The 71,301-nt window shown below is 37.6% G+C and overlaps 23 non-coding genes across 23 annotated transcripts; all 23 read left to right on the plus strand.

Moving 5' to 3' along the window:
- The first annotated feature begins 3,910 nt into the window (after positions 1-3,910).
- Positions 3,911-3,983, plus strand: TRNAF-GAA (transfer RNA phenylalanine (anticodon GAA)). Its single transcript has one exon. It is a non-coding gene; the product is annotated as a tRNA-Phe (tRNA).
- A 6,350-nt stretch (positions 3,984-10,333) lies between these two features.
- Positions 10,334-10,406, plus strand: TRNAF-GAA (transfer RNA phenylalanine (anticodon GAA)). The gene has a single exon. It is a non-coding gene; the product is annotated as a tRNA-Phe (tRNA).
- A 2,852-nt stretch (positions 10,407-13,258) lies between these two features.
- TRNAV-GAC (transfer RNA valine (anticodon GAC)) lies at positions 13,259-13,331 on the plus strand. The gene has a single exon. It is a non-coding gene; the product is annotated as a tRNA-Val (tRNA).
- A 4,593-nt stretch (positions 13,332-17,924) lies between these two features.
- TRNAF-GAA (transfer RNA phenylalanine (anticodon GAA)) lies at positions 17,925-17,997 on the plus strand. The gene has a single exon. It is a non-coding gene; the product is annotated as a tRNA-Phe (tRNA).
- Positions 17,998-20,829: 2,832 nt separating this feature from the next.
- TRNAF-GAA (transfer RNA phenylalanine (anticodon GAA)) lies at positions 20,830-20,902 on the plus strand. Its single transcript has one exon. It is a non-coding gene; the product is annotated as a tRNA-Phe (tRNA).
- Positions 20,903-23,747: 2,845 nt separating this feature from the next.
- Positions 23,748-23,820, plus strand: TRNAF-GAA (transfer RNA phenylalanine (anticodon GAA)). The gene has a single exon. It is a non-coding gene; the product is annotated as a tRNA-Phe (tRNA).
- A 2,845-nt stretch (positions 23,821-26,665) lies between these two features.
- TRNAF-GAA (transfer RNA phenylalanine (anticodon GAA)) lies at positions 26,666-26,738 on the plus strand. The gene has a single exon. It is a non-coding gene; the product is annotated as a tRNA-Phe (tRNA).
- A 1,095-nt stretch (positions 26,739-27,833) lies between these two features.
- TRNAF-GAA (transfer RNA phenylalanine (anticodon GAA)) lies at positions 27,834-27,906 on the plus strand. Its single transcript has one exon. It is a non-coding gene; the product is annotated as a tRNA-Phe (tRNA).
- Positions 27,907-30,751: 2,845 nt separating this feature from the next.
- Positions 30,752-30,824, plus strand: TRNAF-GAA (transfer RNA phenylalanine (anticodon GAA)). Its single transcript has one exon. It is a non-coding gene; the product is annotated as a tRNA-Phe (tRNA).
- A 5,760-nt stretch (positions 30,825-36,584) lies between these two features.
- TRNAF-GAA (transfer RNA phenylalanine (anticodon GAA)) lies at positions 36,585-36,657 on the plus strand. Its single transcript has one exon. It is a non-coding gene; the product is annotated as a tRNA-Phe (tRNA).
- Positions 36,658-38,333: 1,676 nt separating this feature from the next.
- TRNAF-GAA (transfer RNA phenylalanine (anticodon GAA)) lies at positions 38,334-38,406 on the plus strand. The gene has a single exon. It is a non-coding gene; the product is annotated as a tRNA-Phe (tRNA).
- A 2,257-nt stretch (positions 38,407-40,663) lies between these two features.
- On the plus strand, positions 40,664-40,736 carry TRNAF-GAA (transfer RNA phenylalanine (anticodon GAA)). The gene has a single exon. It is a non-coding gene; the product is annotated as a tRNA-Phe (tRNA).
- A 5,761-nt stretch (positions 40,737-46,497) lies between these two features.
- Positions 46,498-46,570, plus strand: TRNAF-GAA (transfer RNA phenylalanine (anticodon GAA)). The gene has a single exon. It is a non-coding gene; the product is annotated as a tRNA-Phe (tRNA).
- Positions 46,571-47,667: 1,097 nt separating this feature from the next.
- TRNAF-GAA (transfer RNA phenylalanine (anticodon GAA)) lies at positions 47,668-47,740 on the plus strand. Its single transcript has one exon. It is a non-coding gene; the product is annotated as a tRNA-Phe (tRNA).
- Positions 47,741-49,415: 1,675 nt separating this feature from the next.
- On the plus strand, positions 49,416-49,488 carry TRNAF-GAA (transfer RNA phenylalanine (anticodon GAA)). Its single transcript has one exon. It is a non-coding gene; the product is annotated as a tRNA-Phe (tRNA).
- A 1,096-nt stretch (positions 49,489-50,584) lies between these two features.
- Positions 50,585-50,657, plus strand: TRNAY-GUA (transfer RNA tyrosine (anticodon GUA)). Its single transcript has one exon. It is a non-coding gene; the product is annotated as a tRNA-Tyr (tRNA).
- A 1,672-nt stretch (positions 50,658-52,329) lies between these two features.
- Positions 52,330-52,402, plus strand: TRNAF-GAA (transfer RNA phenylalanine (anticodon GAA)). Its single transcript has one exon. It is a non-coding gene; the product is annotated as a tRNA-Phe (tRNA).
- A 2,833-nt stretch (positions 52,403-55,235) lies between these two features.
- TRNAF-GAA (transfer RNA phenylalanine (anticodon GAA)) lies at positions 55,236-55,308 on the plus strand. The gene has a single exon. It is a non-coding gene; the product is annotated as a tRNA-Phe (tRNA).
- A 1,096-nt stretch (positions 55,309-56,404) lies between these two features.
- TRNAL-CAA (transfer RNA leucine (anticodon CAA)) lies at positions 56,405-56,477 on the plus strand. The gene has a single exon. It is a non-coding gene; the product is annotated as a tRNA-Leu (tRNA).
- Positions 56,478-58,149: 1,672 nt separating this feature from the next.
- TRNAF-GAA (transfer RNA phenylalanine (anticodon GAA)) lies at positions 58,150-58,222 on the plus strand. The gene has a single exon. It is a non-coding gene; the product is annotated as a tRNA-Phe (tRNA).
- Positions 58,223-61,067: 2,845 nt separating this feature from the next.
- Positions 61,068-61,140, plus strand: TRNAF-GAA (transfer RNA phenylalanine (anticodon GAA)). Its single transcript has one exon. It is a non-coding gene; the product is annotated as a tRNA-Phe (tRNA).
- A 5,737-nt stretch (positions 61,141-66,877) lies between these two features.
- TRNAF-GAA (transfer RNA phenylalanine (anticodon GAA)) lies at positions 66,878-66,950 on the plus strand. Its single transcript has one exon. It is a non-coding gene; the product is annotated as a tRNA-Phe (tRNA).
- A 1,096-nt stretch (positions 66,951-68,046) lies between these two features.
- TRNAF-GAA (transfer RNA phenylalanine (anticodon GAA)) lies at positions 68,047-68,119 on the plus strand. Its single transcript has one exon. It is a non-coding gene; the product is annotated as a tRNA-Phe (tRNA).
- The last annotated feature ends 3,182 nt before the right edge of the window (positions 68,120-71,301 follow it).

Here is a 71,301-nt window from a genome sequence, read left to right on the forward strand (position 1 = left end):
TCAACATATTATTTACTTTCTGTCTTCCTTTCAAACGTGCTTCCACCTCTCTTGTATTCAACTATGCCTCATTTATTTGCAACTTCTTGCTTTATTTTAAAGTAAAGCTTTGCCTGCATCAGCCTCCAATTCCCCTTATACAAAACAGTCAGTAGTCAGATGACATAGCTTGTACACCCTGGCCATATAGGTCTGTGTTTCAGAGTATAAGTCAATTCAGAGTTTAGAAAAAAAAATTCTACCTACCTTGTCCCCTAAAAAGGATATTCACTCATCAGACCAAGTTACCTGCTGAATGATACTGGACACTTTAACACATAACTATAAACGAAAATAGAATGACCAGGTTCTGTATGTATCGTCTACAATTATTAATAATACATCAGGAGGCCACAGGGACTTGTTGGCTGAAATATCTCAGTTGGGAGATTGTTAGACTGAAGAGCTTAAGGTACCTGATTCAATCCTGACTTTCAGCACAGTGCGAGGGGATCCTACATTCTTGCAAAATATTTCTTGAAATCAGCTCTAGTTTTTTTTTCTTTATTTCTCAAAATATTTTATCAACTGATCAACAACATGATAACTTCAACAAAAAGTTGTCTTTCTGTCCTCCTTCTAAACTTGCTTCCACCTCTCTTGCCATCAGCTTTGATGACGAATTTATCCCATTTTATACTTTTTTCAAAGTAAACTCTTGTCTGCATCAGCTTTCACTTCTCCTTGAACAAAGTTGTCAGTATTGAGATGACATAGCTTACCTACTCAGGCGACATACGTCTGTGTAATACAGTGCTGGTCCACTCAGAGTTTTAAAAGAAAAACGACCTAACATTTATCCCAAAAACGCTACTCACCCATTTCACCAGTTAGCTGCTGAACAATGCAGGACACATTAAAACACAGCTCTAACCTCAGATTGAAAATCCAGGTTCTGCATCTCTGTTCTGGGATTGTTCAAAAAAAGAGGCTGAATACTATAGCTGCTGGCAGGCTGAAATAGCTCAGTTGGGAGAGCGTTAGACTGAAGATCTAAAGGTCCCTGGTTCGATCCCGGGTTTTGGCACATTTTGAACTTCTGCTTTGCAAGCCACAAAGACTATTTTGAGTCAACTCATATTGACTTTGTTTATAATGATCAAAACCTTTTATCAAGATAATCGACAATACAATTAATTCAACATATTATTTACTTTCTGTCTTTCTTTCAAACTTGCTTCCACCTCTCTTGTATTCAACTTTGCCTCCTTTATTTCCCAATTCTTCCTTTAATTGAAAGTAAAGCTTTGCCTGCATCAGCCTCCAGTTCCCCTTATACAAAACTGTTAGTAGTCAGATGACCTATCTTGCCGACCCTCGCCATATAGGTCTGTGTTTCTGAGTATAAGTCCATTCATAGTTTACAAACATCATCTAACTAACTTGGCTCCTAAAAAGGAAATTCACCCATCGACCAATTTAGCTACTGAATAATACTGGACAATTTAACACATAACTGCACATGCAGATAGAGTGACCAGGTTCTGCATTTACCTTTAACAATTATAAAAAATACAACAGAAAGCTGAAATTGCCAGCTGGACGAAATAGCTCAGTTGGGAGAGCAGTAGACTGAAGATCTAAAGGTCCCTGGTTCAATCCCGGGTTTTGGCACATTTTGAACTTCTGCTTTGCATGCCACAAATGCTATTTGGAGTCAACTCATATTGACGTTGTTTATAATGATCAAAACCTTTTATCAAGCTGATCGATAAGACAACCATTTCAACATATTTTTTACATTCTGTCTTTCTGTCAAACTTGCTTCCACCTCTCTTGTATTCAACTTTACCTGCTTTATTTGCCAATTCTTCCTTTAATTGAAAGTAAAGCTTTGCCTGCATCAGCCTCGAGTTCCCCTTATACAAAACTGTTAGTAGTCAGATGACCTAGTTTGCCTACCCTCGCCATATATGTCTGTGTGTCTGAGTATAAGTCCATTCATAGTTTACAAACATCATCTAACTAACTTGGCTCCTAAAAAGGAAATTCACCCATCAGACCAATTTAGCTGCTGAATAATATTGGACAATTTAACACATAACTGCACATGCAGATAGAATGACCAGGGTCTGCATTTATCTTTAACAATTATCAAAAATACAACAGAAAGCCAAAATGGCCAGCTGGATGAAATAGCTCAGTTGGGAGAGTGTTAGATTGAAAATCTAAAAGTCCCTTGTTCAATGCTGGGTTTCGGAAAAGTCTGAGAGGTTTCTTGCTTCTCACAAAATATTTCTTGGTATCAGCTCAAGTTTTTCTTTCTTTATTTATCAAAATATTTGATCAACTGATCGACAACATGATCAATTCAACATAGAATTGTCTTTCTGTCCTCCTTCTAAATTTGCTTCCACCTCTCTTGCATTCAGCTTCGACTACAAATGTTTCCTATTTCATGCTTTTTTGTAAAGTAAACTCTTGTCTGCATCAGCTTCCACTTCTCCTTGAACACAGATTTCAGTATTCAGATGACATAGCTTACCTACTCAGGCCAAATACCTCTGTGTAATATGGTGCTAGTCCATTCAGAGTAAAAAACAAAAGCTACCTAACCTGGATCCGAAAAATGCTATTTACCTATTGCACCCGTTAACTGATGAATGATACAGGACATCTTAAAACATAGCTCTAGCATGAGGTTGAGCATCTATTTTCTTGGGAAGTTTAAAAGAAAGGATGAAGACCCAAACTACCAGCAGGACGAAATAGCTCAGTTGGGAGAGCGTTAGACTGAAGATCTAAAGGTCCCTGGTTCAATCCCGGGTTTCGGCACAATTTCAACTTCTGCTTTTCATGTCACAAAAGCTGTTTGGAGTTAAATCAACGCTCTTCTTTATCAAAACCTTTTATCAATCTGATCAACAACACAATCAATTCAACATATTATTTACTTTCTGTCTTCCTTTCAAACGTGCTTCCACCTCTCTTGTATTCAACTATGCCTCATTTATTTGCAACTTCTTGCTTTATTTTAAAGTAAAGCTTTGCCTGCATCAGCCTCCAATTCCCCTTATACAAAACTGTCAGTAGTCAGATGACATAGCTTGTACACCCTGGCCATATAGGTCTGTGTTTCAGAGTATAAGTCAATTCAGAGTTTAGAAAAAAAAATTCTACCTACCTTGTCCCCTAAAAAGGATATTCACTCATCAGACCAAGTTACCTGCTGAATGATACTGGACACATTAACACATAACTATAAACGAAAATAGAATGACCAGGTTCTGTATGTATCGTCTACAATTATTAATAATACATCAGGAGGCCACAGGGACTTGTTGGCTGAAATATCTCAGTTGGGAGATCGTTAGACTGAAGAGCTTAAGGTACCTGATTCAATCCTGACTTTCAGCACAGTGCGAGGGGATCCTACATTCTTGCAAAATATTTCTTGAAATCAGCTCTAGTTTTTTTTTCTTTATTTCTCAAAATATTTTATCAACTGATCAACAACATGATAACTTCAACAAAAAGTTGTCTTTCTGTCCTCCTTCTAAACTTGCTTCCACCTCTCTTGCCATCAGCTTTGATGACGAATTTATCCCATTTTATACTTTTTTCAAAGTAAACTCTTGTCTGCATCAGCTTTCACTTCTCCTTGAACAAAGTTGTCAGTATTGAGATGACATAGCTTACCTACTCAGGCGACATACGTCTGTGTAATACAGTGCTGGTCCACTCAGAGTTTTAAAAGAAAAACGACCTAACATTTATCCCAAAAACGCTACTCACCCATTTCACCAGTTAGCTGCTGAACAATGCAGGACACATTAAAACACAGCTCTAACCTCAGATTGAAAATCCAGGTTCGGCATCTCTGTTCTGGGATTGTTCAAAAAAAGAGGCTGAATACTATAGCTGCTGGCAGGCCGAAATAGCTCAGTTGGGAGAGCATTAGACTGAAGATCTAAAGGTCCCTGGTTCGATCCCGGGTTTCGGCACATTTTGAACTTCTGCTTTGCATGCCACAAAGACTATTTTGAGTCAACTCATATTGACTATGTTTATAATGATCAAAACCTTTTATCAAGATAATCGACAATACAATTAATTCAACATATTATTTACTTTCTGTCTTTCTTTCAAACTTGCTTCCACCTCTCTTGTATTCAACTTTGCCTCCTTTATTTCCCAATTCTTCCTTTAATTGAAAGTAAAGCTTTGCCTGCATCAGCCTCCAGTTCCCCTTATACAAAACTGTTAGTAGTCAGATGACCTAGCTTGCCGACCCTCGCCATATAGGTCTGTGTTTCTGAGTATAAGTCCATTCATAGTTTACAAACATCATCTAACTAACTTGGCTCCTAAAAAGGAAATTCACCCATCAGACCAATTTAGCTACTGAATAATACTGGACAATTTAACACATAACTGCACATGCAGATAGAGTGACCAGGTTCTGCATTTATCTTTAACAATTATAAAAAATACAACAGAAAGCCGAAATTGCCAGCTTGATGAAATAGCTCAGTTGGGAGAGCAGTAGACTGAAGATCTAAAGGTCCCTGGTTCAATCCCGGGTTTAGGCTCATTTTGAACTTCTGCTTTGCATGCCACAAATGCTATTTGGAGTCAACTCATATTGACGTTGTTTATAATGATCAAAACCTTTTATCAAGCTGATCGATAAGACAACCATTTCAACATATTTTTTACATTCTGTCTTTCTGTCAAACTTGCTTCCACCTCTCTTGTATTCAACTTTACCTGCTTTATTTGCCAATTCTTCCTTTAATTGAAAGTAAAGCTTTGCCTGCATCAGCCTCGAGTTCCCCTTATACAAAACTGTTAGTAGTCAGATGACCTAGTTTGCCTACCCTCGCCATATAGGTCTGTGTGTCTGAGTATAAGTCCATTCATAGTTTACAAACATCTTCTAACTAACTTGGCTCCTAAAAAGGAAATTCACCCATCAGACCAATTTAGCTGCTGAATAATATTGGACAATTTAACACATAACTGCACATGCAGATAGAATGACCATGGTCTGCATTTATCTTTAACAATTATCAAAAATACAACAGAAAGCCAAAATGGCCAGCTGGATGAAATAGCTCAGTTGGGAGAGTGTTAGATTGAAAATCTAAAAGTCCCTTGTTCAATGCTGGGTTTCGGAAAAGTCTGAGAGGTTTCTTGCTTCTCACAAAATATTTCTTGGTATCAGCTCAAGTTTTTCTTTCTTTATTTATCAAAATATTTGATCAACTGATCGACAACATGATCAATTCAACATAGAATTGTCTTTCTGTCCTCCTTCTAAATTTGCTTCCACCTCTCTTGCATTCAGCTTCGACTACAAATGTTTCCTATTTCATGCGTTTTTGTAATGTAAACTCTTGTCTGCATCAGCTTCCACTTCTCCTTGAACACAGATTTCAGTATTCAGATGACATAGCTTACCTACTCAGGCCAAATACCTCTGTGTAATATGGTGCTAGTCCATTCAGAGTAAAAAACAAAAGCTACCTAACCTGGATCCGAAAAATGCTATTTACCTATTGCACCCGTTAACTGATGAATGATACAGGACATCTTAAAACATAGCTCTAGCATGAGGTTGAGCATCTATTTTCTTGGGAAGTTTAAAAGAAAGGATGAAGACCCAAACTACCAGCAGGCTGAAATAGCTCAGTTGGGAGAGCGTTAGACTGAAGATCTAAAGGTCCCTGGTTCAATCCCGGGTTTCGGCACAATTTCAACTTCTGCTTTTCATGTCACAAAAGCTGTTTGGAGTTAAATCAACGCTCTTCTTTATCAAAACCTTTTATCAATCTGATCAACAACACAATCAATTCAACATATTATTTACTTTCTGTCTTCCTTTCAAACGTGCTTCCACCTCTCTTGTATTCAACTATGCCTCATTTATTTGCAACTTCTTGCTTTATTTTAAAGTAAAGCTTTGCCTGCATCAGCCTCCAATTCCCCTTATACAAAACTGTCAGTAGTCAGATGACATAGCTTGTACACCCTGGCCATATAGGTCTGTGTTTCAGAGTATAAGTCAATTCAGAGTTTAGAAAAAAAAATTCTACCTACCTTGTCCCCTAAAAAGGATATTCACTCATCAGACCAAGTTACCTGCTGAATGATACTGGACACATTAACACATAACTATAAACGAAAATAGAATGACCAGGTTCTGTATGTATCGTCTACAATTATTAATAATACATCAGGAGGCCACAGGGACTTGTTGGCTGAAATATCTCAGTTGGGAGATCGTTAGACTGAAGAGCTTAAGGTACCTGATTCAATCCTGACTTTCAGCACAGTGCGAGGGGATCCTACATTCTTGCAAAATATTTCTTGAAATCAGCTCTAGTTTTTTTTTCTTTATTTCTCAAAATATTTTATCAACTGATCAACAACATGATAACTTCAACAAAAAGTTGTCTTTCTGTCCTCCTTCTAAACTTGCTTCCACCTCTCTTGCCATCAGCTTTGATGACGAATGTATCCCATTTTATACTTTTTTCAAAGTAAACTCTTGTCTGCATCAGCTTTCACTTCTCCTTGAACAAAGTTGTCAGTATTGAGATGACATAGCTTACCTACTCAGGCGACATACGTCTGTGTAATACAGTGCTGGTCCACTCAGAGTTTTAAAAGAAAAACGACCTAACATTTATCCCAAAAACGCTACTCACCCATTTCACCAGTTAGCTGCTGAACAATGCAGGACACATTAAAACACAGCTCTAACCTCAGATTGAAAATCCAGGTTCTGCATCTCTGTTCTGGGATTGCTCAAAAAAAGAGGCTGAATACTATAGCTGCTGGCAGGCTGAAATAGCTCAGTTGGGAGAGCGTTAGACTGAAGATCTAAAGGTCCCTGGTTCGATCCCGGGTTTTGGCACATTTTGAACTTCTGCTTTGCAAGCCACAAAGACTATTTTGAGTCAACTCATATTGACTTTGTTTATAATGATCAAAACCTTTTATCAAGATAATCGACAATACAATTAATTCAACATATTATTTACTTTCTGTCTTTCTTTCAAACTTGCTTCCACCTCTCTTGTATTCAACTTTGCCTCCTTTATTTCCCAATTCTTCCTTTAATTGAAAGTAAAGCTTTGCCTGCATCAGCCTCCAGTTCCCCTTATACAAAACTGTTAGTAGTCAGATGACCTAGCTTGCCGACCCTCGCCATATAGGTCTGTGTTTCTGAGTATAAGTCCATTCATAGTTTACAAACATCATCTAACTAACTTGGCTCCTAAAAAGGAAATTCACCCATCGACCAATTTAGCTACTGAATAATACTGGACAATTTAACACATAACTGCACATGCAGATAGAGTGACCAGGTTCTGCATTTATCTTTAACAATTATAAAAAATACAACAGAAAGCCGAAATTGCCAGCTGGATGAAATAGCTCAGTTGGGAGAGCAGTAGACTGAAGATCTAAAGGTCCCTGGTTCAATCCCGGGTTTAGGCACATTTTGAACTTCTGCTTTTCATGTCACAAAAGCTGTTTGGAGTTAAATCAACGCTCTTCTTTATCAAAACCTTTTATCAATCTGATCAACAACACAATCAATTCAACATATTATTTACTTTCTGTCTTCCTTTCAAACGTGCTTCCACCTCTCTTGTATTCAACTATGCCTCATTTATTTGCAACTTCTTGCTTTATTTTAAAGTAAAGCTTTGCCTGCATCAGCCTCCAATTCCCCTTATACAAAACTGTCAGTAGTCAGATGACATAGCTTGTACACCCTGGCCATATAGGTCTGTGTTTCAGAGTATAAGTCAATTCAGAGTTTAGAAAAAAAAATTCTACCTACCTTGTCCCCTAAAAAGGATATTCACTCATCAGACCAAGTTACCTGCTGAATGATACTGGACACATTAACACATAACTATAAACTAAAATAGAATGACCAGGTTCTGTATGTATCGTCTACAATTATTAATAATACATCAGGAGGCCACAGGGACTTGTTGGCTGAAATATCTCAGTTGGGAGATCGTTAGACTGAAGAGCTTAAGGTACCTGATTCAATCCTGACTTTCAGCACAGTGCGAGGGGATCCTACATTCTTGCAAAATATTTCTTGAAATCAGCTCTAGTTTTTTTTTCTTTATTTCTCAAAATATTTTATCAACTGATCAACAACATGATAACTTCAACAAAAAGTTGTCTTTCTGTCCTCCTTCTAAACTTGCTTCCACCTCTCTTGCCATCAGCTTTGATGACGAATTTATCCCATTTTATACTTTTTTCAAAGTAAACTCTTGTCTGCATCAGCTTTCACTAATCCTTGAACAAAGTTGTCAGTATTGAGATGACATAGCTTACCTACTCAGACGACATACGTCTGTGTAATACAGTGCTGGTCCACTCAGAGTTTTAAAAGAAAAACGACCTAACATTTATCCGAAAAACGCTACTCACCCATTTCACCAGTTAGCTGCTGAACAATGCAGGACACATTAAAACACAGCTCTAACCTCAGATTGAAAATCCAGGTTCTGCATCTCTGTTCTGGGATTGTTCAAAAAAAGAGGCTGAATACTATAGCTGCTGGCAGGCCGAAATAGCTCAGTTGGGAGAGCGTTAGACTGAAGATCTAAAGGTCCCTGGTTCGATCCTGGGTTTCGGCACATTTTGAACTTCTGCTTTGCATGCCACAAAGACTATTTTGAGTCAACTCATATTGACTTTGTTTATAATGATCAAAACCTTTTATCAAGATAATCGACAATACAATGAATTCAACATATTATTTACTTTCTGTCTTTCTTTCAAACTTGCTTCCACCTCTCTTGTATTCAACTTTGCCTCCTTTATTTCCCAATTCTTCCTTTAATTGAAAGTAAAGCTTTGCCTGCATCAGCCTCCAGTTCCCCTTATACAAAACTGTTAGTAGTCAGATGACCTAGCTTGCCGACCCTCGCCATATAGGTCTGTGTTTCTGAGTATAAGTCCATTCATAGTTTACAAACATCATCTAACTAACTTGGCTCCTAAAAAGGAAATTCACCCATCAGACCAATTTAGCTACTGAATAATACTGGACAATTTAACACATAACTGCACATGCAGATAGAGTGACCAGGTTCTGCATTTATCTTTAACAATTATAAAAAATACAACAGAAAGCCGAAATTGCCAGCTGGATGAAATAGCTCAGTTGGGAGAGCAGTAGACTGAAGATCTAAAGGTCCCTGGTTCAATCCCGGGTTTAGGCACATTTTGAACTTCTGCTTTGCATGCCACAAATGCTATTTGGAGTCAACTCATATTGACGTTGTATATAATGATCAAAACCTTTTATCAAGCTGATCGATAAGACAACCATTTCAACATATTTTTTACATTCTGTCTTTCTGTCAAACTTGCTTCCACCTCTCTTGTATTCAACTTTACCTGCTTTATTTGCCAATTCTTCCTTTAATTGAAAGTAAAGCTTTGCCTGCATCAGCCTCGAGTTCCCCTTATACAAAACTGTTAGTAGTCAGATGACCTAGTTTGCCTACCCTCGCCATATAGGTCTGTGTGTCTGAGTATAAGTCCATTCATAGTTTACAAACATCTTCTAACTAACTTGGCTCCTAAAAAGGAAATTCACCCATCAGACCAATTTAGCTGCTGAATAATATTGGACAATTTAACACATAACTGCACATGCAGATAGAATGACCAGGGTCTGCATTTATCTTTAACAATTATCAAAAATACAACAGAAAGCCAAAATGGCCAGCTGGATGAAATAGCTCAGTTGGGAGAGTGTTAGATTGAAAATCTAAAAGTCCCTTGTTCAATGCTGGGTTTCGGAAAAGTCTGAGAGGTTTCTTGCTTCTCACAAAATATTTCTTGGTATCAGCTCAAGTTTTTCTTTCTTTATTTATCAAAATATTTGATCAACTGATCGACAACATGATCAATTCAACATAGAATTGTCTTTCTGTCCTCCTTCTAAATTTGCTTCCACCTCTCTTGCATTCAGCTTCGACTACAAATGTTTCCTATTTCATGCTTTTTTGTAAAGTAAACTCTTGTCTGCATCAGCTTCCACTTCTCCTTGAACACAGATTTCAGTATTCAGATGACATAGCTTACCTACTCAGGCCAAATACCTCTGTGTAATATGGTGCTAGTCCATTCAGAGTAAAAAACAAAAGCTACCTAACCTGGATCCGAAAAATGCTATTTACCTATTGCACCCGTTAACTGATGAATGATTCAGGACATCTTAAAACATAGCTCTAGCATGAGGTTGAGCATCTCTTTTCTTGGGAAGTTTAAAAGAAAGGATGAAGACCTTAACTACCAGCAGGCCGAAATAGCTCAGTTGGGAGAGCGTTAGACTGAAGATCTAAAGGTCCCTGGTTCAATCCCGGGTTTCGGCACAATTTCAACTTCTGCTTTTCATGTCACAAAAGCTGTTTGGAGTTAAATCAACGCTCTTCTTTATCAAAACCTTTTATCAATCTGATCAACAACACAATCAATTCAACATATTATTTACTTTCTGTCTTCCTTTCAAACGTGCTTCCACCTCTCTTGTATTCAACTATGCCTCATTTATTTGCAACTTCTTGCTTTATTTTAAAGTAAAGCTTTGCCTGCATCAGCCTCCAATTCCCCTTATACAAAACTGTCAGTAGTCAGATGACATAGCTTGTACACCCTGGCCATATAGGTCTGTGTTTCAGAGTATAAGTCAATTCAGAGTTTAGAAAAAAAAATTCTACCTACCTTGTCCCCTAAAAAGGATATTCACTCATCAGACCAAGTTACCTGCTGAATGATACTGGACACTTTAACACATAACTATAAACGAAAATAGAATGACCAGGTTCTGTATGTATCGTCTACAATTATTAATAATACATCAGGAGGCCACAGGGACTTGTTGGCTGAAATATCTCAGTTGGGAGATTGTTAGACTGAAGAGCTTAAGGTACCTGATTCAATCCTGACTTTCAGCACAGTGCGAGGGGATCCTACATTCTTGCAAAATATTTCTTGAAATCAGCTCTAGTTTTTTTTTCTTTATTTCTCAAAATATTTTATCAACTGATCAACAACATGATAACTTCAACAAAAAGTTGTCTTTCTGTCCTCCTTCTAAACTTGCTTCCACCTCTCTTGCCATCAGCTTTGATGACGAATTTATCCCATTTTATACTTTTTTCAAAGTAAACTCTTGTCTGCATCAGCTTTCACTTCTCCTTGAACAAAGTTGTCAGTATTGAGATGACATAGCTTACCTACTCAGGCGACATACGTCTGTGTAATACAGTGCTGGTCCACTCAGAGTTTTAAAAGAAAAACGACCTAACATTTATCCCAAAAACGCTACTCACCCATTTCACCAGTTAGCTGCTGAACAATGCAGGACACATTAAAACACAGCTCTAACCTCAGATTGAAAATCCAGGTTCTGCATCTCTGTTCTGGGATTGTTCAAAAAAAGAGGCTGAATACTATAGCTGCTGGCAGGCTGAAATAGCTCAGTTGGGAGAGCGTTAGACTGAAGATCTAAAGGTCCCTGGTTCGATCCCGGGTTTTGGCACATTTTGAACTTCTGCTTTGCAAGCCACAAAGACTATTTTGAGTCAACACATATTGACTTTGTTTATAATGATCAAAACCTTTTATCAAGATAATCGACAATACAATTAATTCAACATATTATTTACTTTCTGTCTTTCTTTCAAACTTGCTTCCACCTCTCTTGTATTCAACTTTGCCTCCTTTATTTCCCAATTCTTCCTTTAATTGAAAGTAAAGCTTTGCCTGCATCAGCCTCCAGTTCCCCTTATACAAAACTGTTAGTAGTCAGATGACCTAGCTTGCCGACCCTCGCCATATAGGTCTGTGTTTCTGAGTATAAGTCCATTCATAGTTTACAAACATCATCTAACTAACTTGGCTCCTAAAAAGGAAATTCACCCATCGACCAATTTAGCTACTGAATAATACTGGACAATTTAACACATAACTGCACATGCAGATAGAGTGACCAGGTTCTGCATTTATCTTTAACAATTATAAAAAATACAACAGAAAGCCGAAATTGCCAGCTGGATGAAATAGCTCAGTTGGGAGAGCAGTAGACTGAAGATCTAAAGGTCCCTGGTTCAATCCCGGGTTTAGGCACATTTTGAACTTCTGCTTTTCATGTCACAAAAGCTGTTTGGAGTTAAATCAACGCTCTTCTTTATCAAAACCTTTTATCAATCTGATCAACAACACAATCAATTCAACATATTATTTACTTTCTGTCTTCCTTTCAAACGTGCTTCCACCTCTCTTGTATTCAACTATGCCTCATTTATTTGCAACTTCTTGCTTTATTTTAAAGTAAAGCTTTGCCTGCATCAGCCTCCAATTCCCCTTATACAAAACTGTCAGTAGTCAGATGACATAGCTTGTACACCCTGGCCATATAGGTCTGTGTTTCAGAGTATAAGTCAATTCAGAGTTTAGAAAAAAAAATTCTACCTACCTTGTCCCCTAAAAAGGATATTCACTCATCAGACCAAGTTACCTGCTGAATGATACTGGACACATTAACACATAACTATAAACTAAAATAGAATGACCAGGTTCTGTATGTATCGTCTACAATTATTAATAATACATCAGGAGGCCACAGGGACTTGTTGGCTGAAATATCTCAGTTGGGAGATCGTTAGACTGAAGAGCTTAAGGTACCTGATTCAATCCTGACTTTCAGCACAGTGCGAGGGGATCCTACATTCTTGCAAAATATTTCTTGAAATCAGCTCTAGTTTTTTTTTCTTTATTTCTCAAAATATTTTATCAACTGATCAACAACATGATAACTTCAACAAAAAGTTGTCTTTCTGTCCTCCTTCTAAACTTGCTTCCACCTCTCTTGCCATCAGCTTTGATGACGAATTTATCCCATTTTATACTTTTTTCAAAGTAAACTCTTGTCTGCATCAGCTTTCACTTCTCCTTGAACAAAGTTGTCAGTATTGAGATGACATAGCTTACCTACTCAGACGACATACGTCTGTGTAATACAGTGCTGGTCCACTCAGAGTTTTAAAAGAAAAACGACCTAACATTTATCCGAAAAACGCTACTCACCCATTTCACCAGTTAGCTGCTGAACAATGCAGGACACATTAAAACACAGCTCTAACCTCAGATTGAAAATCCAGGTTCTGCATCTCTGTTCTGGGATTGTTCAAAAAAAGAGGCTGAATACTATAGCTGCTGGCAGGCCGAAATAGCTCAGTTGGGAGAGCGTTAGACTGACGATCTAAAGGTCCCTGGTTCGATCCTGGGTTTCGGCACATTTTGAACTTCTGCTTTGCATGCCACAAAGACTATTTTGAGTCAACTCATATTGACTTTGTTTATAATGATCAAAACCTTTTATCAAGATAATCGACAATACAATGAATTCAACATATTATTTACTTTCTGTCTTTCTTTCAAACTTGCTTCCACCTCTCTTGTATTCAACTTTGCCTCCTTTATTTCCCAATTCTTCCTTTAATTGAAAGTAAAGCTTTGCCTGCATCAGCCTCCAGTTCCCCTTATACAAAACTGTTAGTAGTCAGATGACCTAGCTTGCCGACCCTCGCCATATAGGTCTGTGTTTCTGAGTATAAGTCCATTCATAGTTTACAAACATCATCTAACTAACTTGGCTCCTAAAAAGGAAATTCACCCATCAGACCAATTTAGCTACTGAATAATACTGGACAATTTAACACATAACTGCACATGCAGATAGAGTGACCAGGTTCTGCATTTATCTTTAACAATTATAAAAAATACAACAGAAAGCCGAAATTGCCAGCTGGATGAAATAGCTCAGTTGGGAGAGCAGTAGACTGAAGATCTAAAGGTCCCTGGTTCAATCCCGGGTTTAGGCACATTTTGAACTTCTGCTTTGCATGCCACAAATGCTATTTGGAGTCAACTCATATTGACGTTGTATATAATGATCAAAACCTTTTATCAAGCTGATCGATAAGACAACCATTTCAACATATTTTTTACATTCTGTCTTTCTGTCAAACTTGCTTCCACCTCTCTTGTATTCAACTTTACCTGCTTTATTTGCCAATTCTTCCTTTAATTGAAAGTAAAGCTTTGCCTGCATCAGCCTCGAGTTCCCCTTATACAAAACTGTTAGTAGTCAGATGACCTAGTTTGCCTACCCTCGCCATATAGGTCTGTGTGTCTGAGTACAAGTCCATTCATAGTTTACAAACATCTTCTAACTAACTTGGCTCCTAAAAAGGAAATTCACCCATCAGACCAATTTAGCTGCTGAATAATATTGGACAATTTAACACATAACTGCACATGCAGATAGAATGACCAGGGTCTGCATTTATCTTTAACAATTATCAAAAATACAACAGAAAGCCAAAATGGCCAGCTGGATGAAATAGCTCAGTTGGGAGAGTGTTAGATTGAAAATCTAAAAGTCCCTTGTTCAATGCTGGGTTTCGGAAAAGTCTGAGAGGTTTCTTGCTTCTCACAAAATATTTCTTGGTATCAGCTCAAGTTTTTCTTTCTTTATTTATCAAAATATTTGATCAACTGATCGACAACATGATCAATTCAACATAGAATTGTCTTTCTGTCCTCCTTCTAAATTTGCTTCCACCTCTCTTGCATTCAGCTTCGACTACAAATGTTTCCTATTTCATGCTTTTTTGTAAAGTAAACTCTTGTCTGCATCAGCTTCCACTTCTCCTTGAACACAGATTTCAGTATTCAGATGACATAGCTTACCTACTCAGGCCAAATACCTCTGTGTAATATGGTGCTAGTCCATTCAGAGTAAAAAACAAAAGCTACCTAACCTGGATCCGAAAAATGCTATTTACCTATTGCACCCGTTAACTGATGAATGATTCAGGACATCTTAAAACATAGCTCTAGCATGAGGTTGAGCATCTATTTTCTTGGGAAGTTTAAAAGAAAGGATGAAGACCTTAACTACCAGCAGGCTGAAATAGCTAAGTTGGGAGAGCGTTAGACTGAAGATCTAAAGGTCCCTGGTTCAATCCCGGGTTTCGGCACAATTTCAACTTCTGCTTTTCATGTCACAAAAGCTGTTTGGAGTTAAATCAACGCTCTTCTTTATCAAAACCTTTTATCAATCTGATCAACAACACAATCAATTCAACATAATATTTACTTTCTGTCTTCCTTTCAAACGTGCTTCCACCTCTCTTGTATTCAACTATGCCTCATTTATTTGCAACTTCTTGCTTTATTTTAAAGTAAAGCTTTGCCTGCATCAGCCTCCAATTCCCCTTATACAAAACTGTCAGTAGTCAGATGACATAGCTTGTACACCCTGGCCATATAGGTCTGTGTTTCAGAGTATAAGTCAATTCAGAGTTTAGAAAAAAAAATTCTACCTACCTTGTCCCCTAAAAAGGATATTCACTCATCAGACCAAGTTACCTGCTGAATGATACTGGACACTTTAACACATAACTATAAACGAAAATAGAATGACCAGGTTCTGTATGTATCGTCTACAATTATTAATAATACATCAGGAGGCCACAGGGACTTGTTGGCTGAAATATCTCAGTTGGGAGATTGTTAGACTGAAGAGCTTAAGGTACCTGATTTAATCCTGACTTTCAGCACAGTGCGAGGGGATCCTACATTCTTGCAAAATATTTCTTGAAATCAGCTCTAGTTTTTTTTTCTTTATTTCTCAAAATATTTTATCAACTGATCAACAACATGATAACTTCAACAAAAAGTTGTCTTTCTGTCCTCCTTCTAAACTTGCTTCCACCTCTCTTGCCATCAGCTTTGATGACGAATTTATCCCATTTTATACTTTTTTCAAAGTAAACTCTTGTCTGCATCAGCTTTCACTTCTCCTTGAACAAAGTTGTCAGTATTGAGATGACATAGCTTACCTACTCAGGCGACATACGTCTGTGTAATACAGTGCTGGTCCACTCAGAGTTTTAAAAGAAAAACGACCTAAGATTTATCCCAAAAACGCTACTCACCCATTTCACCAGTTAGCTGCTGAACAATGCAGGACACATTAAAACACAGCTCTAACCTCAGATTGAAAATCCAGGTTCTGCATCTCTGTTCTGGGATTGTTCAAAAAAAGAGGCTGAATACTGTAGCTGCTGGCAGGCTGAAATAGCTCAGTTGGGAGAGCGTTAGACTGAAGATCTAAAGGTCCCTGGTTCGATCCCGGGTTTTGGCACATTTTGAACTTCTGCTTTGCAAGCCACAAAGACTATTTTAAGTCAACACATATTGACTTTGTTTATAATGATCAAAACCTTTTATCAAGATAATCGACAATACAATTAATTCAACATATTATTTACTTTCTGTCTTTCTTTCAAACTTGCTTCCACCTCTCTTGTATTCAACTTTGCCTCCTTTATTTCCCAATTCTTCCTTTAATTGAAAGTAAAGCTTTGCCTGCATCAGCCTCCAGTTCCCCTTATACAAAACTGTTAGTAGTCAGATGACCTAGCTTCCTGACCCTCGCCATATAGGTCTGTGTTTCTGAGTATAAGTCCATTCATAGTTTACAAACATCATCTAACTAACTTGGCTCCTAAAAAGGAAATTCACCCATCGACCAATTTAGCTACTGAATAATACTGGACAATTTAACACATAACTGCACATGCAGATAGAGTGACCAGGTTCTGCATTTATCTTTAACAATTATAAAAAATACAACAGAAAGCCGAAATTGCCAGCTGGATGAAATAGCTCAGTTGGGAGAGCAGTAGACTGAAGATCTAAAGGTCCCTGGTTCAGTCCCGGGTTTAGGCACATTTTGAACTTCTGCTTTGCATGCCACAAATGCTATTTGGAGTCAACTCATATTGACGTTGTTTATAATGATCAAAACCTTTTATCAAGCTGATCGATAAGACAACCATTTCAACATATTTTTTACATTCTGTCTTTCTGTCAAACTTGCTTCCACCTCTCTTGTATTCAACTTTACCTGCTTTATTTGCCAATTCTTCCTTTAATTGAAAGTAAAGCTTTGCCTGCATCAGCCTCGAGTTCCCCTTATACAAAACTGTTAGTAGTCAGATGACCTAGTTTGCCTACCCTCGCCATATAGGTCTGTGTGTCTGAGTATAAGTCCATTCATAGTTTACAAACATCTTCTAACTAACTTGGCTCCTAAAAAGGAAATTCACCCATCAGACCAATTTAGCTGCTGAATAATATTGGACAATTTAACACATAACTGCACATGCAGATAGAATGACCAGGGTCTGCATTTATCTTTAACAATTATCAAAAATACAACAGAAAGCCAAAATGGCAAGCTGGATGAAATAGCTCAGTTGGGAGAGTGTTAGATTGAAAATCTAAAAGTCCCTTGTTCAATGCTGGGTTTCGGAAAAGTCTGAGAGGTTTCTTGCTTCTCACAAAATATTTCTTGGTATCAGCTCAAGTTTTTCTTTCTTTATTTATCAAAATATTTGATCAACTGATCGACAACATGATCAATTCAACATAGAATTGTCTTTCTGTCCTCCTTCTAAATTTGCTTCCACCTCTCTTGCATTCAGCTTCGACTACAAATGTTTCCTATTTCATGCTTTTTTGTAAAGTAAACTCTTGTCTGCATCAGCTTCCACTTCTCCTTGAACACAGATTTCAGTATTCAGATGACATAGCTTACCTACTCAGGCCAAATACCTCTGTGTAATATGGTGCTAGTCCATTCAGAGTAAAAAACAAAAGCTACCTAACCTGGATCCGAAAAATGCTATTTACCTATTGCACCCGTTAACTGATGAATGATACAGGACATCTTAAAACATAGCTCTAGCATGAGGTTGAGCATCTATTTTCTTGGGAAGTTTAAAAGAAATGATGAAGACCTAAACTACCAGCAGGCCGAAATAGCTCAGTTGGGAGAGCGTTAGACTGAAGATCTAAAGGTCCCTGGTTCAATCCCGGGTTTCGGCACAATTTCAACTTCTGCTTTTCATGTCACAAAAGCTGTTTGGAGTTAAATCAACGCTCTTCTTTATCAAAACCTTTTATCAATCTGATCAACAACACAATCAATTCAACATATTATTTACTTTCTGTCTTCCTTTCAAACGTGCTTCCACCTCTCTTGTATTCAACTATGCCTCATTTATTTGCAACTTCTTGCTTTATTTTAAAGTAAAGCTTTGCCTGCATCAGCCTCCAATTCCCCTTATACAAAACTGTCAGTAGTCAGATGACATAGCTTGTACACCCTGGCCATATAGGTCTGTGTTTCAGAGTATAAGTCAATTCAGAGTTTAGAAAAAAAAATTCTACCTACCTTGTCCCCTAAAAAGGATATTCACTCATCAGACCAAGTTACCTGCTGAATGATACTGGACACATTAACACATAACTATAAACTAAAATAGAATGACCAGGTTCTGTATGTATCGTCTACAATTATTAATAATACATCAGGAGGCCACAGGGACTTGTTGGCTGAAATATCTCAGTTGGGAGATCGTTAGACTGAAGAGCTTAAGGTACCTGATTCAATCCTGACTTTCAGCACAGTGCGAGGGGATCCTACATTCTTGCAAAATATTTCTTGAAATCAGCTCTAGTTTTTTTTTCTTTATTTCTCAAAATATTTTATCAACTGATCAACAACATGATAACTTCAACAAAAAGTTGTCTTTCTGTCCTCCTTCTAAACTTGCTTCCACCTCTCTTGCCATCAGCTTTGATGACGAATTTATCCCATTTTATACTTTTTTCAAAGTAAACTCTTGTCTGCATCAGCTTTCACTTCTCCTTGAACAAAGTTGTCAGTATTGAGATGACATAGCTTACCTACTCAGGCGACATACGTCTGTGTAATACAGTGCTGGTCCACTCAGAGTTTTAAAAGAAAAACGACCTAAGATTTATCCCAAAAACGCTACTCACCCATTTCACCAGTTAGCTGCTGAACAATGCAGGACACATTAAAACACAGCTCTAACCTCAGATTGAAAATCCAGGTTCTGCATCTCTGTTCTGGGATTGTTCAAAAAAAGAGGCTGAATACTATAGCTGCTGGCAGGCTGAAATAGCTCAGTTGGGAGAGCGTTAGACTGAAGATCTAAAGGTCCCTGGTTCGATCCCGGGTTTTGGCACATTTTGAACTTCTGCTTTGCAAGCCACAAAGACTATTTTGAGTCAACACATATTGACTTTGTTTATAATGATCAAAACCTTTTATCAAGATAATCGACAATACAATTAATTCAACATATTATTTACTTTCTGTCTTTCTTTCAAACTTGCTTCCACCTCTCTTGTATTCAACTTTGCCTCCTTTATTTCCCAATTCTTCCTTTAATTGAAAGTAAAGCTTTGCCTGCATCAGCCTCCAGTTCCCCTTATACAAAACTGTTAGTAGTCAGATGACCTAGCTTGCCGACCCTCGCCATATAGGTCTGTGTTTCTGAGTATAAGTCCATTCATAGTTTACAAACATCATCTAACTAACTTGGCTCCTAAAAAGGAAATTCACCCATCGACCAATTTAGCTACTGAATAATACTGGACAATTTAACACATAACTGCACATGCAGATAGAGTGACCAGGTTCTGCATTTATCTTTAACAATTATAAAAAATACAACAGAAAGCCGAAATTGCCAGCTGGATGAAATAGCTCAGTTGGGAGAGCAGTAGACTGAAGATCTAAAGGTCCCGGGTTTAGGCACATTTTGAACTTCTGCTTTGCATGCCACAAATGCTATTTGGAGTCAACTCATATTGACGTTGTTTATAATGATCAAAACCTTTTATCAAGCTGATCGATAAGACAACCATTTCAACATATTTTTTACATTCTGTCTTTCTGTCAAACTTGCTTCCACCTCTCTTGTATTCAACTTTACCTGCTTTATTTGCCAATTCTTCCTTTAATTGAAAGTAAAGCTTTGCCTGCATCAGCCTCGAGTTCCCCTTATACAAAACTGTTAGTAGTCAGATGACCTAGTTTGCCTACCCTCGCCATATAGGTCTGTGTGTCTGAGTATAAGTCCATTCATAGTTTACAAACATCTTCTAACTAACTTGGCTCCTAAAAAGGAAATTCACCCATCAGACCAATTTAGCTGCTGAATAATATTGGACAATTTAACACATAACTGCACATGCAGATAGAATGACCAGGGTCTGCATTTATCTTTAACAATTATCAAAAATACAACAGAAAGCCAAAATGGCAAGCTGGATGAAATAGCTCAGTTGGGAGAGTGTTAGATTGAAAATCTAAAAGTCCCTTGTTCAATGCTGGGTTTCGGAAAAGTCTGAGAGGTTTCTTGCTTCTCACAAAATATTTCTTGGTATCAGCTCAAGTTTTTCTTTCTTTATTTATCAAAATATTTGATCAACTGATCGACAACATGATCAATTCAACATAGAATTGTCTTTCTGTCCTCCTTCTAAATTTGCTTCCACCTCTCTTGCATTCAGCTTCGACTACAAATGTTTCCTATTTCATGCTTTTTTGTAAAGTAAACTCTTGTCTGCATCAGCTTCCACTTCTCCTTGAACACAGATTTCAGTATTCAGATGACATAGCTTACCTACTCAGGCCAAATACCTCTGTGTAATATGGTGCTAGTCCATTCAGAGTAAAAAACAAAAGCTACCTAACCTGGATCCGAAAAATGCTATTTACCTATTGCACCCGTTAACTGATGAATGATACAGGACATCTTAAAACATAGCTCTAGCATGAGGTTGAGCATCTATTTTCTTGGGAAGTTTAAAAGAAATGATGAAGACCTAAACTACCAGCAGGCCGAAATAGCTCAGTTGGGAGAGCGTTAGACTGAAGATCTAAAGGTCCCTGGTTCAATCCCGGGTTTCGGCACAATTTCAACTTCTGCTTTTCATGTCACAAAAGCTGTTTGGAGTTAAATCAACGCTCTTCTTTATCAAAACCTTTTATCAATCTGATCAACAACACAATCAATTCAACATATTATTTACTTTCTGTCTTCCTTTCAAACGTGCTTCCACCTCTCTTGTATTCAACTATGCCTCATTTATTTGCAACTTCTTGCTTTATTTTAAAGTAAAGCTTTGCCTGCATCAGCCTCCAATTCCCCTTATACAAAACTGTCAGTAGTCAGATGACATAGCTTGTACACCCTGGCCATATAGGTCTGTGTTTCAGAGTATAAGTCAATTCAGAGTTTAGAAAAAAAAATTCTACCTACCTTGTCCCCTAAAAAGGATATTCACTCATCAGACCAAGTTACCTGCTGAATGATACTGGACACATTAACACATAACTATAAACTAAAATAGAATGACCAGGTTCTGTATGTATCGTCTACAATTATTAATAATACATCAGGAGGCCACAGGGACTTGTTGGCTGAAATATCTCAGTTGGGAGATCGTTAGACTGAAGAGCTTAAGGTACCTGATTCAATCCTGACTTTCAGCACAGTGCGAGGGGATCCTACATTCTTGCAAAATATTTCTTGAAATCAGCTCTAGTTTTTTTTTCTTTATTTCTCAAAATATTTTATCAACTGATCAACAACATGATAACTTCAACAAAAAGTTGTCTTTCTGTCCTCCTTCTAAACTTGCTTCCACCTCTCTTGCCATCAGCTTTGATGACGAATTTATCCCATTTTATACTTTTTTCAAAGTAAACTCTTGTCTGCATCAGCTTTCACTTCTCCTTGAACAAAGTTGTCAGTATTGAGATGACATAGCTTACCTACTCAGGCGACATACGTCTGTGTAATACAGTGCTGGTCCACTCAGAGTTTTAAAAGAAAAACGACCTAACATTTATCCCAAAAACGCTACTCACCCATTTCACCAGTTAGCTGCTGAACAATGCAGGACACATTAAAACACAGCTCTAACCTCAGATTGAAAATCCAGGTTCTGCATCTCTGTTCTGGGATTGTTCAAAAAAAGAGGCTGAATGCTATAGCTGCTGGCAGGCCGAAATAGCTCAGTTGGGAGAGCGTTAGACTGAAGATCTAAAGGTCCCTGGTTCGATCCTGGGTTTCGGCACATTTTGAACTTCTGCTTTGCATGCCACAAAGAATATTTTGAGTCAACTCATATTGACTTTGTTTATAATGATCAAAACCTTTTATCAAGATAATCGACAATACAATTAATTCAACATATTATTTACTTTCTGTCTTTCTTTCAAACTTGCTTCCACCTCTCTTGTATTCAACTTTGCCTCCTTTATTTCCCAATTCTTCCTTTAATTGAAAGTAAAGCTTTGCCTGCATCAGCCTCCAGTTCCCCTTATACAAAACTGTTAGTAGTCAGATGACCTAGCTTGCCGACCCTCGCCATATAGGTCTGTGTTTCTGAGTATAAGTCCATTCATAGTTTACAAACATCATCTAACTAACTTGGCTCCTAAAAAGGAAATTCACCCATCAGACCAATTTAGCTACTGAATAATACTGGACAATTTAACACATAACTGCACATGCAGATAGAGTGACCAGGTTCTGCATTTATCTTTAACAATTATAAAAAATACAACAGAAAGCCGAAATTGCCAGTTGGATGAAATAGCTCAGTTGGGAGAGCAGTAGACTGAAGATCTAAAGGTCCCTGGTTCAATCCCGGGTTTAGGCACATTTTGAACTTCTGCTTTGCATGCCACAAATGCTATTTGGAGTCAACTCATATTGACGTTGTTTATAATGATCAAAACCTTTTATCAAGCTGATCGATAAGACAACCATTTCAACATATTTTTTACATTCTGTCTTTCTGTCAAACTTGCTTCCACCTCTCTTGTATTCAACTTTACCTGCTTTATTTGCCAATTCTTCCTTTAATTGAAAGTAAAGCTTTGCCTGCATCAGCCTCGAGTTCCCCTTATACAAAACTGTTAGTAGTCAGATGACCTAGTTTGCCTACCCTCGCCATATAGGTCTGTGTGTCTGAGTATAAGTCCATTCATAGTTTACAAACATCTTCTAACTAACTTGGCTCCTAAAAAGGAAATTCACCCATCAGACCAATTTAGCTGCTGAATAATATTGGACAATTTAACACATAACTGCACATGCAGATAGAATGACCATGGTCTGCATTTATCTTTAACAATTATCAAAAATACAACAGAAAGCCAAAATGGCCAGCTGGATGAAATAGCTCAGTTGGGAGAGTGTTAGATTGAAAATCTAAAAGTCCCTTGTTCAATGCTGGGTTTCGGAAAAGTCTGAGAGGTTTCTTGCTTCTCACAAAATATTTCTTGGTATCAGCTCAAGTTTTTCTTTCTTTATTTATCAAAATATTTGATCAACTGATCGACAACATGATCAATTCAACATAGAATTGTCTTTCTGTCCTCCTTCTAAATTTGCTTCCACCTCTCTTGCATTCAGCTTCGACTACAAATGTTTCCTATTTCATGCTTTTTTGTAAAGTAAACTCTTGTCTGCATCAGCTTCCACTTCTCCTTGAACACAGATTTCAGTATTCAGATGACATAGCTTACCTACTCAGGCCAAATACCTCTGTGTAATATGGTGCTAGTCCATTCAGAGTAAAAAACAAAAGCTACCTAACCTGGATCCGAAAAATGCTATTTACCTATTGCACCCGTTAACTGATGAATGATACAGGACATCTTAAAACATAGCTCTAGCATGAGGTTGAGCATCTATTTTCTTGGGAAGTTTAAAAGAAAGGATGAAGACCCAAACTACCAGCAGGCCGAAATAGCTCAGTTGGGAGAGCGTTAGACTGAAGATCTAAAGGTCCCTGGTTCAATCCCGGGTTTCGGCACAATTTCAACTTCTGCTTTTCATGTCACAAAAGCTGTTTGGAGTTAAATCAACGCTCTTCTTTATCAAAACCTTTTATCAATCTGATCAACAACACAATCAATTCAACATATTATTTACTTTCTGTCTTCCTTTCAAACGTGCTTCCACCTCTCTTGTATTCAACTATGCCTCATTTATTTGCAACTTCTTGCTTTATTTTAAAGTAAAGCTTTGCCTGCATCAGCCTCCAATTCCCCTTATACAAAACTGTCAGTAGTCAGATGACATAGCTTGTACACCCTGTCCATATAGGTCTGTGTTTCAGAGTATAAGTCAATTCAGAGTTTAGAAAAAAAAATTCTACCTACCTTGTCCCCTAAAAAGGATATTCACTCATCAGACCAAGTTACCTGCTGAATGATACTGGACACATTAACACATAACTATAAACGAAAATAGAATGACCAGGTTCTGTATGTATCGTCTACAATTATTAATAATACATCAGGAGGCCACAGGGACTTGTTGGCTGAAATATCTCAGTTGGGAGATCGTTAGACTGAAGAGCTTAAGGTACCTGATTCAATCCTGACTTTCAGCACAGTGCGAGGGGATCCTACATTCTTGCAAAATATTTCTTGAAATCAGCTCTAGTTTTTTTTTCTTTATTTCTCAAAATATTTTATCAACTGATCAACAACATGATAACTTCAACAAAAAGTTGTCTTTCTGTCCTCCTTCTAAACTTGCTTCCACCTCTCTTGCCATCAGCTTTGATGACGAATTTATCCCATTTTATACTTTTTTCAAAGTAAACTCTTGTCTGCATCAGCTTTCACTTCTCCTTGAACAAAGTTGTCAGTATTGAGATGACATAGCTTACCTACTCAGGCGACATACGTCTGTGTAATACAGTGCTGGTCCACTCAGAGTTTTAAAAGAAAAACGACCTAACATTTATCCCAAAAACGCTACTCACCCATTTCACCAGTTAGCTGCTGAACAATGCAGGACACATTAAAACACAGCTCTAACCTCAGATTGAAAATCCAGGTTCTGCATCTCTGTTCTGGGATTGTTCAAAAAAAGAGGCTGAATACTATAGCTGCTGGCAGGCCGAAATAGCTCAGTTGGGAGAGCGTTAGACTGAAGATCTAAAGGTCCCTGGTTCGATCGTGGGTTTCGGCACATTTTGAACTTCTGCTTTGCATGCCACAAAGAATATTTTGAGTCAACTCATATTGACTTTGTTTATAATGATCAAAACCTTTTATCAAGATAATCGACAATACAATTAATTCAACATATTATTTACTTTCTGTCTTTCTTTCAAACTTGCTTCCACCTCTCTTGTATTCAACTTTGCCTCCTTTATTTCCCAATTCTTCCTTTAATTGAAAGTAAAGCTTTGCCTGCATCAGCCTCCAGTTCCCCTTATACAAAACTGTTAGTAGTCAGATGACCTAGCTTGCCGACCCTCGCCATATAGGTCTGTGTTTCTGAGTATAAGTCCATTCATAGTTTACAAACATCATCTAACTAACTTGGCTCCTAAAAAGGAAATTCACCCATCAGACCAATTTAGCTACTGAATAATACTGGACAATTTAACACATAACTGCACATGCAGATAGAGTGACCAGGTTCTGCATTTATCTTTAACAATTATAAAAAATACAACAGAAAGCCGAAATTGCCAGCTGGATGAAATAGCTCAGTTGGGAGAGCAGTAGACTGAAGATCTAAAGGTCCCTGGTTCAATCCCGGGTTTAGGCACATTTTGAACTTCTGCTTTGCATGCCACAAATGCTATTTGGAGTCAACTCATATTGACGTTGTTTATAATGATCAAAACCTTTTATCAAGCTGATCGATAAGACAACCATTTCAACATATTTTTTACATTCTGTCTTTCTGTCAAACTTGCTTCCACCTCTCTTGTATTCAACTTTACCTGCTTTATTTGCCAATTCTTCCTTTAATTGAAAGTAAAGCTTTGCCTGCATCAGCCTCGAGTTCCCCTTATACAAAACTGTTAGTAGTCAGATGACCTAGTTTGCCTATCCTCGCCATATAGGTCTGTGTGTCTGAGTATAAGTCCATTCATAGTTTACAAACATCTTCTAACTAACTTGGCTCCTAAAAAGGAAATTCACCCATCAGACCAATTTAGCTGCTGAATAATATTGGACAATTTAACACATAACTGCACATGCAGATAGAATGACCATGGTCTGCATTTATCTTTAACAATTATCAAAAATACAACAGAAAGCCAAAACTGCCAGCTGGATGAAATAGCTCAGTTGGGAGAGTGTTAGATTGAAAATCTAAAAGTCCCTTGTTCAATGCTGGGTTTCGGAAAAGTCTGAGAGGTTTCTTGCTTCTCACAAAATATTTCTTGGTATCAGCTCAAGTTTTTCTTTCTTTATTTATCAAAATATTTGATCAACTGATCGACAACATGATCAATTCAACATAGAATTGTCTTTCTGTCCTCCTTCTAAATTTGCTTCCACCTCTCTTGCATTCAGCTTCGACTACAAATGTTTCCTATTTCATGCTTTTTTGTAAAGTAAACTCTTGTCTGCATCAGCTTCCACTTCTCCTTGAACACAGATTTCAGTATTCAGATGACATAGCTTACCTACTCAGGCCAAATACCTCTGTGTAATATGGTGCTAGTCCATTCAGAGTAAAAAACAAAAGCTACCTAACCTGGATCCGAAAAATGCTATTTACCTATTGCACCCGTTAACTGATGAATGATACAGGACATCTTAAAACATAGCTCTAGCATGAGGTTGAGCATCTATTTTCTTGGGAAGTTTAAAAGAAAGGATGAAGACCCAAACTACCAGCAGGCCGAAATAGCTCAGTTGGGAGAGCGTTAGACTGAAGATCTAAAGGTCCCTGGTTCAATCCCGGGTTTCGGCACAATTTCAACTTCTGCTTTTCATGTCACAAAAGCTGTTTGGAGTTAAATCAACGCTCTTCTTTATCAAAACCTTTTATCAATCTGATCAACAACACAATCAATTCAACATATTATTTACTTTCTGTCTTCCTTTCAAACGTGCTTCCACCTCTCTTGTATTCAACTATGCCTCATTTATTTGCAACTTCTTGCTTTATTTTAAAGTAAAGCTTTGCCTGCATCAGCCTCCAATTCCCCTTATACAAAACTGTCAGTAGTCAGATGACATAGCTTGTACACCCTGGCCATATAGGTCTGTGTTTCAGAGTATAAGTCAATTCAGAGTTTAGAAAAAAAAATTCTACCTACCTTGTCCCCTAAAAAGGATATTCACTCATCAGACCAAGTTACCTGCTGAATGATACTGGACACATTAACACATAACTATAAACGAAAATAGAATGACCAGGTTCTGTATGTATCGTCTACAATTATTAATAATACATCAGGAGGCCACAGGGACTTGTTGGCTGAAATATCTCAGTTGGGAGATCGTTAGACTGAAGAGCTTAAGGTACCTGATTCAATCCTGACTTTCAGCACAGTGCGAGGGGATCCTACATTCTTGCAAAATATTTCTTGAAATCAGCTCTAGTTTTTTTTCTTTATTTCTCAAAATATTTTATCAACTGATCAACAACATGATAACTTCAACAAAAAGTTGTCTTTCTGTCCTCCTTCTAAACTTGCTTCCACCTCTCTTGCCATCAGCTTTGATGACGAATTTATCCCATTTTATACTTTTTTCAAAGTAAACTCTTGTCTGCATCAGCTTTCACTTCTCCTTGAACAAAGTTGTCAGTATTGAGATGACATAGCTTACCTACTCAGGCGACATACGTCTGTGTAATACAGTGCTGGTCCACTCAGAGTTTTAAAAGAAAAACGACCTAACATTTATCCCAAAAACGCTACTCACCCATTTCACCAGTTAGCTGCTGAACAATGCAGGACACATTAAAACACAGCTCTAACCTCAGATTGAAAATCCAGGTTCTGCATCTCTGTTCTGGGATTGTTCAAAAAAAGAGGCTGAATACTATAGCTGCTGGCAGGCCGAAATAGCTCAGTTGGGAGAGCATTAGACTGAAGATCTAAAGGTCCCTGGTTCGATCCCGGGTTTCGGCACATTTTGAACTTCTGCTTTGCATGCCACAAAGACTATTTTGAGTCAACTCATATTGACTTTGTTTATAATGATCAAAACCTTTTATCAAGATAATCGACAATACAATTAATTCAACATATTATTTACTTTCTGTCTTTCTTTCAAACTTGCTTCCACCTCTCTTGTATTCAACTTTGCCTCCTTTATTTCCCAATTCTTCCTTTAATTGAAAGTAAAGCTTTGCCTGCATCAGCCTCCAGTTCCCCTTATACAAAACTGTTAGTAGTCAGATGACCTAGCTTGCCGACCCTCGCCATATAGGTCTGTGTTTCTGAGTATAAGTCCATTCATAGTTTACAAACATCATCTAACTAACTTGGCTCCTAAAAAGGAAATTCACCCATCAGACCAATTTAGCTACTGAATAATACTGGACAATTTAACACATAACTGCACATGCAGATAGAGTGACCAGGTTCTGCATTTATCTTTAACAATTATAAAAAATACAACAGAAAGCCGAAATTGCCAGCTTGATGAAATAGCTCAGTTGGGAGAGCAGTAGACTGAAGATCTAAAGGTCCCTGGTTCAATCCCGGGTTTAGGCTCATTTTGAACTTCTGCTTTGCATGCCACAAATGCTATTTGGAGTCAACTCATATTGACGTTGTTTATAATGATCAAAACCTTTTATCAAGCTGATCGATAAGACAACCATTTCAACATATTTTTTACATTCTGTCTTTCTGTCAAACTTGCTTCCACCTCTCTTGTATTCAACTTTACCTGCTTTATTTGCCAATTCTTCCTTTAATTGAAAGTAAAGCTTTGCCTGCATCAGCCTCGAGTTGCCCTTATACAAAACTGTTAGTAGTCAGATGACCTAGTTTGCCTACCCTCGCCATATAGGTCTGTGTGTCTGAGTATAAGTCCATTCATAGTTTACAAACATCTTCTAACTAACTTGGCTCCTAAAAAGGAAATTCACCCATCAGACCGATTTAGCTGCTGAATAATATTGGACAATTTAACACATAACTGCACATGCAGATAGAACGACCAGGGTCTGCATTTATCTTTAACATTTATCAAAAATACAACAGAAAGCCAAAATGGCCAGCTGGATGAAATAGCTCAGTTGGGAGAGTGTTAGATTGAAAATCTAAAAGTCCCTTGTTCAATGCTGGGTTTCGGAAAAGTCTGAGAGGTTTCTTGCTTCTCACAAAATATTTCTTGGTATCAGCTCAAGTTTTTCTTTCTTTATTTATCAAAATATTTGATCAACTGATCGACAACATGATCAATTCAACATAGAATTGTCTTTCTGTCCTCCTTCTAAATTTGCTTCCACCTCTCTTGCATTCAGCTTCGACTACAAATGTTTCCTATTTCATGCTTTTTTGTAAAGTAAACTCTTGTCTGCATCAGCTTCCACTTCTCCTTGAACACAGATTTCAGTATTCAGATGACATAGCTTACCTACTCAGGCCAAATACCTCTGTGTAATATGGTGCTAGTCCATTCAGAGTAAAAAAAAAAAGCTACCTAACCTGGATCCGAAAAATGCTATTTACCTATTGCACCCGTTAACTGATGAATGATACAGGACATCTTAAAACATAGCTCTAGCATGAGGTTGAGCATCTATTTTCTTGGGAAGTTTAAAAGAAAGGATGAAGACCCAAACTACCAGCATGCCGAAATAGCTCAGTTGGGAGAGTGTTAGACTGAAGATCTAAAGGTCCCTGGTTCAATCCTGGGTTTTGGCACAATTTCAACTTCTGCTTTTCATGTCACAAAAGATGTTTGGAGTTAAATCAACGCTCTTCTTTATCAAAACCTTTTATCAATCTGATCAACAACACAATCAATTCAACATATTATTTACTTTCTGTCTTCCTTTCAAACTTGCTTCCACCTCTCTTGTATTCAACTATGCCTCATTTATTTGCAACTTCTTGCTTTATTTTAAAGTAAAGCTTTGCCCGCATCAGCCTCCAATTCCCCTTATACAAAACTGTCAGTAGTCAGATGACATAGCTTGCACACCCTGGCCATATAGGTCTGTGTTTCAGAGTATAAGTCAATTCAGAGTTTAGAAAAAAAAAATCTACCTACCTTGTCCCCTAAAAAGGATATTCACTCATCAGACCAAGTTACCTGCTGAATGATACTGGACACTTTAACACATAACTATAAACGAAAATAGAATGACCAGGTTCTGTATGTATCGTCTAAAATTATTAATAATACATCAGGAGGCCACAGGGACTTGTTGGCTGAAATATCTCAGTTGGGAGATCGTTAGACTGAAGAGCTTAAGGTACCTGATTCAATCCTGACTTTCAGCACAGTGCGAGGGGATCCTACATTCTTGCAAAATATTTCTTGAAATCAGCTCTAGTTTTTTTTTCTTTATTTCTCAAAATATTTTATCAACTGATCAACAACATGATAACTTCAACAAAAAGTTGTCTTTCTGTCCTCCTTCTAAACTTGCTTCCACCTCTCTTGCCATCAGCTTTGATGACGAATTTATCCCATTTTATACTTTTTTCAAAGTAAACTCTTGTCTGCATCAGCTTTCACTTCTCCTTGAACAAAGTTGTCAGTATTGAGATGACATAGCTTACCTACTCAGGCGACATACGTCTGTGTAATACAGTGCTGGTCCACTCAGAGTTTTAAAAGAAAAACGACCTAACATTTATCCCAAAAACGCTACTCACCCATTTCACCAGTTAGCTGCTGAACAATGCAGGACACATTAAAACACAGCTCTAACCTCAGATTGAAAATCCAGGTTCTGCATCTCTGTTCTGGGATTGTTCAAAAAAAGAGGCTGAATACTATAGCGGCTGGCAGGCCGAAATAGCTCAGTTGGGAGAGCGTTAGACTGAAGATCTAAAGGTCCCTGGTTCGATCCCGGGTTTCGGCACATTTTGAACTTCTGCTTTGCATGCCACAAAGACTATTTTGAGTCAACTCATATTGACTTTGTTTATAATGATCAAAACCTTTTATCAAGATAATCGACAATACAATTAATTCAACATAATATTTACTTTCTGTCTTTCTTTCAAACTTGCTTCCACCTCTCTTGTATTCAACTTTGCCTCCTTTATTTCCCAATTCTTCCTTTAATTGAAAGTAAAGCTTTGCCTGCATCAGCCTCCAGTTCCCCTTATACAAAACTGTTAGTAGTCAGATGACCTAGCTTGCCGACCCTCGCCATATAGGTCTGTGTTTCTGAGTATAAGTCCATTCATAGTTTACAAACATCATCTAACTAACTTGGCTCCTAAAAAGGAAATTCACCCATCAGACCAATTTAGCTACTGAATAATACTGGACAATTTAACACATAACTGCACATGCAGATAGAGTGACCAGGTTCTGCATTTATCTTTAACAATTATAAAAAATACAACAGAAAGCCGAAATTGCCAGCTGGATGAAATAGCTCAGTTGGGAGAGCAGTAGACTGAAGATCTAAAGGTCCCTGGTTCAATCCCGGGTTTAGGCTCATTTTGAACTTCTGCTTTGCATGCCACAAATGCTATTTGGAGTCAACTCATATTGACGTTGTTTATAATGATCAAAACCTTTTATCAAGCTGATCGATAGGACAACCATTTCAACATATTTTTTACATTCTGTCTTTCTGTCAAACTTGCTTCCACCTCTCTTGTATTCAACTTTACCTGCTTTATTTGCCAATTCTTCCTTTAATTGAAAGTAAAGCATTGCCTGCATCAGCCTCGAGTTCCCCTTATACAAAACTGTTAGTAGTCAGATGACCTAGTTTGCCTACCCTCGCCATATAGGTCTGTGTGTCTGAGTATAAGTCCATTCATAGTTTACAAACATCTTCTAACTAACTTGGCTCCTAAAAAGGAAATTCACCCATCAGACCGATTTAGCTGCTGAATAATATTGGACAATTTAACACATAACTGCACATGCAGATAGAACGACCAGGGTCTGCATTTATCTTTAACATTTATCAAAAATACAACAGAAAGCCAAAATGGCCAGCTGGATGAAATAGCTCAGTTGGGAGAGTGTTAGATTGAAAATCTAAAAGTCCCTTGTTCAATGCTGGGTTTCGGAAAAGTCTGAGAGGTTTCTTGCTTCTCACAAAATATTTCTAGGTATCAGCTCAAGTTTTTCTTTATTTATTTATCAAAATATTTGATCAACTGATCGACAACATGATCAATTCAACATAGAATTGTCTTTCTGTCCTCCTTCTAAATTTGCTTCCACCTCTCTTGCATTCAGCTTCGACTACAAATGTTTCCTATTTCATGCTTTTTTGTAAAGTAAACTCTTGTCTGCATCAGCTTCCACTTCTCCTTGAACACAGATTTCAGTATTCAGATGACATAGCTTACCTACTCAGGCCAAATACCTCTGTGTAATATGGTGCTAGTCCATTCAGAGTAAAAAAAAAAGCTACCTAACCTGGATCCGAAAAATGCTATTTACCTATTGCACCCGTTAACTGATGAATGATACAGGACATCTTAAAACATAGCTCTAGCATGAGGTTGAGCATCTATTTTCTTGGGAAGTTTAAAAGAAAGGATGAAGACACAAACTACCAGCAGGCCGAAATAGCTCAGTTGGGAGAGCGTTAGACTGAAGATCTAAAGGTCTCTGGTTCAATCCTGGGTTTCGGCACAATTTCAACTTCTGCTTTTCATGTCACAAAAGCTGTTTGGAGTTAAATCAACGCTCTTCTTTATCAAAACCTTTTATCAATCTGATCAACAACACAATCAATTCAACATATTATTTACTTTCTGTCTTCCTTTCAAACTTGCTTCCACCTCTCTTGTATTCAACTATGCCTCATTTATTTGCAACTTCTTGCTTTATTTTAAAGTAAAGCTTTGCCTGCATCAGCCTCCAATTCCCCTTATACAAAACTGTCAGTAGTCAGATGACATAGCTTGCACACCCTGGCCATATAGGTCTGTGTTTCAGAGTATAAGTCAATTCAGAGTTTAGAAAAAAAAAATCTACCTACCTTGTCCCCTAAAAAGGATATTCACTCATCAGACCAAGTTACCTACTGAATGATACTGGACACTTTAACACATAACTATAAACGAAAATAGAATGACCAGGTTCTGTATGTATCGTCTAAAATTATTAATAATACATCAGGAGGCCACAGGGACTTGTTGGCTGAAATATCTCAGTTGGGAGATCGTTAGACTGAAGAGCTTAAGGTACCTGATTCAATCCTGACTTTCAGCACAGTGCGAGGGGATCCTACATTCTTGCAAAATATTTCTTGAAATCAGCTCTAGTTTTTTTTTCTTTATTTCTCAAAATATTTTATCAACTGATCAACAACATGATAACTTCAACAAAAAGTTGTCTTTCTGTCCTCCTTCTAAACTTGCTTCCACCTCTCTTGCCATCAGCTTTGATGACGAATTTATCCCATTTTATACTTTTTTCAAAGTAAACTCTTGTCTGCATCAGCTTTCACTTCTCCTTGAACAAAGTTGTCAGTATTGAGATGACATAGCTTACCTACTCAGGCGAAATACGTCTGTGTAATACAGTGCTGGTCCACTCAGAGTTTTAAAAGAAAAACGACCTAACATTTATCCCAAAAACGCTACTCACCCATTTCACCAGTTAGCTGCTGAACAATGCAGGACACATTAAAACACAGCTCTAACCTCAGATTGAAAATCCAGGTTCTGCATCTCTGTTCTGGGATTGTTCAAAAAAAGAGGCTGAATACTATAGCGGCTGGCAGGCCGAAATAGCTCAGTTGGGAGAGCGTTAGACTGAAGATCTAAAGGTCCCTGGTTCTATCCCGGGTTTCGGCACATTTTGAACTTCTGCTTTGCATGCCACAAAGACTATTTTGAGTCAACTCATATTGACTTTGTTCATAATGATCAAAACCTTTTATCAAGATAATCGACAATACAATTAATTCAACATATTATTTACTTTCTGTCTTTCTTTCAAACTTGCTTCCACCTCTCTTGTATTTAACTTTGCCTCCTTTATTTCCCAATTCTTCCTTTAATTGAAAGTAAAGCTTTGCCTGCATCAGCCTCCAGTTCCCCTTATACAAAACTGTTAGTAGTCAGATGACCTAGCTTGCCGACCCTCGCCATATAGGTCTGTGTTTCTGAGTATAAGTCCATTCATAGTTTACAAACATCATCTAACTAACTTGGCTCCTAAAAAGGAAATTCACCCATCGACCAATTTAGCTACTGAATAATACTGGACAATTTAACACATAACTGCACATGCAGATAGAGTGACCAGGTTCTGCATTTATCTTTAACAATTATAAAAAATACAACAGAAAGCCGAAATTGCCAGCTGGATGAAATAGCTCAGTTGGGAGAGCAGTAGACTGAAGATCTAAATGTCCCTGGTTCAATCCCGGGTTTAGGCACATTTTGAACTTCTGCTTTGCATGCCACAAATGCTATTTGGAGTCAACTCATATTGACGTTGTTTATAATGATCAAAACCTTTTATCAAGCTGATCGATAAGACAACCATTTCAACATATTTTTTACATTCTGTCTTTCTGTCAAACTTGCTTCCACCTCTCTTGTATTCAACTTTACCTGCTTTATTTGCCAATTCTTCCTTTAATTGAAAGTAAAGCTTTGCCTGCATCAGCCTCGAGTTCCCCTTATACAAAACTGTTAGTAGTCAGATGACCTAGTTTGCCTACCCTCGCCATATAGGTCTGTGTGTCTGAGTATACGTCCATTCATAGTTTACAAACATCTTCTAACTAACTTGGCTCCTAAAAAGGAAATTCACCCATCAGACCAATTTAGCTGCTGAATAATATTGGACAATTTAACACATAACTGCACATGCAGATAGAATGACCAGGGTCTGCATTTATCTTTAACAATTATCAAAAATACAACAGAAAGCCAAAATGGCCAGCTGGATGAAATAGCTCAGTTGGGAGAGTGTTAGATTGAAAATCTAAAAGTCCCTTGTTCAATGCTGGGTTTCGGAAAAGTCTGAGAGGTTTCTTGCTTCTCCCAAAATATTTCTTGGTATCAGCTCAAGTTTTTCTTTCTTTATTTATCAAAATATTTGATCAACTGATCGACAACATGATCAATTCAACATAGAATTGTCTTTCTGTCCTCCTTCTAAATTTGCTTCCACCTCTCTTGCATTCAGCTTCGACTACAAATGTTTCCTATTTCATGCTTTTTTGTAAAGTAAACTCTTGTCTGCATCAGCTTCCACTTCTCCTTGAACACAGATTTCAGTATTCAGATGACATAGCTTACCTACTCAGGCCAAATACCTCTGTGTAATATGGTGCTAGTCCATTCAGAGTAAAAAAAAAAGCTACCTAACCTGGATCCGAAAAATGCTATTTACCTATTGCACCCGTTAACTGATGAATGATACAGGACATCTTAAAACATAGCTCTAGCATGAGGTTGAGCATCTATTTTCTTGGGAAGTTTAAAAGAAAGGATGAAGACCCAAACTACCAGCATGCCGAAATAGCTCAGTTGGGAGAGTGTTAGACTGAAGATCTAAAGGTCCCTGGTTCAATCCTGGGTTTCGGCACAATTTCAACTTCTGCTTTCCATGTCACAAAAGATGTTTGGAGTTAAATCAACGCTCTTCTTTATCAAAACCTTTTATCAATCTGATCAACAACACAATCAATTCAACATATTATTTACTTTCTGTCTTCCTTTCAAACTTGCTTCCACCTCTCTTGTATTCAACTATGCCTCATTTATTTGCAACTTCTTGCTTTATTTTAAAGTAAAGCTTTGCCTGCATCAGCCTCCAATTCCCCTTATACAAAACTGTCAGTAGTCAGATGACATAGCTTGCACACCCTGGCCATATAGGTCTGTGTTTCAGAGTATAAGTCAATTCAGAGTTTAGAAAAAAAAAATCTACCTACCTTGTCCCCTAAAAAGGATATTCACTCATCAGACCAAGTTACCTGCTGAATGATACTGGACACTTTAACACATAACTATAAACGAAAATAGAATGACCAGGTTCTGTATGTATCGTCTAAAATTATTAATAATACATCAGGAGGCCACAGGGACTTGTTGGCTGAAATATCTCAGTTGGGAGATCGTTAGACTGAAGAGCTTAAGGTACCTGATTCAATCCTGACTTTCAGCACAGTGCGAGGGGATCCTACATTCTTGCAAAATATTTCTTGAAATCAGCTCTAGTTTTTTTTTCTTTATTTCTCAAAATATTTTATCAACTGATCAACAACATGATAACTTCAACAAAAAGTTGTCTTTCTGTCCTCCTTCTAAACTTGCTTCCACCTCTCTTGCCATCAGCTTTGATGACGAATTTATCCCATTTTATACTTTTTTCAAAGTAAACTCTTGTCTGCATCAGCTTTCACTTCTCCTTGAACAAAGTTGTCAGTATTGAGATGACATAGCTTACCTACTCAGGCGACATACGTCTGTGTAATACAGTGCTGGTCCACTCAGAGTTTTAAAAGAAAAACGACCTAACATTTATCCCAAAAACGCTACTCACCCATTTCACCAGTTAGCTGCTGAACAATGCAGGACACATTAAAACACAGCTCTAACCTCAGATTGAAAATCCAGGTTCTGCATCTCTGTTCTGGGATTGTTCAAAAAAAGAGGCTGAATACTATAGCGGCTGGCAGGCCGAAATAGCTCAGTTGGGAGAGCGTTAGACTGAAGATCTAAAGGTCCCTGGTTCGATCCCGGGTTTCGGCACATTTTGAACTTCTGCTTTGCATGCCCCAAAGACTATTTTGAGTCAACTCATATTGACTTTGTTTATAATGATCAAAACCTTTTATCAAGATAATCGACAATACAATTAATTCAACATAATATTTACTTTCTGTCTTTCTTTCAAACTTGCTTCCACCTCTCTTGTATTCAACTTTGCCTCCTTTATTTCCCAATTCTTCCTTTAATTGAAAGTAAAGCTTTGCCTGCATCAGCCTCCAGTTCCCCTTATACAAAACTGTTAGTAGTCAGATGACCTAGCTTGCCGACCCTCGCCATATAGGTCTGTGTTTCTGAGTATAAGTCCATTCATAGTTTACAAACATCATCTAACTAACTTGGCTCCTAAAAAGGAAATTCACCCATCAGACCAATTTAGCTACTGAATAATACTGGACAATTTAACACATAACTGCACATGCAGATAGAGTGACCAGGTTCTGCATTTATCTTTAACAATTATAAAAAATACAACAGAAAGCCGAAATTGCCAGCTGGATGAAATAGCTCAGTTGGGAGAGCAGTAGACTGAAGATCTAAAGGTCCCTGGTTCAATCCCGGGTTTAGGCTCATTTTGAACTTCTGCTTTGCATGCCACAAATGCTATTTGGAGTCAACTCATATTGACGTTGTTTATAATGATCAAAACCTTTTATCAAGCTGATCGATAGGACAACCATTTCAACATATTTTTTACATTCTGTCTTTCTGTCAAACTTGCTTCCACCTCTCTTGTATTCAACTTTACCTGCTTTATTTGCCAATTCTTCCTTTAATTGAAAGTAAAGCTTTGCCTGCATCAGCCTCGAGTTCCCCTTATACAAAACTGTTAGTAGTCAGATGACCTAGTTTGCCTACCCTCGCCATATAGGTCTGTGTGTCTGAGTATACGTCCATTCATAGTTTACAAACATCTTCTAACTAACTTGGCTCCTAAAAAGGAAATTCACCCATCAGACCAATTTAGCTGCTGAATAATATTGGACAATTTAACACATAACTGCACATGCAGATAGAATGACCAGGGTCTGCATTTATCTTTAACAATTATCAAAAATACAACAGAAAGCCAAAAAGGCCAGCTGGATGAAATAGCTCAGTTGGGAGAGTGTTAGATTGAAAATCTAAAAGTCCCTTGTTCAATGCTGGGTTTCGGAAAAGTCTGAGAGGTTTCTTGCTTCTCCCAAAATATTTCTTGGTATCAGCTCAAGTTTTTCTTTCTTTATTTATCAAAATATTTGATCAACTGATCGACAACATGATCAATTCAACATAGAATTGTCTTTCTGTCCTCCTTCTAAATTTGCTTCCACCTCTCTTGCATTCAGCTTCGACTACAAATGTTTCCTATTTCATGCTTTTTTCTAAAGTAAACTCTTGTCTGCATCAGCTTCCACTTCTCCTTGAACACAGATTTCAGTATTCAGATGACATAGCTTACCTACTCAGGCCAAATACCTCTGTGTAATATGGTGCTAGTCCATTCAGAGTAAAAAACAAAAGCTACCTAACCTGGATCCGAAAAATGCTATTTACCTATTGCAACCGTTAACTGATGAATGATACAGGACATCTTAAAACATAGCTCTAGCATGAGGTTGAGCATCTATTTTCTTGGGAAGTTTAAAAGAAAGGATGAAGACACAAACTACCAGCAGGCCGAAATAGCTCAGTTGGGAGAGCGTTAGACTGAAGATCTAAAGGTCCCTGGTTCAATCCCGGGTTTCGGCACAATTTCAACTTCTGCTTTTCATGTCACAAAAGATGTTTGGAGTTAAATCAACGCTCTTCTTTATCAAAACCTTTTTATCAATCTGATCAACAACACAATCAATTCAACATATTATTTACTTTCTGTCTTCCTTTCAAACTTGCTTCCACCTCTCTTGTATTCAACTATGCCTCATTTATTTGCAACTTCTTGCTTTATTTTAAAGTAAAGCTTTGCCTGCATCAGCCTCCAATTCCCCTTATACAAAACTGTCAGTAGTCAGATGACATAGCTTGCACACCCTGGCCATATAGGTCTGTGTTTCAGAGTACAAGTCAATTCAGAGTTTAGAAAAAAAAAATCTACCTACCTTGTCCCCTAAAAAGGATATTCACTCATCAGACCAAGTTACCTGCTGAATGATACTGGACACTTTAACACATAACTATAAACGAAAATAGAATGACCAGGTTCTGTATGTATCGTCTAAAATTATTAATAATACATCAGGAGGCCACAGGGACTTGTTGGCTGAAATATCTCAGTTGGGAGATCGTTAGACTGAAGAGCTTAAGGTACCTGATTCAATCCTGACTTTCAGCACAGTGCGAGGGGATCCTACATTCTTGCAAAATATTTCTTGAAATCAGCTCTAGTTTTTTTTTCTTTATTTCTCAAAATATTTTATCAACTGATCAACAACATGATAACTTCAGCAAAAAGTTGTCTTTCTGTCCTCCTTCTAAACTTGCTTCCACCTCTCTTGCCATCAGCTTTGATGACGAATTTATCCCATTTTATACTTTTTTCAAAGTAAACTCTTGTCTGCATCAGCTTTCACTTCTCCTTGAACAAAGTTGTCAGTATTGAGATGACATAGCTTACCTACTCAGGCGACATACGTCTGTGTAATACAGTGCTGGTCCACTCAGAGTTTTAAAAGAAAAACGACCTAACATTTATCCCAAAAACGCTACTCACCCATTTCACCAGTTAGCTGCTGAACAATGCAGGACACATTAAAACACAGCTCTAACCTCAGATTGAAAATCCAGGTTCTGCATCTCTGTTCTGGGATTGTTCAAAAAAAGAGGCTGAATACTATAGCTGCTGGCAGGCCGAAATAGCTCAGTTGGGAGAGTGTTAGACTGAAGATCTAATGGTCCCTCGTTCGATGCCGGGTTTCGGCACATTTTGAACTTCTGCTTTGCATGCCACAAAGACTATTTTGAGTCAACTCATATTGACTTTGTTCATAATGATCAAAACCTTTCATCAAGATAATCGACAATACAATTAATTCAACATATTATTTACTTTCTGTCTTTCTTTCAAACTTGCTTCCACCTCTCTTGTATTTAACTTTGCCTCCTTTATTTCCCAATTCTTCCTTTAATTGAAAGTAAAGCTTTGCCTGCATCAGCCTCCAGTTCCCCTTATACAAAACTGTTAGTAGTCAGATGACCTAGCTTGCCGACCCTCGCCATATAGGTCTGTGTTTCTGAGTATAAGTCCATTCATAGTTTACAAACATCTTCTAACTAACTTGGCTCCTAAAAAGGAAATTCACCCATCGACCAATTTAGCTACTGAATAATACTGGACAATTTAACACATAACTGCACATGCAGATAGAGTGACCAGGTTCTGCATTTATCTTTAACAATTATAAAAAATACAACAGAAAGCCGAAATTGCCAGCTGGATGAAATAGCTCAGTTGGGAGAGTGTTAGATTGGAAATCTAAAAGTCCCTTGTTCAATGCTGGGTTTCGGAAAAGTCTGAGAGGTTTCTTGCTTCTCACAAAATATTTCTTGGTATCAGCTCAAGTTTTTATTTCTTTATTTATCAAAATATTTGATCAACTGATCGACAACATGATCAATTCAACATAGAATTGCCTTTCTGTCCTCCTTCTAAATTTGCTTCCACCTCTCTTGCATTCAGCTTCGACTACAAATGTTTCCTATTTCATGCTTTTTTGTAAAGTAAACTCTTGTCTGCATCAGCTTCCACTTCTCCTTGAACACAGATTTCAGTATTCAGATGACATAGCTTACCTACTCAGGCCAAATACCTCTGTGTAATATGGTGCTAGTCCATTCAGAGTAAAAAACAAAAGCTATCTAACCTGGATCCGAAAAATGCTATTTACCTATTGCACCCGTTAACTGATGAATGATACAGGACATCTTAAAACATAGCTCTAGCATGAGGTTGAGCATCTATTTTCTTGTGAAGTTTAAAAGAAAGGATGAAGACCTAAACTACCAGCAGGCCGAAATAGCTCAGTTGGGAGAGCGTTAGACTGAAGATCTAAAGGTCCCTGGTTCAATCCCGGGTTTCGGCACAATTTCAACTTCTGCTTTTCATGTCACAAAAGCTGTTTGGAGTTAAATCAACGCTCTTCTTTATCAAAACCTTTTATCAATCTGATCAACAACACAATCAATTCAACATATTATTTACTTTCTGTCTTCCTTTCAAACTTGCTTCCACCTCTCTTGTATTCAACTATGCCTCATTTATTTGCAACTTCTTGCTTTATTTTAAAGTAAAGCTTTGCCTGCATCAGCCTCCAATTCCCCTTATACAAAACTGTCAGTAGTCAGATGACATAGCTTGCACACCCTGGCCATATAGGTCTGTGTTTCAGAGTATAAGTCAATTCAGAGTTTAGAAAAAAAAATTCTACCTACCTTGTCCCCTAAAAAGGATATTCACTCATCAGACCAAGTTACCTGCTGAATGATACTGGACACTTTAACACATAACTATAAACGAAAATAGAATGACCAGGTTCTGAATGTATCGTCTACAATTATTAATAATACATCAGGAGGCCACAGGGACTTGTTGGCTGAAATATCTCAGTTGGGAGATCGTTAGACTGAAGAGCTTAAGGTACCTGATTCAATCCTGACTTTCAGCACAGTGCGAGGGGATCCTACATTCTTGCAAAATATTTCTTGAAATCAGCTCTAGTTTTTTTTTCTTTATTTCTCAAAATATTTTATCAACTGATCAACAACATGATAACTTCAACAAAAAGTTGTCTTTCTGTCCTCCTTCTAAACTTGCTTCCACCTCTCTTGCCATCAGCTTTGATGACGAATTTATCCCATTTTATACTTTTTTCAAAGTAAACTCTTGTCTGCATCAGCTTTCACTTCTCCTTGAACAAAGTTGTCAGTATTGAGATGACATAGCTTACCTACTCAGGCGACATACGTCTGTGTAATACAGTGCTGGTCCACTCAGAGTTTTAAAAGAAAAGCGACCTAACATTTATCCCAAAAACGCTACTCACCCATTTCACCAGTTAGCTGCTGAACAATGAAGGACACATTAAAACACAGCTCTAACCTCAGATTGAAAATCCAGGTTCTGCATCTCTGTTCTGGGATTGTTCAATAAAAGAGGCTGAATACTATAGCTGCTGGCAGGCCGAAATAGCTCAGTTGGGAGAGCGTTAGACTGAAGATCTAAAGGTCCCTGGTTCGATCCTGGGTTTCGGCACATTTTGAACTTCTGCTTTGCATGCCACAAAGACTATTTTGAGTCAACTCATATTGACTTTGTTTATAATGATCAAAACCTTTTATCAAGATAATCGACAATACAATTAATTCAACATATTATTTACTTTCTGTCTTTCTTTCAAACTTGCTTCCACCTCTCTTGTATTCAACTTTGCCTCCTTTATTTCCCAATTCTTCCTTTAATTGAAAGTAAAGCTTTGCCTGCATCAGCCTCCAGTTCCCCTTATACAAAACTGTTAGTAGTCAGATGACCTAGCTTGCCGACCCTCGCCATATAGGTCTGTGTTTCTGAGTATAAGTCCATTCATAGTTTACAAACATCATCTAACTAACTTGGCTCCTAAAAAGGAAATTCACCCATCAGACCAATTTAGCTACTGAATAATACTGGACAATTTAACACATAACTGCACATGCAGATAGAGTGACCAGGTTCTGCATTTATCTTTAACAATTATAAAAAATACAACAGAAAGCCGAAATTGCCAGCTGGATTAAATAGCTCAGTTGGGAGAGCAGTAGACTGAAGATTTAAAGGTCCCTGGTTCAATCCCGGGTTTAGGCACATTTTGAACTTCTGCTTTGCATGCCACAAATGCTATTTGGAGTCAACTCATATTGACGTTGTTTATAATGATCAAAACCTTTTATCAAGCTGATCGATAAGACAACCATTTCAACATATTTTTTACATTCTGTCTTTCTGTCAAACTTGCTTCCACCTCTCTTGTATTCAACTTTACCTGCTTTATTTGCCAATTCTTCCTTTAATTGAAAGTAAAGCTTTGCCTGCATCAGCCTCGAGTTCCCCTTATACAAAACTGTTAGTAGTCAGATGACCTAGTTTGCCTACCCTCGCCATATAGGTCTGTGTGTCTGAGTATAAGTCCATTCATAGTTTACAAACATCTTCTAACTAACTTGGCTCCTAAAAAGGAAATTCACCCATCAGACCAATTTAGCTGCTGAATAATATTGGACAATTTAACACATAACTGCACATGCAGATAGAATGACCAGGGTCTGCATTTATCTTTAACAATTATCAAAAATACAACAGAAAGCCAAAATGGCCAGCTGGATGAAATAGCTCAGTTGGGAGAGTGTTAGATTGAAAATCTAAAAGTCCCTTGTTCAATGCTGGGTTTCGGAAAAGTCTGAGAGGTTTCTTGCTTCTCACAAAATATTTCTTGGTATCAGCTCAATTTTTTATTTCTTTATTTATCAAAATATTTGATCAACTGATCGACAACATGATCAATTCAACATAGAATTGTCTTTCTGTCCTCCTTCTAAATTTGCTTCCACCTCTCTTGCATTCAGCTTCGACTACAAATGTTTCCTATTTCATGCTTTTTTGTAAAGTAAACTCTTGTCTGCATCAGCTTCCACTTCTCCTTGAACACAGATTTCAGTATTCAGATGACATAGCTTACCTACTCAGGCCAAATACCTCTGTGTAATATGGTGCTAGTCCATTCAGAGTAAAAAACAAAAGCTACCTAACCTGGATCCGAAAAATGCTATTTACCTATTGCACCCGTTAACTGATGAATGATACAGGACATCTTAAAACATAGCTCTAGCATGAGGTTGAGCATCTATTTTCTTGGGAAGGTTAAAAGAAAGGATGAAGACACAAACTACCAGCAGGCCGAAATAGCTCAGTTGGGAGAGCGTTAGACTGAAGATCTAAAGGTCCCTGGTTCACTCCCGGGTTTCGGCACAATTTCAACTTCTGCTTTTCATGTCACAAAAGATGTTTGGAGTTAAATCAACGCTCTTCTTTATCAAAACCTTTTATCAATCTGATCAACAACACAATCAATTCAACATATTATTTACTTTCTGTCTTCCTTTCAAACTTGCTTCCACCTCTCTTGTATTCAACTATGCCTCATTTATTTGCAACTTCTTGCTTTATTTTAAAGTAAAGCTTTGCCTGCATCAGCCTCCAATTCCCCTTATACAAAACTGTCAGTAGTCAGATGACATAGCTTGCACACCCTGGCCATATAGGTCTGTGTTTCAGAGTATAAGTCAATTCAGAGTTTAGAAAAAAAAATTCTACCTACCTTGTCCCCTAAAAAGGATATTCACTCATCAGACCAAGTTACCTGCTGAATGATACTGGACACTTTAACACATAACTATAAACGAAAATAGAATGACCAGGTTCTGTATGTATCGTCTACAATTATTAATAATACATCAGGAGGCCACAGGGACTTGTTGGCTGAAATATCTCAGTTGGGAGATCGTTAGACTGAAGAGCTTAAGGTACCTGATTCAATCCTGACTTTCAGCACAGTGCGAGGGGATCCTACATTCTTGCAAAATATTTCTTGAAATCAGCTCTAGTTTTTTTTTCTTTATTTCTCAAAATATTTTATCAACTGATCAACAACATGATAACTTCAACAAAAAGTTGTCTTTCTGTCCTCCTTCTAAACTTGCTTCCACCTCTCTTGCCATCAGCTTTGATGACGAATTTATCCCATTTTATACTTTTTTCAAAGTAAACTCTTGTCTGCATCAGCTTTCACTTCTCCTTGAACAAAGTTGTCAGTATTGAGATGACATAGCTTACCTACTCAGGCGACAAACGTCTGTGTAATACAGTGCTGGTCCACTCAGAGTTTTAAAAGAAAAACGACCTAACATTTATCCCAAAAACGCTACTCACCCATTTCACCAGTTAGCTGCTGAACAATGCAGGACACATTAAAACACAGCTCTAACCTCAGATTGAAAATCCAGGTTCTGCATCTCTGTTCTGGGATTGTTAAAAAAAAGAGGCTGAATACTATAGCTGCTGGCAGGCCGAAATAGCTCAGTTGGGAGAGCGTTAGACTGAAGATCTAAAGGTCCCTGGTTCGATCCCGGGTTTCAGAACATTTTGAACTTCTGCTTTGCATGCCACAAAGACTATTTTGAGTCAACTCATATTGACTTTGTTTATAATGATCAAAACCTTTTATCAAGATAATCGACAATACAATTAATTCAACATATTATTTACTTTCTGTCTTTCTTTCAAACTTGCTTCCACCTCTCTTGTATTCAACTTTGCCTCCTTTATTTCCCAATTCTTCCTTTAATTGAAAGTAAAGCTTTGCCTGCATCAGCCTCCAGTTCCCCTTATACAAAACTGTTAGTAGTCAGATGACCTAGCTTGCCGACCCTCGCCATATAGGTCTGTGTTTCTGAGTATAAGTCCATTCATAGTTTACAAACATCATCTAACTAACTTGGCTCCTAAAAAGGAAATTCACCCATCAGACCAATTTAGCTACTGAATAATACTGGACAATTTAACACATAACTGCACATGCAGATAGAGTGACCAGGTTCTGCATTTATCTTTAACAATTATAAAAAATACAACAGAAAGCCGAAATTGCCAGCTGGATGAAATAGCTCAGTTGGGAGAGCAGTAGACTGAAGATCTAAAGGTCCCTGGTTCAATCCCGGGTTTAGGCACATTTTGAACTTCTGCTTTGCATGCCACAAATGCTATTTGGAGTCAACTCATATTGACGTTGTTTATAATGATCAAAACCTTTTATCAAGCTGATCGATAAGACAACCATTTCAACATATTTTTTACATTCTGTCTTTCTGTCAAACTTGCTTCCACCTCTCTTGTATTCAACTTTACCTGCTTTATTTGCCAATTCTTCCTTTAATTGAAAGTAAAGCTTTGCCTGCATCAGCCTCGAGTTCCCCTTATACAAAACTGTTAGTAGTCAGATGACCTAGTTTGCCTACCCTCGCCATATAGGTCTGTGTGTCTGAGTATAAGTCCATTCATAGTTTACAAACATCTTCTAACTAACTTGGCTCCTAAAAAGGAAATTCACCCATCAGACCAATTTAGCTGCTGAATAATATTGGACAATTTAACACATAACTGCACATGCAGATAGAATGACCAGGGTCTGCATTTATCTTTAACAATTATCAAAAATACAACAGAAAGCCAAAATGGCCAGCTGGATGAAATGCTCAGTTGGGAGAGTGTTAGATTGAAAATCTAAAAGTCCCTTGTTCAATGCTGGGTTTCGGAAAAGTCTGAGAGGTTTCTTGCTTCTCCCAAAATATTTCTTGGTATCAGCTCAAGTTTTTCTTTCTTTATTTATCAAAATATTTGATCAACTGATCGACAACATGATCAATTCAACATAGAATTGTCTTTCTGTCCTCCTTCTAAATTTGCTTCCACCTCTCTTGCATTCAGCTTCGACTACAAATGTTTCCTATTTCATACTTTTTTGTAAAGTAAACTCTTGTCTGCATCAGCTTCCACTTCTCCTTGAACACAGATTTCAGTATTCAGATGACATAGCTTACCTACTCAGGCCAAATACCTCTGTGTAATATGGTGCTAGTCCATTCAGAGTAAAAAAAAAAGCTACCTAACCTGGATCCGAAAAATGCTATTTACCTATTGCACCCGTTAACTGATGAATGATACAGGACATCTTAAAACATAGCTCTAGCATGAGGTTGAGCATCTATTTTCTTGGGAAGTTTAAAAGAAAGGATGAAGACACAAACTACCAGCAGGCCGAAATAGCTCAGTTGGGAGAGCGTTAGACTGAAGATCTAAAGGTCCCTGGTTCAATCCCGGGTTTCGGCACAATTTCAACTTCTGCTTTTCATGTCACAAAAGATGTTTGGAGTTAAATCAACGCTCTTCTTTATCAAAACCTTTTTATCAATCTGATCAACAACACAATCAATTCAACATATTATTTACTTTCTGTCTTCCTTTCAAACTTGCTTCCACCTCTCTTGTATTCAACTATGCCTCATTTATTTGCAACTTCTTGCTTTATTTTAAAGTAAAGCTTTGCCTGCATCAGCCTCCAATTCCCCTTATACAAAACTGTCAGTAGTCAGATGACATAGCTTGCACACCCTGGCCATATAGGTCTGTGTTTCAGAGTATAAGTCAATTCAGAGTTTAGAAAAAAAAAATCTACCTACCTTGTCCCCTAAAAAGGATATTCACTCATCAGACCAAGTTACCTGCTGAATGATACTGGACACTTTAACACATAACTATAAACGAAAATAGAATGACCAGGTTCTGTATGTATCGTCTAAAATTATTAATAATACATCAGGAGGCCACAGGGACTTGTTGGCTGAAATATCTCAGTTGGGAGATCGTTAGACTGAAGAGCTTAAGGTACCTGATTCAATCCTGACTTTCAGCACAGTGCGAGGGGATCCTACATTCTTGCAAAATATTTCTTGAAATCAGCTCTAGTTTTTTTTTCTTTATTTCTCAAAATATTTTATCAACTGATCAACAACATGATAACTTCAACAAAAAGTTGTCTTTCTGTCCTCCTTCTAAACTTGCTTCCACCTCTCTTGCCATCAGCTTTGATGACAAATTTATCCCATTTTATACTTTTTTCAAAGTAAACTCTTGTCTGCATCAGCTTTCACTTCTCCTTGAACAAAGTTGTCAGTATTGAGATGACATAGCTTACCTACTCAGGCGACATACGTCTGTGTAATACAGTGCTGGTCCACTCAGAGTTTTAAAAGAAAAACGACCTAACATTTATCCCAAAAACGCTACTCACCCATTTCACCAGTTAGCTGCTGAACAATGCAGGACACATTAAAACACAGCTCTAACCTCAGATTGAAAATCCAGGTTCTGCATCTCTGTTCTGGGATTGTTCAAAAAAAGAGGCTGAATACTATAGCGGCTGGCAGGCCGAAATAGCTCAGTTGGGAGAGCGTTAGACTGAAGATCTAAAGGTCCCTGGTTCGATCCCGGGTTTCGGCACATTTTGAACTTCTGCTTTGCATGCCACAAAGACTATTTTGAGTCAACTCATATTGACTTTGTTCATAATGATCAAAACCTTTTATCAAGATAATCGACAATACAATTAATTCAACATATTATTTACTTTCTGTCTTTCTTTCAAACTTGCTTCCACCTCTCTTGTATTTAACTTTGCCTCCTTTATTTCCCAATTCTTCCTTTAATTGAAAGTAAAGCTTTGCCTGCATCAGCCTCCAGTTCCCCTTATACAAAACTGTTAGTAGTCAGATGACCTAGCTTGCCGACCCTCGCCATATAGGTCTGTGTTTCTGAGTATAAGTCCATTCATAGTTTACAAACATCATCTAACTAACTTGGCTCCTAAAAAGGAAATTCACCCATCGACCAATTTAGCTACTGAATAATACTGGACAATTTAACACATAACTGCACATGCAGATAGAGTGACCAGGTTCTGCATTTAGCTTTAACAATTATAAAAAATACAACAGAAAGCAGAAATTGCCAGCTGGATGAAATAGCTCAGTTGGGAGAGCAGTAGCCTGAAGATCTAAAGGTCCCTGGTTCAATCCCGGGTTTAGGCACATTTTGAACTTCTGCTTTGCATGCCACAAATGCTATTTGGAGTCAACTCATATTGACGTTGTTTATAATGATCAAAACCTTTTATCAAGCTGATCGATAAGACAACCATTTCAACATATTTTTTACATTCTGTCTTTCTGTCAAACTTGCTTCCACCTCTCTTGTATTCAACTTTACCTGCTTTATTTGCCAATTCTTCCTTTAATTGAAAGTAAAGCTTTGCCTGCATCAGCCTCGAGTTCCCCTTATACAAAACTGTTAGTAGTCAGATGACCTAGTTTGCCTACCCTCGCCATATAGGTCTGTGTGTCTGAGTATAAGTCCATTCATAGTTTACAAACATCTTCTAACTAACTTGGCTCCTAAAAAGGAAATTCACCCATGAGACCAATTTAGCTGCTGAATAATATTGGACAATTTAACACATAACTGCACATGCAGATAGAATGACCAGGGTCTGCATTTATCTTTAACAATTATCAAAAATACAACAGAAAGCCAAAATGGCCAGCTGGATGAAATAGCTCAGTTGGGAGAGTGTTAGATTGAAAATCTAAAAGTCCCTTGTTCAATGCTGGGTTTCGGAAAAGTCTGAGAGGTTTCTTGCTTCTCCCAAAATATTTCTTGGTATCAGCTCAAGTTTTTCTTTCTTTATTTATCAAAATATTTGATCAACTGATCGACAACATGATCAATTCAACATAGAATTGTCTTTCTGTCCTCCTTCTAAATTTGCTTCCACCTCTCTTGCATTCAGCTTCGACTACAAATGTTTCCTATTTCATGCTTTTTTGTAAAGTAAACTCTTGTCTGCATCAGCTTCCACTTCTCCTTGAACACAGATTTCAGTATTCAGATGACATAGCTTACCTACTCAGGCCAAATACCTCTGTGTAATATGGTGCTAGTCCATTCAGAGTAAAAAACAAAAGCTACCTAACCTGGATCCGAAAAATGCTATTTACGTATTGCACCCGTTAACTGATGAATGATACAGGACATCTTAAAACATAGCTCTAGCATGAGGTTGAGCATCTATTTTCTTGGGAAGTTTAAAAGAAAGGATATAGACCCAAACTACCAGCAGGCCGAAATAGCTCAGTTGGGAGAGCGTTAGACTGAAGATCTAAAGGTCCCTGGTTCAATCCCGGGTTTCGGCACAATTTCAACTTCTGCTTTTCATGTCACAAAAGCTGTTTGGAGTTAAATCAACGCTCTTCTTTATCAAAACCTTTTATCAATCTGATCAACAACACAATCAATTCAACATATTATTTACTTTCTGTCTTCCTTTCAAACGTGCTTCCACCTCTCTTGTATTCAACTATGCCTCATTTATTTGCAACTTCTTGCTTTATTTTAAAGTAAAGCTTTGCCTGCATCAGCCTCCAATTCCCCTTATACAAAACTGTCAGTAGTCAGATGACATAGCTTGTACACCCTGGCCATATAGGTCTGTGTTTCAGAGTATAAGTCAATTCAGAGTTTAGAAAAAAAAATTCTACCTACCTTGTCCCCTAAAAAGGATATTCACTCATCAGACCAAGTTACCTGCTGAATGATACTGGACACATTACCACATTACTATAAACGAAAATAGAATGACCAGGTTCTGTATGTATCGTCTACAATTATTAATAATACATCAGGAGGCCACAGGGACTTGTTGGCTGAAATATCTCAGTTGGGAGATCGTTAGACTGAAGAGCTTAAGGTACCTGATTCAATCCTGACTTTCAGCACAGTGCGAGGGGATCCTACATTCTTGCAAAATATTTCTTGAAATCAGCTCTAGTTTTTTTTTCTTTATTTCTCAAAATATTTTATCAACTGATCAACAACATGATAACTTCAACAAAAAGTTGTCTTTCTGTCCTCCTTCTAAACTTGCTTCCACCTCTCTTGCCATCAGCTTTGATGACGAATTTATCCCATTTTATACTTTTTTCAAAGTAAACTCTTGTCTGCATCAGCTTTCACTTCTCCTTGAACAAAGTTGTCAGTATTGAGATGACATAGCTTACCTACTCAGGCGACATACGTCTGTGTAATACAGTGCTGGTCCACTCAGAGTTTTAAAAGAAAAACGACCTAACATTTATCCCAAAAACGCTACTCACCCATTTCACCAGTTAGCTGCTGAACAATGCAGGACACATTAAAACACAGCTCTAACCTCAGATTGAAAATCCAGGTTCTGCATCTCTGTTCTGGGATTGTTCAAAAAAAGAGGCTGAATACTATAGCTGCTGGCAGGCCGAAATAGCTCAGTTGGGAGAGTGTTAGACTGTAGATCTAAAGGTCCCTGGTTCGATCCCGGGTTTCGGCACATTTTGAACTTCTGCTTTGCATGCCACAAAGACTATTTTGAGTCAACTCATATTGACTTTGTTTATAATGATCAAAACCTTTTATCAAGATAATCGACAATACAATTAATTCAACATATTATTTACTTTCTGTCTTTCTTTCAAACTTGCTTCCACCTCTCTTGTATTCAACTTTGCCTCCTTTATTTCCCAATTCTTCCTTTAATTGAAAGTAAAGCTTTGCCTGCATCAGCCTCCAGTTCCCCTTATACAAAACTGTTAGTAGTCAGATGACCTAGCTTGCCGACCCTCGCCATATAGGTCTGTGTTTCTGAGTATAAGTCCATTCATAGTTTACAAACATCATCTAACTAACTTGGCTCCTAAAAAGGAAATTCACCCATCAGACCAATTTAGCTACTGAATAATACTGGACAATTTAACACATAACTGCACATGCAGATAGAGTGACCAGGTTCTGCATTTATCTTTAACAATTATAAAAAATACAACAGAAAGCCGAAATTGCCAGCTGGATGAAATAGCTCAGTTGGGAGAGCAGTAGACTGAAGATCTAAAGGTCCCTGGTTCAATCCCGGGTTTAGGCTCATTTTGAACTTCTGCTTTGCATGCCACAAATGCTATTTGGAGTCAACTCATATTGACGTTGTTTATAATGATCAAAACCTTTTATCAAGCTGATCGATAAGACAACCATTTCAACATATTTTTTACATTCTGTCTTTCTGTCAAACTTGCTTCCACCTCTCTTGTATTCAACTTTACCTGCTTTATTTGCCAATTCTTCCTTTAATTGAAAGTAAAGCTTTGCCTGCATCAGCCTCGAGTTCCCCTTATACAAAACTGTTAGTAGTCAGATGACCTAGTTTGCCTACCCTCGCCATATAGGTCTGTGTGTCTGAGTATAAGTCCATTCATAGTTTACAAACATCTAACTAACTTGGCTCCTAAAAAGGAAATTCACCCATCAGACCGATTTAGCTGCTGAATAATATTGGACAATTTAACACATAACTGCACATGCAGATAGAACGACCAGGGTCTGCATTTATCTTTAACATTTATCAAAAATACAACAGAAAGCCAAAATGGCCAGCTGGATGAAATAGCTCAGTTGGGAGAGTGTTAGATTGAAAATCTAAAAGTCCCTTGTTCAATGCTGGGTTTCGGAAAAGTCTGAGAGGTTTCTTGCTTCTCACAAAATATTTCTTGGTATCAGCTCAAGTTTTTCTTTCTTTATTTATCAAAATATTTGATCAACTGATCGACAACATGATCAATTCAACATAGAATTGTCTTTCTGTCCTCCTTCTAAATTTGCTTCCACCTCTCTTGCATTCAGCTTCGACTACAAATGTTTCCTATTTCATGCTTTTTTGTAAAGTAAACTCTTGTCTGCATCAGCTTCCACTTCTCCTTGAACACAGATTTCAGTATTCAGATGACATAGCTTACCTACTCAGGCCAAATACCTCTGTGTAATATGGTGCTAGTCCATTCAGAGTGAAAAAAAAAGCTACCTAACCTGGATCCGAAAAATGGTATTTACCTATTGCACCCGTTAACTGATGAATGATACAGGACATCTTAAAACATAGCTCTAGCATGAGGTTGAGCATCTATTTTCTTGGGAAGTTTAAAAGAAAGGATGAAGACCCAAACTACCAGCAGGCCGAAATAGCTCAGTTGGGAGAGCGTTAGACTGAAGATCTAAAGGTCCCTGGTTCAATCCCGGGTTTCGGCACAATTTCAACTTCTGCTTTTCATGTCACAAAAGATGTTTGGAGTTAAATCAACGCTCTTCTTTATCAAAACCTTTTATCAATCTGATCAACAACACAATCAATTCAACATATTATTTACTTTCTGTCTTCCTTTCAAACTTGCTTCCACCTCTCTTGTATTCAACTATGCCTCATTTATTTGCAACTTCTTGCTTTATTTTAAAGTAAAGCTTTGCCTGCATCAGCCTCCAATTCCCCTTATACAAAACTGTCAGTAGTCAGATGACATAGCTTGCACACCCTGGCCATATAGGTCTGTGTTTCAGAGTATAAGTCAATTCAGAGTTTAGAAAAAAAAAATCTACCTACCTTGTCCCCTAAAAAGGATATTCACTCATCAGACCAAGTTACCTGCTGAATGATACTGGACACTTTAACACATAACTATAAACGAAAATAGAATGACCAGGTTCTGTATGTATCGTCTAAAATTATTAATAATACATCAGGAGGCCACAGGGACTTGTTGGCTGAAATATCTCAGTTGGGAGATCGTTAGACTGAAGAGCTTAAGGTACCTGATTCAATCCTGACTTTCAGCACAGTGCGAGGGGATCCTACATTCTTGCAAAATATTTCTTGAAATCAGCTCTAGTTTTTTTTTCTTTATTTCTCAAAATATTTTATCAACTGATCAACAACATGATAACTTCAACAAAAAGTTGTCTTTCTGTCCTCCTTCTAAACTTGCTTCCACCTCTCTTGCCATCAGCTTTGATGACGAATTTATCCCATTTTATACTTTTTTCAAAGTAAACTCTTGTCTGCATCAGCTTTCACTTCTCCTTGAACAAAGTTGTCAGTATTGAGATGACATAGCTTACCTACTCAGGCGACATACGTCTGTGTAATACAGTGCTGGTCCACTCAGAGTTTTAAAAGAAAAACGACCTAACATTTATCCCAAAAACGCTACTCACCCATTTCACCAGTTAGCTGCTGAACAATGCAGGACACATTAAAACACAGCTCTAACCTCAGATTGAAAATCCAGGTTCTGCATCTCTGTTCTGGGATTGTTCAAAAAAAGAGGCTGAATACTATAGCTGCTGGCAGGCCGAAATAGCTCAGTTGGGAGAGCGTTAGACTCAAGATCTAAAGGATCCTGGGTTTTGGCACATTTTGAACTTCTGCTTTGCATGCCACAAAGACTATTTTGAGTCAACTCATATTGACTTTGTTTATAATGATCAAAACCTTTTATCAAGATAATCAACAATACAATTAATTCAACATATTATTTACTTTCTGTCTTTCTTTCAAACTTGCTTCCACCTCTCTTGTATTCAACTTTGCCTCCTTTATTTCCCAATTCTTCCTTTAATTGAAAGTAAAGCTTTGCCTGCATCAGCCTCCAGTTCCCCTTATACAAAACTGTTAGTAGTCAGATGACCTAGCTTGCCGACCCTCGCCATATAGGTCTGTGTTTCTGAGTATAAGTCCATTCATAGTTTACAAACATCATCTAACTAACTTGGCTCCTAAAAAGGAAATTCACCCATCAGACCAATTTAGCTACTGAATAATACTGGACAATTTAACACATAACTGCACATGCAGATAGAGTGACCAGGTTCTGCATTTATCTTTAACAATTATAAAAAATACAACAGAAAGACAAAATTGCCAGCTGGATGAAATAGCTCAGTTGGGAGAGCAGTAGACTGAAGATCTAAAGGTCCCTGGTTCAATCCCGGGTTTAGGCACATTTTGAACTTCTGCTTTGCATGCCACAAATGCTATTTGGAGTCAACTCATATTGACGTTGTTTATAATGATCAAAACCTTTTATCAAGCTGATCGATAAGACAACCATTTCAACATATTTTTTACATTCTGTCTTTCTGTCAAACTTGCTTCCACCTCTCTTGTATTCAACTTTACCTGCTTTATTTGCCAATTCTTCCTTTAATTGAAAGTAAAGCTTTGCCTGCATCAGCCTCGAGTTCCCCTTATACAAAACTGTTAGTAGTCAGATGACCTAGTTTGCCTACCCTCGCCATATAGGTCTGTGTGTCTGAGTATAAGTCCATTCATAGTTTACAAACATCTTCTAACTAACTTGGCTCCTAAAAAGGAAATTCACCCATCAGACCAATTTAGCTGATGAATAATATTAGACAATTTAACACATAACTGCACATGCAGATAGAATGACCAGGGTCTACATTTATCTTTAACAATTATCAAAAATACAACAGAAAGCCAAAATGGCCAGCTGGATGAAATAGCTCAATATGGAGAGTGTTAGATTGAAAATCTAAAAGTCCCTTGTTCAATGCTGGGTTTCGGAAAAGTCTGAGAGGTTTCTTGCTTCTCACAAAATATTTCTTGGTATCAGCGCAAGTTTTTCTTTCTTTATTTATCAAAATAGTTGATCAACTGATCGACAACATGATCAATTCAACATAGAATTGTCTTTCTGTCCTCCTTCTAAATTTGCTTCCACCTCTCTTGCATTCAGCTTCGACTACAAATGTTTCCTATTTCATGCTTTTTTGTAAAGTAAACTCTTGTCTGCATCAGCTTCCACTTCTCCTTGAACACAGATTTCAGTATTCAGATGACATAGCTTACCTACTCAGGCCAAATACCTCTGTGTAATATGGTGCTAGTCCATTCAGAGTAAAAAAAAAAGCTACCTAACCTGGATCCGAAAAATGCTATTTACCTATTGCACCCGTTAACTGATGAATGATACAGGACATCTTAAAACATAGCTCTAGCACGAGGTTGAGCATCTATTTTCTTGGGAAGTTTAAAAGAAAGGATGAAGACCCAAACTACCAGCAGGCCGAAATAGCTCAGTTGGGAGAGCGTTAGACTGAAGATCTAAAGGTCCCTGGTTCAATCCCGGGTTTCGGCGCAATTTCAACTTCTGCTTTTCATGTCACAAAAGCTGTTTGGAGTTAAATCAATGCTCTTCTTTATCAAAACCTTTTATCAATCTGATCAACAACACAATCAATTCAACATATTATTTACTTTCTGTCTTCCTTTCAAACTTGCTTCCACCTCTCTTGTATTCAACTATGCCTCATTTATTTGCAACTTCTTGCTTTATTTTAAAGTAAAGCTTTGCCTGCATCAGCCTCCAATTCCCCTTATACAAAACTGTCAGTAGTCAGATGACATAACTTGCACACCCTGGCCATATAGGTCTGTGTTTCAGAGTATAAGTCAATTCAGAGTTTAGAAAAAAAAATTCTACCTACCTTGTCCCCTAAAAAGGATATTCACTCATCAGACGAAGTTACCTGCTGAATGATACTGGACACTTTAACACATAACTATAAACGAAAATAGAATGACCAGGTTCTGTATGTATCGTCTACAATTATTAATAATACATCAGGAGGCCAGAGGGACTTGTTGGCTGAAATATCTCAGTTGGGAGATCGTTAGACTGAAGAGCTTAAGGTACCTGATTCAATCCTGACTTTCAGCACAGTGCGAGGGGATCCTACATTCTTGCAAAATATTTCTTGAAATCAGCTCTAGTTTTTTTTTCTTTATTTCTCAAAATATTTTATCAACTGATCAACAACATGATAACTTCAACAAAAAGTTGTCTTTCTGTCCTCCTTCTAAACTTGCTTCCACCTCTCTTGCCATCAGCTTTGATGACGAATTTATCCCATTTTATACTTTTTTCAAAGTAAACTCTTGTCTGCATCAGCTTTCACTTCTCCTTGAACAAAGTTGTCAGTATTGAGATGACATAGCTTACCTACTCAGGCGACATACGTCTGTGTAATACAGTGCTGGTCCACTCAGAGTTTTAAAAGAAAAACGACCTAACATTTATCCCAAAAACGCTACTCACCCATTTCACCAGTTAGCTGATGAACAATGCAGGACACATTAAAACACAGCTCTAACCTCAGATTGAAAATCCAGGTTCTGCATCTCTGTTCTGGGATTGTTCAAAAAAAGAGGCTGAATACTATAGCTGCTGGCAGGCCGAAATAGCTCAGTTGGGAGAGCGTTAGACTCAAGATCTAAAGGTCCCTGGTTCGATGCCGGGTTTCGGCACATTTTGAACTTCTGCTTTGCATGCCACAAAGACTATTTTGAGTCAACTCATATTGACTTTGTTCATAATGATCAAAACCTTTTATCAAGATAATCGACAATACAATTAATTCAACATATTATTTACTTTCTGTCTTTCTTTCAAACTTGCTTCCACCTCTCTTGTATTCAACTTTGCCTCCTTTATTTCCCAATTCTTCCTTTAATTGAAAGTAAAGCTTTGCCTGCATCAGCCTCCAGTTCCCCTTATACAAAACTGTTAGTAGTCAGATGACCTAGCTTGCCGACCCTCGCCATATAGGTCTGTGTTTCTGAGTATAAGTCCATTCATAGTTTACAAACATCATCTAACTAACTTGGCTCCTAAAAAGGAAATTCACCCATCGACCAATTTAGCTACTGAATAATACTGGACAATTTAACACATAACTGCACATGCAGATAGAGTGACCAGGTTCTGCATTTATCTTTAACAATTATAAAAAAATACAACAGAAAGCCGAAATTGCCAGCTGGATGAAATAGCTCAGTTGGGAGAGCAGTAGACTGAAGATCTAAAGGTCCCTGGTTCAATCCCGGGTTTAGGCTCATTTTGAACTTCTGCTTTGCATGCCACAAATGCTATTTGGAGTCAACTCATATTGACGTTGTTTATAATGATCAAAACCTTTTATCAAGCTGATCGATAAGACAACCATTTCAACATATTTTTTACATTCTGTCTTTCTGTCAAACTTGCTTCCACCTCTCTTGTATTCAACTTTACCTGCTTTATTTGCCAATTCTTCCTTTAATTGAAAGTAAAGCTTTGCCTGCATCAGCCTCGAATTCCCCTTATACAAAACTGTTAGTAGTCAGATGACCTAGTTTGCCTACCCTCGCCATATAGGTCTGTGTGTCTGAGTATAAGTCCATTCATAGTTTACAAACATCTAACTAACTTGGCTCCTAAAAAGGAAATTCACCCATCAGACCAATTTAGCTGATGAATAATATTAGACAATTTAACACATAACTGCACATGCAGATAGAACGACCAGGGTCTACATTTATCTTTAACAATTATCAAAAATACAACAGAAAGCCAAAATGGCCAGCTGGATGAAATAGCTCATTATGGAGAGTGTTAGATTGAAAATCTAAAAGTCCCTTGTTCAATGCTGGGTTTCGGAAAAGTCTGAGAGGTTTCTTGCTTCTCACAAAATATTTCTTGGTATCAGCGCAAGTTTTTCTTTCTTTATTTATCAAAATAGTTGATCAACTGATCGACAACATGATCAATTCAACATAGAATTGTCTTTCTGTCCTCCTTCTAAATTTGCTTCCACCTCTCTTGCATTCAGCTTCGACTACAAATGTTTCCTATTTCATGCTTTTTTGTAAAGTAAACTCTTGTCTGCATCAGCTTCCACTTCTCCTTGAACACAGATTTCAGTATTCAGATGACATAGCTTACCTACTCAGGCCAAATACCTCTGTGTAATATGGTGCTAGTCCATTCAGAGTAAAAAAAAAAGCTACCTAACCTGGATCCGAAAAATGCTATTTACCTATTGCACCCGTTAACTGATGAATGATACAGGACATCTTAAAACATAGCTCTAGCATGAGGTTGAGCATCTATTTTCTTGGGAAGTTTAAAAGAAAGGATGAAGACCCAAACTACCAGCAGGCCGAAATAGCTCAGTTGGGAGAGCGTTAGACTGAAGATCTAAAGGTCCCTGGTTCAATCCCGGGTTTCGGCGCAATTTCAACTTCTGCTTTTCATGTCACAAAAGCTGTTTGGAGTTAAATCAACGCTCTTCTTTATCAAAACCTTTTATCAATCTGATCAACAACACAATCAATTCAACATATTATTTACTTTCTGTCTTCCTTTCAAACTTGCTTCCACCTCTCTTGTATTCAACTATGCCTCATTTATTTGCAACTTCTTGCTTTATTTTAAAGTAAAGCTTTGCCTGCATCAGCCTCCAATTCCCCTTATACAAAACTGTCAGTAGTCAGATGACATAGCTTGCACACCCTGGCCATATAGGTCTGTGTTTCAGAGTATAAGTCAATTCAGAGTTTAGAAAAAAAAATTCTACCTACCTTGTCCCCTAAAAAGGATATTCACTCATCAGACGAAGTTACCTGCTGAATGATACTGGACACTTTAACACATAACTATAAACGAAAATAGAATGACCAGGTTCTGTATGTATCGTCTACAATTATTAATAATACATCAGGAGGCCAGAGGGACTTGTTGGCTGAAATATCTCAGTTGGGAGATCGTTAGACTGAAGAGCTTAAGGTACCTGATTCAATCCTGACTTTCAGCACAGTGCGAGGGGATCCTACATTCTTGCAAAATATTTCTTGAAATCAGCTCTAGTTTTTTTTTCTTTATTTCTCAAAATATTTTATCAACTGATCAACAACATGATAACTTCAACAAAAAGTTGTCTTTCTGTCCTCCTTCTAAACTTGCTTCCACCTCTCTTGCCATCAGCTTTGATGACGAATTTATCCCATTTTATACTTTTTTCAAAGTAAACTCTTGTCTGCATCAGCTTTCACTTCTCCTTGAACAAAGTTGTCAGTATTGAGATGACATAGCTTACCTACTCAGGCGACATACGTCTGTGTAATACAGTGCTGGTCCACTCAGAGTTTTAAAAGAAAAACGACCTAACATTTATCCCAAAAACGCTACTCACCCATTTCACCAGTTAGCTGCTGAACAATGCAGGACACATTAAAACACAGCTCTAACCTCAGATTGAAAATCCAGGTTCTGCATCTCTGTTCTGGGATTGTTAAAAAAAAGAGGCTGAATACTATAGCTGCTGGCAGGCCGAAATAGCTCAGTTGGGAGAGCGTTGGACTGAAGATCTAAAGGTCCCTGGATCGATCCCGGGTTTTGGCACATTTTGAACTTCTGCTTTGCATGCCACAAAGACTATTTTGAGTCAACTCATATTGACTTTGTTTATAATGATCAAAACCTTTTATCAAGATAATCGACAATACAATTAATTCAACATATTATTTACTTTCTGTCTTTCTTTCAAACTTGCTTCCACCTCTCTTGTATTTAACTTTGCCTCCTTTATTTCCCAATTCTTCCTTTAATTGAAAGTAAAGCTTTGCCTGCATCAGCCTCCGGTTCCCCTTATACAAAACTGTTAGTAGTCAGATGACCTAGCTTGCCGACCCTCGCCATATAGGTCTGTGTTTCTGAGTATAAGTCCATTCATAGTTTACAAACATCATCTAACTAACTTGGCTCCTAAAAAGGAAATTCACCCATCAGACCAATTTAGCTACTGAATAATACTGGACAATTTAACACATAACTGCACATGCAGATAGAGTGACCAGGTTCTGCATTTATCTTTAACAATTATAAAAAATACAACAGAAAGCCGAAATTGCCAGCTGGATGAAATAGCTCAGTTGGGAGAGCAGTAGACTCAAGAGCTAAAGGTCCCTGGTTCAATCCCGGGTTTAGGCACATTTTGAACTTCTGCTTTGCATGCCACAAATGCTATTTGGAGTCAACTCATATTGACGTTGTTTATAATGATCAAAACCTTTTATCAAGCTGATCGATAAGACAACCATTTCAACATATTTTTTACATTCTGTCTTTCTGTCAAACTTGCTTCCACCTCTCTTGTATTCAACTTTACCTGCTTTATTTGCCAATTCTTCCTTTAATTGAAAGTAATGCTTTGCCTGCATCAGCCTCGAGTTCCCCTTATACAAAACTGTTAGTAGTCAGATGACCTAGTTTGCCTACCCTCGCCATATAGGTCTGTGTGTCTGAGTATAAGTCCATTCATAGTTTACAAACATCTTCTAACTAACTTGGCTCCTAAAAAGGAAATTCACCCATCAGACCAATTTAGCTGCTGAATAATATTGGACAATTTAACACATAACTGCACATGCAGATAGAATGACCAGGGTCTGCATTTATCTTTAACAATTATCAAAAATACAACAGAAAGCCAAAATGGCCAGCTGGATGAAATAGCTCAGTTGGGAGAGTGTTAGATTGAAAATCTAAAAGTCCCTTGTTCAATGCTGGGTTTCGGAAAAGTCTGAGAGGTTTCTTGCTTCTCACAAAATATTTCTTGGTATCAGCTCAAGTTTTTCTTTCTTTATTTATCAAAATATTTGATCAACTGATCGACAACATGATCAATTCAACATAGAATTGTCTTTCTGTCCTCCTTCTAAATTTGCTTCCACCTCTCTTGCATTCAGCTTCGACTACAAATGTTTCCTATTTCATGCTTTTTTGTAAAGTAAACTCTTGTCTGCATCAGCTTCCACTTCTCCTTGAACACAGATTTCAGTATTCAGATGACATAGCTTACCTACTCAGGCCAAATACCTCTGTGTAATATGGTGCTAGTCCATTCAGAGTAAAAAACAAAAGCTACCTAACCTGGATCCGAAAAATGCTATTTACCTATTGCACCCGTTAACTGATGAATGATACAGGACATCTTAAAACATAGCTCTAGCATGAGGTTGAGCATCTATTTTCTTGGGAAGTTTAAAAGAAAGGATGAAGACCCAAATTACCAGCAGGCCGAAATAGCTCAGTTGGGAGAGTGTTAGACTGAAGATCTAAAGGTCCCTGGTTCAATCCCGGGTTTCGGCACAATTTCAATTTCTGCTTTTCATTTCACAAAAGCTGTTTGGAGTTAAATCAACGCTCTTCTTTATCAAAACCTTTTATCAATCTGATCAACAACACAATCAATTCAACATATTATTTACTTTCTGTCTTCCTTTCAAACTTGCTTCCACCTCTCTTGTATTCAACTATGCCTCATTTATTTGCAACTTCTTGCTTTATTTTAAAGTAAAGCTTTGCCTGCATCAGCCTCCAATTCCCCTTATACAAAACTGTTAGTTGTCAGATGACATAGCTTGTACACCCTGGCCATATAGGTCTGTGTTTCAGAGTATAAGTCAATTCAGAGTTTAGAAAGAAAATTCTACCTACGTTGTCCCCTAAAAAGGATATTCACTCATCAGACCAAGTTACCTGCTGAATGATACTGGACACTTTAACACATAACTATAAACGAAAATAGAATGACCAGGTTCTGTATGTATCGTCTACAATTATTAATAATACATCAGGAGGCCACAGGGACTTGTTGGCTGAAATATCTCAGTTGGGAGATCGTTAGACTGAAGAGCTTAAGGTACCTGATTCAATCCTGACTTTCAGCACAGTGCGAGGGGATCCTACATTCTTGCAAAATATTTCTTGAAATCAGCTCTAGTTTTTTTTTCTTTATTTCTCAAAATATTTTATCAACTGATCAACAACATGATAACTTCAACAAAAAGTTGTCTTTCTGTCCTCCTTCTAAACTTGCTTCCACCTCTCTTGCCATCAGCTTTGATGACGAATTTATCCCATTTTATACTTTTTTCAAAGTAAACTCTTGTCTGCATCAGCTTTCACTTCTCCTTGAACAAAGTTGTCAGTATTGAGATGACATAGCTTACCTACTCAGGCGACATGCATCTGTGTAATACAGTGCTGGTCCACTCAGAGTTTTAAAAAAAAACGACCTAACATTTATCCCAAAAACGCTACTCACCCATTTCACCAGTTAGCTGCTGAACAATGCAGGACACATTAAAACACAGCTCTAACCTCAGATTGAAAATCCAGGTTCTGCATCTCTGTTCTGGGATTGTTCAAAAAAAGAGGCTGAATACTATAGCTGCTGGCAGGCCGAAATAGCTCAGTTGGGAGAGCGTTAGACTGAAGATCTAAAGGTCCCGGGTTTCGGCACATTTTGAACTTCTGCTTTGCATGCCACAAAGACTATTTTGAGTCAACTCATATTGACTTTGTTTATAATGATCAAAACCTTCTATCAAGATAATCGACAATACAATTAATTCAACATATTATTTACTTTCTGTCTTTCTTTCAAACTTGCTTCCACCTCTCTTGTATTCAACTTTGCCTCCTTTATTTCCCAATTCTTCCTTTAATTGAAAGTAAAGCTTTGCCTGCATCAGCCTCCAGTTCCCCTTATACAAAACTGTTAGTAGTCAGATGACCTAGCTTGCCGACCCTCGCCATATAGGTCTGTGTTTCTGAGTATAAGTCCATTCATAGTTTACAAACATCATCTAACTAACTTGGCTCCTAAAAAGGAAATTCACCCATCAGACCAATTTAGCTACTGAATAATACTGGACAATTTAACACATAACTGCACATGCAGATAGAGTGACCAGGTTCTGCATTTATCTTTAACAATTATAAAAAATACAACAGAAAGCCGAAATTGCCAGCTGGATGAAGTAGCTCAGTTGGGAAAGCAGTAGACTGAAGATCTAAAGGTCCCTGGTTCAATCCCGGGTTTAGGCACATTTTGAACTTCTGCTTTGCATGCCACAAATGCTATTTGGAGTCAACTCATATTGACGTTGTTTATAATGATCAAAACCTTTTATCAAGCTGATCGATAAGACAGCCATTTCAACATATTTTTTACATTCTGTCTTTCTGTCAAACTTGCTTCCACCTCTCTTGTATTCAACTTTACCTGCTTTATTTGCCAATTCTTCCTTTAATTGAAAGTAAAGCTTTGCCTGCATCAGCCTCGAGTTCCCCTTATACAAAACTGTTAGTAGTCAGATGACCTAGTTTGCCTACCCTCGCCATATAGGTCTGTGTGTCTGAGTATAAGTCCATTCATAGTTTACAAACATCTTCTAACTAACTTGGCTCCTAAAAAGGAAATTCACCCATCAGACCAATTTAGCTGCTGAATAATATTGGACAATTTAACACATAACTGCACATGCAGATAGAATGACCAGGGTCTGCATTTATCTTTAACAATTATCAAAAATACAACAGAAAGCCAAAATGGCCAGCTGGATGAAATAGCTCAGTTGGGAGAGTGTTAGATTGAAAATCTAAAAGTCCCTTGTTCAATGCTGGGTTTCGGAAAAGTCTGAGAGGTTTCTTGCTTCTCACAAAATATTTCTTGGTATCAGCTCAAGTTTTTCTTTCTTTATTTATCAAAATATTTGATCAACTGATCGACAACATGATCAATTAAACATAGAATTGTCTTTCTGTCCTCCTTCTAAATTTGCTTCCACCTCTCTTGCATTTAGCTTCGACTACAAATGTTTCCTATTTCATGCTTTTTTCTAAAGTAAACTCTTGTCTGCATCAGCTTCCACTTCTCCTTGAACACAGATTTCAGTATTCAGATGACATAGCTTACCTACTCAGGCCAAATACCTCTGTGTAATATGGTGCTAGTCCATTCAGAGTAAAAAACAAAAGCTACCTAACCTGGATCCGAAAAATGCTATTTACCTATTGCACCCGTTAACTGATGAATGATACAGGACATCTTAAAACATAGCTCTAGCATGAGGTTGAGCATCTATTTTCTTGGGAAGTTTAAAAGAAAGGATGAAGACCCAAACTACCAGCAGGCCGAAATAGCTCAGTTGGGAGAGTGTTAGACTGAAGTTCTAAAGGTCCCTGGTTCAATCCCGGGTTTCGGCATAATTTCAACTTCTGCTTTTCATGTCACAAAAGCTGTTTGGAGTTAAATCAACGCTCTTCTTTATCAAAACCTTTTATCAATCTGATCAACAACACAATCAATTCAACATATTATTTACTTTCTGTCTTCCTTTCAAACTTGCTTCCACCTCTCTTGTATTCAACTATGCCTCATTTATTTGCAACTTCTTGCTTTATTTTAAAGTAAAGCTTTGCCTGCATCAGCCTCCAATTCCCCTTATACAAAACTGTCAGTAGTCAGATGACATAGCTTGCACACCCTGGCCATATAGGTCTGTGTTTCAGAGTATAAGTCAATTCAGAGTTTAGAAAAAAAAATTCTACCTACCTTGTCCCCTAAAAAGGATATTCACTCATCAGACCAAGTTACCTGCTGAATGATACTGGACACTTTAACACATAACTATAAACGAAAATAGAATGACCAGGTTCTGTATGTATCGTCTACAATTATTAATAATACATCAGGAGGCCTCAGGGACTTGTTGGCTGAAATATCTCAGTTGGGAGATCGTTAGACTGAAGAGCTTAAGGTACCTGATTCAATCCTGACTTTCAGCACAGTGCGAGGGGATCCTACATTCTTGCAAAATATTTCTTGAAATCAGCTCTAGTTTTTTTTTCTTTATTTCTCAAAATATTTTATCAACTGATCAACAACATGATAACTTCAACAAAAAGTTGTCTTTCTGTCCTCCTTCTAAACTTGCTTCCACCTCTCTTGCCATCAGCTTTGATGACGAATTTATCCCATTTTATACTTTTTTCAAAGTAAACTCTTGTCTGCATCAGCTTTCACTTCTCCTTGAACAAAGTTGTCAGTATTGAGATGACATAGCTTACCTACTCAGGCGACATACGTCTGTGTAATACAGTGCTGGTCCACTCAGAGTTTTAAAAGAAAAACGACCTAACATTTATCCCAAAAACGCTACTCACCCATTTCACCAGTTAGCTGCTGAACAATGCAGGACACATTAAAACACAGCTCTAACCTCAGATTGAAAATCCAGGTTCTGCATCTCTGTTCTGGGATTGTTCAAAAAAAGAGGCTGAATACTATAGCTGCTGGCAGGCCGAAATAGCTCAGTTGGGAGAGCGTTAGACTGAAGATCTAAAGGTCCCGGGTTTCGGCACATTTTGAACTTCTGCTTTGCATGCCACAAAGACTATTTTGAGTCAACTCATATTGACTTTGTTTATAATGATCAAAACCTTCTATCAAGTTAATCGACAATACAATTAATTCAACATATTATTTACTTTCTGTCTTTCTTTCAAACTTGCTTCCACCTCTCTTGTATTCAACTTTGCCTCCTTTATTTCCCAATTCTTCCTTTAATTGAAAGTAAAGCTTTGCCTGCATCAGCCTCCAGTTCCCCTTATACAAAACTGTTAGTAGTCAGATGACCTAGCTTGCCGACCCTCGCCATATAGGTCTGTGTTTCTGAGTATAAGTCCATTCATAGTTTACAAACATCATCTAACTAACTTGGCTCCTAAAAAGGAAATTCACCCATCAGACCAATTTAGCTACTGAATAATACTGGACAATTTAACACATAACTGCACATGCAGATAGAGTGACCAGGTTCTGCATTTATCTTTAACAATTATAAAAAATACAACAGAAAGCCGAAATTGCCAGCTGGATGAAGTAGCTCAGTTGGGAGAGCAGTAGACTGAAGATCTAAAGGTCCCTGGTTCAATCCCGGGTTTAGGCACATTTTGAACTTCTGCTTTGCATGCCACAAATGCTATTTGGAGTCAACTCATATTGACGTTGTTTATAATGATCAAAACCTTTTATCAAGCTGATCGATAAGACAACCATTTCAACATATTTTTTACATTCTGTCTTTCTGTCAAACTTGCTTCCACCTCTCTTGTATTCAACTTTACCTGCTTTATTTGCCAATTCTTCCTTTAATTGAAAGTAAAGCTTTGCCTGCATCAGCCTCGAGTTCCCCTTATACAAAACTGTTAGTAGTCAGATGACCTAGTTTGCCTACCCTCGCCATATAGGTCTGTGTGTCTGAGTATAAGTCCGTTCATAGTTTACAAACATCTTCTAACTAACTTGGCTCCTAAAAAGGAAATTCACCCATCAGACCAATTTAGCTGCTGAATAATATTGGACAATTTAACACATAACTGCACATGCAGATAGAATGACCAGGGTCTGCATTTATCTTTAACAATTATCAAAAATACAACAGAAAGCCAAAATGGCCAGCTGGATGAAATAGCTCAGTTGGGAGAGTGTTAGATTGAAAATCTAAAAGTCCCTTGTTCAATGCTGGGTTTTGGAAAAGTCTGAGAGGTTTCTTGCTTCTCACAAAATATTTCTTGGTATCAGCTCAAGTTTTTCTTTCTTTATTTATCAAAATATTTGATCAACTGATCGACAACATGATCAATTCAACATAGAATTGTCTTTCTGTCCTCCTTCTAAATTTGCTTCCACCTCTCTTGCATTTAGCTTCGACTACAAATGTTTCCTATTTCATGCTTTTTTGTAAAGTAAACTCTTGTCTGCATCAGCTTCCACTTCTCCTTGAACACAGATTTCAGTATTCAGATGACATAGCTTACCTACTCAGGCCAAATACCTCTGTGTAATATGGTGCTAGTCCATTCAGAGTAAAAAACAAAAGCTACCTAACCTGGATCCGAAAAATGCTATTTACCTATTGCACCCGTTAACTGATGAATGATACAGGACATCTTAAAACATAGCTCTAGCATGAGGTTGAGCATCTATTTTCTTGGGAAGTTTAAAAGAAAGGATGAAGACCCAAACTACCAGCAGGCCGAAATAGCTCAGTTGGGAGAGCGTTAGACTGAAGTTCTAAAGGTCCCTGGTTCAATCCCGGGTTTCGGCATAATTTCAACTTCTGCTTTTCATGTCACAAAAGCTGTTTGGAGTTAAATCAACGCTCTTCTTTATCAAAACCTTTTATCAATCTGATCAACAACACAATCAATTCAACATATTATTTACTTTCTGTCTTCCTTTCAAACTTGCTTCCACCTCTCTTGTATTCAACTATGCCTCATTTATTTGCAACTTCTTGCTTTATTTTAAAGTAAAGCTTTGCCTGCATCAGCCTCCAATTCCCCTTATACAAAACTGTCAGTAGTCAGATGACATAGCTTGCACACCCTGGCCATATAGGTCTGTGTTTCAGAGTATAAGTCAATTCAGAGTTTAGAAAAAAAAATTCTACCTACCTTGTCCCCTAAAAAGGATATTCACTCATCAGACCAAGTTACCTGCTGAATGATACTGGACACTTTAACACATAACTATAAACGAAAATAGAATGACCAGGTTCTGTATGTATCGTCTACAATTATTAATAATACATCAGGAGGCCTCAGGGACTTGTTGGCTGAAATATCTCAGTTGGGAGATCGTTAGAATGAAGAGCTTAAGGTACCTGATTCAATCCTGACTTTCAGCACAGTGCGAGGGGATCCTACATTCTTGCAAAATATTTCTTGAAATCAGCTCTAGTTTTTTTTTCTTTATTTCTCAAAATATTTTATCAACTGATCAACAACATGATAACTTCAACAAAAAGTTGTCTTTCTGTCCTCCTTCTAAACTTGCTTCCACCTCTCTTGCCATCAGCTTTGATGACGAATTTATCCCATTTTATACTTTTTTCAAAGTAAACTCTTGTCTGCATCAGCTTTCACTTCTCCTTGAACAAAGTTGTCAGTATTGAGATGACATAGCTTACCTACTCAGGCGACATACGTCTGTGTAATACAGTGCTGGTCCACTCAGAGTTTTAAAAGAAAAACGACCTAACATTTATCCCAAAAACGCTACTCACCCATTTCACCAGTTAGCTGCTGAACAATGCAGGACACATTAAAACACAGCTCTAACCTCAGATTGAAAATCCAGGTTCTGCATCTCTGTTCTGGGATTGTTCAAAAAAAGAGGCTGAATACTATAGCTGCTGGCAGGCCGAAATAGCTCAGTTGGGAGAGCGTTAGACTGAAGATCTAAAGGTCCCTGGTTCGATCCCGGGTTTCGGCACATTTTGAACTTCTGCTTTGCATGCCACAAAGACTATTTTGAGTCAACTCATATTGACTTTGTTTATAATGATCAAAACCTTTTATCAAGATAATCGACAATACAATTAATTCAACATATTATTTACTTTCTGTCTTTCTTTCAAACTTGCTTCCACCTCTCTTGTATTCAACTTTGCCTCCTTTATTTCCCAATTCTTCCTTTAATTGAAAGTAAAGCTTTGCCTGCATCCGCCTCCAGTTCCCCTTATACAAAACTGTTAGTAGTCAGATGACCTAGCTTGCCGACCCTCGCCATATAGGTCTGTGTTTCTGAGTATAAGTCCATTCATAGTTTACAAACATCATCTAACTAACTTGGCTCCTAAAAAGGAAATTCACCCATCAGACCAATTTAGCTACTGAATAATACTGGACAATTTAACACATAACTGCACATGCAGATAGAGTGACCAGGTTCTGCATTTATCTTTAACAATTATAAAAAATACAACAGAAAGACGAAATTGCCAGCTGGATGAAATAGCTCAGTTGGGAGAGCAGTAGACTGAAGATCTAAAGGTCCCTGGTTCAATCCCGGGTTTAGGCACATTTTGAACTTCTGCTTTGCATGCCACAAATGCTATTTGGAGTCAACTCATATTGACGTTGTTTATAATGATCAAAACCTTTTATCAAGCTGATCGATAAGACAACCATTTCAACATATTTTTTACATTCTGTCTTTCTGTCAAACTTGCTTCCACCTCTCTTGTATTCAACTTTACCTGCTTTATTTGCCAATTCTTCCTTTAATTGAAAGTAAAGCTTTGCCTGCATCAGCCTCGAGTTCCCCTTATACAAAACTGTTAGTAGTCAGATGACCTAGTTTGCCTACCCTCGCCATATAGGTCTGTGTGTCTGAGTATAAGTCCATTCATAGTTTACAAACATCTTCTAACTAACTTGGCTCCTAAAAAGGAAATTCACCCATCAGACCAATTTAGCTGCTGAATAATATTGGACAATTTAACACATAACTGCACATGCAGATAGAATGACCAGGGTCTGCATTTATCTTTAACAATTATCAAAAATACAACAGAAAGCCAAAATGGCCAGCTGGATGAAATAGCTCAGTTGGGAGAGTGTTAGATTGAAAATCTAAAAGTCCCTTGTTCAATGCTGGGTTTCGGAAAAGTCGGAGAGGTTTCTTGCTTCTCACAAAATATTTCTTGGTATCAGCTCAAGTTTTTCTTTCTTTATTTATCAAAATATTTGATCAACTGATCGACAACATGATCAATTCAACATAGAATTGTCTTTCTGTCCTCCTTCTAAATTTGCTTCCACCTCTCTTGCATTCAGCTTCGACTACAAATGTTTCCTATTTCATGCTTTTTTGTAAAGTAAACTCTTGTCTGCATCAGCTTCCACTTCTCCTTGAACACAGATTTCAGTAATCAGATGATATAGCTTACCTACTCAGGCCAAATACCTCTGTGTAATATGGTGCTAGTCCATTCAGAGTAAAAAACAAAAGCTACCTATCCTGGATCCGAAAAATGCTATTTACCTATTGCACCCGTTAACTGATGAATGATACAGGACATCTTAAAACATAGCTCTAGCATGAGGTTGAGCATCTATTTTCTTGGGAAGTTTAAAAGAAAGGATGAAGACCCAAACTACCAGCAGGCCAAAATAGCTCAGTTGGGAGAGCGTTAGACTGAAGATCTAAAGGTCCCTGGTTCAATCCTGGGTTTCGGCACAATTTCAATTTCTGCTTTTCATTTCACAAAAGCTGTTTGGAGTTAAATCAACGCTCTTCTTTATCAAAACCTTTTATCAATCTGATCAACAACACAATCAATTCAACATATTATTTACTTTCTGTCTTCCTTTCAAACTTGCTTCCACCTCTCTTGTATTCAACTATGCCTCATTTATTTGCAAATTCTTGCTTTATTTTAAAGTAAAGCTTTGCCTGCATCAGCCTCCAATTCCCCTTATACAAAACTGTCAGTAGTCAGATGACATAGCTTGTACACCCTGGCCATATAGGTCTGTGTTTCAGAGTATAAGTCAATTCAGAGTTTAGAAAGAAAATTCTACCTACCTTGTCCCCTAAAAAGGATATTCACTCATTAGACCAAGTTACCTGCTGAATGATACTGGACACTTTAACACATAACTATAAACGAAAATAGAATGACCAGGTTCTGTATGTATCGTCTACAATTATTAATAATACATCAGGAGGCCACAGGGACTTGTTGGCTGAAATATCTCAGTTGGGAGATCGTTAGACTGAAGAGCTTAAGGTACCTGATTCAATCCTGACTTTCAGCACAGTGCGAGGGGATCCTACATTCTTGCAAAATATTTCTTGAAATCAGCTCTAGTTTTGTTTTCTTTATTTCTCAAAATATTTTATCAACTGATCAACAACATGATAACTTCAACAAAAAGTTGTCTTTCTGTCCTCCTTCTAAACTTGCTTCCACCTCTCGTGCCATCAGCTTTGATGACGAATTTATCCCATTTTATACTTTTTTCAAAGTAAACTCTTGTCTGCATCAGCTTTCACTTCTCCTTGAACAAAGTTGTCAGTATTGAGATGACATAGCTTACCTACTCAGGCGACATACGTCTGTGTAATACAGTGCTGGTCCACTCAGAGTTTTAAAAAAAACGACCTAACATTTATCCCAAAAACGCTACTCACCCATTTCACCAGTTAGCTGCTGAACAATGCAGGACACATTAAAACACAGCTCTAACCTCAGATTGAAAATCCAGGTTCTGCATCTCTGTTCTGGGATTGTTCAAAAAAAGAGGCTGAATACTATAGCTGCTGGCAGGCCGAAATAGCTCAGTTGGGAGAGCGTTAGACTGAAGATCTAAAGGTCCCTGGTTCGATCCTGGGTTTCGGCACATTTTGAACTTCTGCTTTGCATGCCACAAAGACTATTTTGAGTCAACTCATATTGACTTTGTTTATAATGATCAAAACCTTCTATCAAGATAATCGACAATACAATTAATTCAACATATTATTTACTTCCTGTCTTTCTTTCAAACTTGCTTCCACCTCTCTTGTATTCAACTTTACCTGCTTTATTTGCCAATTCTTCCTTTAATTGAAAGTAAAGCTTTGCCTGCATCAGCCTCGAGTTCCCCTTATACAAAACTGTTAGTAGT

The sequence above is a fragment of the Triturus cristatus genome, chromosome 8, assembly GCF_964204655.1.
Source record: "Triturus cristatus chromosome 8, aTriCri1.1, whole genome shotgun sequence".
NCBI classification, from domain to species: Eukaryota; Metazoa; Chordata; class Amphibia; order Caudata; family Salamandridae; genus Triturus; species Triturus cristatus.